Below are 72,089 nucleotides of genomic sequence, written 5' to 3'. Positions count from 1 at the left end.
CAATGGGATTTTTCCATATATTTTCCCTGGAAAGGTAGAGAAGCCTGACCAAAAAAGTCAGTGCTCTCCTAAGCATACTGAAGTGCTGCAAATGCATTGGCGACATCCATTTTGCTCTAAGATTTCATGGGGAACTCGAGTTCATTTCCATATATGTGAAAATTTTATCCCTTTTACTTGGTGAGATTCTTCCAAGCCTCAGCAAATAGTCTGTCTGTCCGGGAGATCACATGTCAGGGGTGTCTGTGTGTGTGTGTGGTGGTGGTGGTGATGGTGGTGCATGAAAAGAGGCTCAGACAATCTCATTGTACACATGTTGTACTTTGACAATAAAGGTAATAATAGACAAGATGATATACTATGGTTAGCTGCTTTATTCCTTTTAGTCCCAACAGCATGGACCATGCCCACATTGGGAAGGATGTTATATATTGGGAAATCTAACATCAGATTTTGAAATTTATCTAGATTCAGTGATGCTTCTGGACATATATTTGATGGGAACTGCCCACCCTGGCTGATCTTGAGCAGGGATGAGGGGTTTGTAGGCTAGGGGGCTTCAGTATGGGATCTCCCACAACACGTGCTAATGCTAGATGCAGAGAGAAGAGGACCTTAAATGGAAATACTGTATTACCTAGGCAAAGGGAGCTGTTTAGAGAGTAAGGAAAATGTCCTTGATAGAGATATGCTGGAACCATTACCTAGGCAAAAGAAGGCTAAAAATTTTCAAATCCAGACTAAGATAACATTTGGAAGGTATTTGCTGAACTATAAGGAGGAGGAAATACTTCCAATCTAGTCAGTATGGAAAGTCTTCAGCACATACTGATGTCATTTCAGCTTGGCTACCTATGTCCTGCTCAAAACATTCAGGTAATTTCAGACAATTCTACAGCATTTGCTAAAGCCATCTGTTCTGGCAGCACTTTTTCAGCACTGGGGGAAAAGGCTCTTATTAGTCTTCTCCAAGGGGTGAACACTACAGGAGAAAATTGGGAGGCAGTGTAAACTAAACTTTGCATTGCTTTTGGAAGCCAAGGTGTCACATTGCACTACAAAATTGCATTAAGCGGGTGATGTATTGAAGTTCTATCAGCCCTATTTTGTATCAAAAAAAGATGGCACAATAGTATCTTGCTCAATTTGTTTACATCTGCAGGCAAGAAATTACCTCTGGGTAAGTGTTGTAGATCAGGATAAGAATGATCAATGCTCTTCTTGTTCAATTTTTTGAACATTTTAATCTGTTTACATCTGAAGAAAAGAACCTCTTGATAAGGGTTATAGATCAGGATATGAATTAGCAGTACTCTTGATATTTTGCTTTACCATCATTCCAGACACTCTTCTAAATTAAATTAAACCAAGTAGTGGTACTTGAATACACTTGTAAGTGGATCATAAGCTTCCTAACAGACAGGAAGCAGCAGGTGAAGCTAGGTGGAATCACATCCTATACCTGTACAATCAGCACAGCCCCCCCCCCAAGGTTGTGTGCTATCTCCACTTCTCTTCTCCCTATATACTAATGACTGCATCTCAAACGATCCATTTGTTAAAATACTGAAGTTTGCTGATGACACAACAGTGATTGGTCTCATTCGAGACAACAATGAATCTGCATACAGACGGGAAGTTATACCACTTGCCCTGTGGTGTAACCAGAACAATCTGGAACTGAACATACTCAAAACCGTAGAAATGGTGATAGACTTTAGAAGAAACCCTCCTATACTACCACCTCTTACAATATTAGACAACACAGTATCAACAGTAGAGAGCTTCAAATTTCTAGGTTCTACTATATCACATGACCTAAAATGGACACCTAACATCAAAAACATCATCAAAAAAGCACAACAAAGAACGTTCTTTCTGCGCCAACTCAGACAGCTCAAACTGCCCAAGGAGCTGCTGATACAGTTCTACAGAGGAATTACAGAGTCTATCATCCGCACCTTTATAACTGGTTTGGTTCTGCAACCCAACAGGACAGACACAGACTTCAGAGGATAATTAGGACTGTAGAAAAAACAATTACTACCAACCTGCCTTCAATTGAGGACCTATATACTGCACGAGTCAAAAAGAGGGCATGATCCATTGCTTTTTACATATACTGAGACAAACAATGTGTTAAAAAGATTGGCTTTAATAGTGTCGTTGTTGCTGTCTTTACCATTAGGTACCTTAGAACATTTCAATTATTTGGATTAATAGAAGATGCATTTTATTAATGGAACTTCGTTGATTCCCCCACCCTCACAGAAAGCCAAGTGAGGAATGCTTTTAAAAGGCAAGGCAAAAAGCAAATGCACAAAAAGCTCCTTACATAAATCTAACTGGCTTTGACACAAATGTATGATGCTTCTGTATTGAGGTTTGAATTCAGGGAGACCAATTGAATGAGGCATACTGAACAGGGCCCTTAAAAACCTGGAAAATGATGTTCTAATAGGGGAAATCAAAATGAGGACTAATACTGAAGTGTCATCTAGCAAAGAAAAGCTCCCATTTTGGTTCCATTAGAATAAACATATGAAAGAAACTTCTGGCATGATAGTATTAAAGATTATCCTTTATCAGAGCACTGTTATCCAAATCTCAGCAGGTGAATTTCTGAAGCAAGGTCTCCTGTGTGGTTCTTTGTGGGAAAATCATAGCCTTGGAGTTTCCAGCAGCGCAAAATTACATATCAGAAACCTTTCCAAACATATGATATTCTCAGCATGAAAACTTTAAGAGGGCACAAAAGCTTAAACTGCTTTAGCAAAACTTTGTTGTAATTGGTCACTGACAGGAAAGAATGAGCTTGCTGTTTGGTTTTTTTAGAAGCAAAGCACACTAGCACCAGTACCAGTAGAATTACTTAGAATAGTATTTCTTGGTGTGATGGGAATTAATATTGTAGAACGTTACAGTGACTTAGAAGAGATTTTTCCCTTGAAAATCCTCTCTTTTTTAAAAAAACCACAATGACTTAAAAGAAGATGAAAATAAAGTAAAACTGGATAAGGGAGATTCCTTTCTTTTAAAATTGAGCATAGGAAAATAGAGCAAGCTTCCCAAAGAAAAGAATCAGAGTCTAGATTAGAATAAGTTAAAGATCAATTTCAAGTGATGCTGACTTGAAGACTCATCAGTCAAACACGCTTTATATGTAGGTTCTTTTCCCTACTACACTAAGCCATTATTTCACTGGAGGCATTTTTTTTTGCTCAGAAAATCACAAGATAGCTTCCAGCCAGATTTAAGTTAGAGAGTTGGTTTAGATCTTAGATCTGCCACTGAATTAAGAATCCCAAATATATTTTCCTTTGTAGCTTCAGAAGACAGAATGTAGTAGATTCCTTGCTTATAGCTCACATTAAGGGCTCCTCCTGGCAAGAACTAAAGATCTTGATCACGTGATGACTCTGATTCAGAAATAGATGAGTAACACACCAAGGGATATAGAGTGGGTTTATTTTTCCATTGAGACCTGTCTATCTGGACAACCTGGAGTACCAAATGATGGGATGGAGCATACTTATTCTGCTTTCGCCTTTCAGCCCCAATCCAAGACCTTCTCAGGTAGTCACTTTTGCGACAAACTGTTTTTGTGTTTTGAATTAATGTTTTACTGACAAAGAAATAAAGGGAGACTAGTATAGAACTATTTCAAGCTACTTAGCTCTCATCAACTAGCCATACCCTTCTGGGATTCAAACCTGGGCTATTTGCATATTAGGTAGATATATTAACCTCAAAGCCACAGGCTCTCCTCGCTTTGTTGGCTATACCAGGGGAGAGATGAAGTGTTTTTTCCAGTGAGACTGGTCTATCAGGGTAACCTGGTCTATCCAATTTTGGGACGGAAAACATAAATTCAACAGACCAAGGGATACTAATTTCTGTTGGTTATACTCATACATTGATGTCATTATCAAAAATATCTTTGGGTGTGTTGGAATATATCTTCATTACCACTAGCTCTCATGAATAGGTCAAAATGATAGGAGCTAGTTTAAGTAGTCTAATTTAGTCAACCTGTAGATCCATCTTAATTTTAAATCCATAGTAACTCCCATTCATTCATAGCATTTATTCATTTGGGATGTGATAATTATTGGGGGAATGAATACAGTGCTAACAAATGATACTGTATGGTAATGGGATACTGATTGAATAATAATCTTTGCAATCTCCATTTGGACATCTAGGGGGCTGGTCTGGTGTATGGTTAAGGCATCAGGCTAGAAACCAAGGAGACAGTGAATTCTGGTCTCCCCTTTATGCATAAAACTAATTCAGTAATCATGGGTCAGTTACTCTCTCTCAGTCCTAGGAAGGAAGCAATAGCAAACTACTTCTTAAAAAGCTTTTCAAAGAAAACTGCAGGAATTTGTTTATCAGTTTCTGAGAATTGGACACAATTGAACGAAAGGTAAAAATAAAAAGTCTGCTACAGGGAACAATGACTAACTCTTTTCTTTCTTGGCATTTTAGTAGCAATAAAAACTATGACAGACCTGCTTTCATTTGCTTGGCCACTAAACAAATGATTGTAAATTGAACATTACCTGTACTAAAACCAGTGGTGGGATTCAATTTTTTTTACTACTGGTTCTGTGGGCGTGGCTTGGTGGGTGTGGCAGGAGAAGGATACTGTAAAATCTCCACTCAGATGTGGTATTTGCCGGTTCTCCAAACTACTCAAAATTTCCACTACCTGTTCTTCAGAACTGGTCAGAACCTGCTGAATACCACCTCTGACTAAAACTCTAGGTCTGTTTTATACTTTGTAACTTTCAAATGGGCAAAACAGTGCATTGTAGAGTGACAATTTTTGAATAAACATACTTCAAATGGGATAACTTAAAGAATGCATAGAAAATCTGGGACCAATGAGTTCTGTGGGATTGAAATGTGGCAAAGTTGTGACCACTTCAGCACCACCATACCTTCCAACTCTCCTTCTCAGAAACTTATAGATTCTTTAGCACAAGGAAAGAATGGAAAAGTGGATCCCTGCTCTCTTTCCTGCCTCCTTCTGTCCACCGCCCAGTCGGCTGGTAGCAAGGCCCAATGAATGAGTGGTAGCTGACTGCTTTGGAACCAAAGTTGAAATTTGAAATCTCTTAATGAAGATGGGTGGCAAGGAAAGCCACTTGGATGCCTGCTGGTGAGCAAGGCTGACTGGAGGGTGCTGGCAATCAACAGGTGAACCTTCTTCCTCCCTGGAGGTAAGGGATCTTCAGAGATATATTGGAGTGGGGAGCGGAGGTAGTGCCAGGCAATTCTGCAGGTAAGCCAAGGAGTAGCAGGAATGATTCCTGATGGTTCCTGTCAGCTTCCCAACATAATGTCAATGGGGAAGCCAGAAGGAAATTGGAAGTGGATCTCCCTCCCACTGTTTTTGTTAGCCCACATGTGACCATTTTATCATGTATAAAACCCTAAATGCCATAGGACTGGTTATTTGCAGGAGTGACTACTTCTAGGAGTGTCTGCTCTCCCATGTGCTCCAACATGAGCACACTCCAGGTCCTTCTTTGAAATAATGTCACTTTGTGGGTCCTCTGAGTGACACCCCCTGCTTTTTAGAACAATTTGTTTCTCCCTTCTGAAACTTGGTTAGCTTCAACCTGGCAGGCTTTGGGAAAGGCAGCTAAGATCAAGCATTTCCCCTGGGTGCTTTGATCAGAATAATAGTTTCCAGTTGGTAGGCTATATATTTTCATCATGATTGTCATTTAATTGGTTTGCTTTGCTTTAGAGTTAATGTGGTTTTTTTTCCCCCATTTGTATTTTTGTTTAATCATTCTGTATATCATCCAGAGTCATGCTGTTTGAGTCGTCATATAAATATTCTAAACAAATAAAATTAATAAATGTACACTTCGCAATCCTGCTCTAAGTGCAACAATATTTCAGTATTTATGATCCCTGTAGTTTTTGATTTAAGAAATCTATTGGCTCCATTTCAGTGATCCAGACTTACAGGTGGTATGTGCTGTTACTGGCTGAGGCAAACAGTTTTTTTTTTTCATTCTTTCTGGCCCAAAGACATGTTGGAAAGAAATTATGTAAAAGATTTCAATACTCTTTTCTAGCTGACCATCTGTCTTCCAATAAGATAGCCCTCTGAAAATTGGACAGCACAGGACCAAATTTGGAGTGGAGAGAGAAGCCAGAAAATGGAAAAACCGAGTTTGAAATACAGGTATTCCTTGACTTACTTCATTTAGTGACTGTTCAAAGTTACAACGGCACTGAAAAAAGTGACTTATGACCATTTTTCACATTTATAATGCAGCATCCCCATGGTCATGTGATCAGAATTCAGATGCTTGGCAGTTGACTCATATCTATGAAAGTTGCAGTGTGCCGGGGTCATGTGATCATCTTTTGCCACCTTCTGACAAGCAAAGTGAATAGGAAAGCCAGATTCACTTAAGAACTGTATATAATAACCTTGATATCTGTATTACTAACTTCAACTGCAGTGATTCACTTTATAACTGTGGCAAGAAAGGTCATTAAATGGGGCAAATCTCACTTAATGTGTCACTTAGTAACAGAAATTTGGGGCTCAGTGGTGGTTGTAAGTCCAGGACTAGCTGTAAATCAGGAATTATGGATTTTAAAAAATTCAATAGCCGCCCCTCCCCCCCAATGCAGTAGTCAGTAGTCAGGCAGGGCTTAAAATCCTGCTGATTCCTTGGACCACATCCCCCTCCATCTTCCTTCCCATCATGTGTCCCCAAATGGAGCTGCTATTCAAAACAAAAAACATTTCCTGAAAATATACTCTGTATGCATTCCCTACCATATTGAGAAGTTGCAATCTAGGAATCTAATAGGCATGGGACAGAGAATAACAAGAGCAATAGCAACAACAAACAAATCAGTGTTGTAAGGCTGCAGAAGTGGGCTACCATTTCTCTGTGTTGCATTTTTTCAGAATATAATGTGGTGTTGTGGAATTACATATACAGCATGGGATAGTTGATTGAGAGCCAGCCAGACTTCATTATAAGATGGGCAGCTATCTAAATGGAATGAATGAATAGAGTTAGAGTACATTTTTCTCCCTGTCTCTCTGTCTCTGCCTCTCTGTCTTTGTCTCTCTGTCTCTCCACCCCATGTCTGAACAGATCACTTGCAGAGGACTTGTTGAAATTAAAAGACAGATTGCTAAAAAAAGAGATCTGTTTCCTGGATAACAGTTATCCAGCTTATTTTAATACAAACTCAACAAAAGTCCTTAGCCTCTACCTACATGAAGCCACCTTAATAATAAATCATGGTGTAGCAATGAGTCATTACTCCTGATGCTGCCTCCGGCAAGCAGATGGCCCTTCCTCTAGCTCTGACTCTTAATTTATCCCATTATCCATTATCCCATTACCATACTTCAATATCTAAACTTTCTTAACTGCTTCTACTCATGGAAATATTCTTGCTTTCCTACTAAAATGGCATCACTACCTGTGAAAAAAGAGTGCTACTACCAGGTGCTGAAGGGATGCAATTGTGGTCCAAGAGGCTTTTTTTAGAATTATGAAACTTGGTGTTACTTTAGATGTGATGGAGCAAATTTCAGGATGTCCTGGCTAAGGCTTGGCTTGCTATGGATAGAGAAACAGATGCTCAATGGCCATATATCACAACAAAACAAATTACACTCCTCATGAACTGATAACAGATCAAGACCACTGTCTTTAGGTCTATTTATCTAGCTTCCGACTTGGTTTTCATAATGGAGCATGAAGTTTTCATTGCTGTTGAATCACTGCTGTTCTATGATGGAGATGATCTACCATGGTCTTTTAATCATGATGGTTATATAGAAGATTCAGGTTCAGAAACTTTATGTATGGGGAGACACAGTGTCAGAAAACAACAACTACTTTAGTCCTACTACTTTGCTTCTTAGAAGCATTTGGTTGGCAACTATAGGCAAGGGTGGGCTTCAAAAAGTTTAGCAAAGGTGCCAGGTGGCTGAGTCGATGTGGCCATGGTAGGCGTGGCCTAGTCAGCTTCCTGCACCATGGTGGGGGGTGTTTTTGCCCTCCCTGGGCTCTGGAGACTCTCTGGAAACCAGAAACAGACCTATTTCCCACCTTCCCGAACTTCCAAGAGTCCATTTTTCACCCTCCCCGAACCCCCATGCACACCCTGCACTTACCTGCATCCCAAATGGGCTGCTTGGGGACTCCTGATTGGGGTGGGGGTGGGGGCATGGCTGGCCAGGAGTGGGATTTGGGGGTTCTACGAACTGCACAGAATCTTAGCTAGGGGCTCTCCAAGCAGCCCATCCCTGACTATAGAAAGACAATGCTGGATTAAATGGGCCTTTGAAAATCCACTACTGATGTTCTTATGTTTTGTTTCATTTTTTTTTCCTTCCGGTCAATCATCTCTGATTCTTAGAGACTGCCTGGACAAATCCCTGCTGCTTTTTTGGCGAGGTTTTTCAGAAGTGGTTTAAAGTGACAGGCCCAAGATCACTTAGCTGACTTTATGCTTAAGAGGGGACTAAAACTCACAGCTACCTGGTTTCGATCCTGATAGAATGGGTCAACTTGCCAAAGCCAACTTGCTACAGCCAACTCACCATGGCCAACTCGCCATGGTCAATTCACCATGGCCAATTGGCACAGCCAACTTTCCACAACAACTCTCTGCAGTACATCTCATCATTTGCCATGAAACAACTTGCTTCAGGATAATTCAGTTTAACTATGTCAAATAATTTTAAAATATTTTAATTTTTCTTGTTCACTTTTCATGTTGTCCCTCCTTTTGGCATCCTTTCTTTTATGATTCTATTCCACAATTTCTTCAATATTAATGTAACTCTTATCTCACATTAAGTTGTCCTGAGGTGAATTGGTCACAGCAAATTAGCTGTGATGAGTTGACTGTGGTGAATGGGCCATGGCGAGTTGGCCCTGGTGAGTTGTCATGGACCCCTGTCCTACTACACTACTACACCAAAATCTCTCTCTCTTTTCTTATGCTTTTACTTCCCTTCAATGTTCAGTTTTTTACTTTATTCTTATTCCAGTGTTAATACTTTCTTGTCCCTCCTCCCTCCCTTAACATTTTAAAATTTAACCTATTATTTCTAGCTGTTTGGATCATTTAGGAAGTTTAAGGACAGCACCTTTCTGTACCTCACAATGTGACTCATGGCCCTGAGCAACTATAGGATAAGAGCAGACGCTAAAACTAAATGTCAGTAAAGCACACAGAGAAGCATTTTAAAGTTTTATTTTTTTTTAAGAAAACAGCTAGGCTCTCAAAGTCACAAACAACAGAGTTTTTTCAATCTAGGTTGTCCTCAGGCTCTGTTTCTAGTTCATTATCCAAACTCATGCACCTCTCTTATAAGAACATTGACAGTATCCTCTGTAGAGCCAAATTAGCTAGTATGCTAAATAAGCCACAGGATACGTCCCAAATCCAATTATCTGGGACGATTTCACAGTTATGAATCTGTTATATTACATTAATGTATTTTGCAGTCAATTTTAATTGTCCTTAATAGCCCAAAGCAGAACATCAGAACTCATGCATTAGAAGGGCATAAATAAAATAAGGAAATCACATAGAAGGATTATGGTCCATACTTCTTGACTATGTGAACAGTAGGATGATAACGTTATCACACAACTGGACAATTGACAGGTTCAATGAATTATGGCCATGAGGTTTGGTATCTCCTCTAAACTTTTGCCAGATAATATGCTAATTTGGAGTTACTTTTATACCCAAAACCTCAAATTTTGTACTGTGTACCTTTTTGATATACCTTGCGAGAATTCCTAATACAACACCACCAAATATCTCATGTTTGGTGGCATCCGCTATGTTGATATGTCTCATGTTGCAGATCTATTGATCAATCCCTTCATTCTGAGTCAATTTCATGTTGGTTTCTTTTACCTGACAGGAAATAAATATGCTACACCTTTTGAATTAATTGCAATTATTAATGGAAATATAGCAATTCATTATATATCTTAAATATAGGGAACCAGGGCCTTTTCAGTTTGGTGCAATTTCTAGCAGTCTGAATCTATAGACCCTTTCCCACCTAATTTCATTTTCATGGTGGCTTTGTAGGAGTAAACAGATTGCCTGATTTCAAAGAAAAGACAATTTATTGATATCAATTATTATGTGAATAATTCTATCACTAAACCACTTGCCAAAACAAAATGTAAATCATATCTATTTTCCAATGGTTTCACATGTATTAATAGCTGCTACTCATGTTTTCCCAAAAATAAGACCCGGTCTTATATTAATTTTTGCTCCAAATGATGCATTAGGTTCTTATTTTCCAGTTAGGTCTTATTTTCAGGGAAATACAGTACTAAATGCATCCATCTGATTGACAATCTTATCTGGGACTTATTTTTTGGAGTAGGGCTGATATTACAAACATCCTGAAATATTATGCTAGGGCTTATTTTCTGGCTGGGTCTTATTTTGGATGAAACTCGGTGATATTATTGCCTAGATACTGACATAAACTGTATGATTTGTTGTATAAAATGGCATTAAACTAACATAAAACTATGGAAAAAGGACTTGAGTTAATGTAACCAGATTGTTTTATGGGGTTAAATAGAAAATCTATTGAATGACTGCATAAAACTCATGGCTTGTGTCCAATGTCCCTCTAAAAATATAAACAAACTTTGGCACCAGTCTTAAGGAAATAACTAAATCTTGGATGCTGCCGCCAACATTTATATGTCAGGAATGATGAAAGCGAGAGGGGGAAAATAGGAAAAGCCACTGTAGTGTACAACTCACTAGGTAAACATTATTATCAATGCCCTAGAGAAAGAATAATACTAGTCTTCTTTACAGGGTCTTTGTAAAGATTACTTCAATAAATGGATAACTGCACATTTCAAGCGATTCAAGCACTCCACCAACACTATTGTTTGTAAAGTGCTTTTAAGCTCTTGAAATGCTAAGCATCACTATCTTCACAATGACAAATTTAGGAGTGAGCCTGCTGATAAGGTATATAAGACTGGGATGCTCATGTGTGTATAAGTGCAGCAATTTAGGAGTGAGCCTGCTGATAAGGTATATAAGACTGGGATGCTCATGTGTGCATAAGTGCAGCAAAGGCATTTCTCCTAAATTGGTGAGAGATGTACCAGTGCTAAAGAGGATAAAGGCCAACTATTCATAGATCAGATGCAGGATAATTAGCCATGTTTAAGATTCAACTGAAAAAAGTGTATCTTTTTTATATGGGCCCTATTAAATATGCTAGGTACACCTTACTCAGGTTTGTACTTGGAAGGAAGTCATTTCATGACCTCTGACGTGATCAGTATAAGCTGATTGTGCTCTTATTATTTCTTGTCATTGTACTTTTCTCACTTGAGGAATATGAACAAATATCTTTATATCCACTGTTTTGCTCTTGGCTACAGGTTTGTCACCCCATTGTAAAATCTTAGTATTGTGCAGGCCTTTAAGTACTTGTAATTTCTTACAAGTAATTTCTTCAGGTGACTTCCTCCCATAACATTGAAATTACAGGAGGAAGGGTGGCACAAACTCACTGTCCCAATGTATTCTCATCATCTTTATATAGCTCTCCATAAATCTCAATGATTCCAGCAGCAGAAGGAACAGATGATCCTCTTGTTTCTTTCTTGCTTTGAACCAACAGACACTACATGCCTCCCAATCTGTGCTTTATTTTTTCAAAACAAAGACAATCATTGCAAGAGGCTCCCATGCCCTTCTTTGGCCAGCATATTATACTGGCAGTGTATCTGATAGCTGTCAGGGTGTACATATTGATGGCATGGATCTTGCCCTTCCCATTTATTGGCCCTTGAAGTGGCTGTATTATTCTTTGGTGGCACTTGAATGTTGCTGCCTTCCTTGCCTCCTCATTGTGGTTCCTCTATGACTGTGAGATACTACGGAAATTGTAGCTGGTCTGTATGTCTGCTATGTTGCCCAGTGGTAGTTCTAATCACCTACAGTCTTAATTACCTTCCCTCTTTTGAGCACCATCTGACCACACTTCTCCAGTCTGAATGACACTCCAATATCTTCACAGTAGATCTGTGTCAGGTGGGTCAGCAAGTCAATGTCATGTTCACTGTCAGAATACAGCTTAATGTCATCCATATAGAGGAGGTGGCTGACAATAGTTCCATTCTTGAACTTATATCCATATCCAGTTCTTGTGATTATCTAATTGAGGAGGTTCAAGCCTATGAAGAACAATAGTAGGGACAGTGAATCACCTTTGTGTTTGCTGCACTTGATGGCCTCTTGTGTGTTATCTTGAGTTGACTATATATGTGTGTGTGTGTGTTTGTCTGTGTAGATATATATTTTTACTATTGTTGTTTTCATTTTATGAATTGTTGTGGGTTTTTAGTGGTATTAGGGTTGTAGGCCAAATTCAATTACTTCTTGTTTTTTAATTGCATATGTTTTCTCATAATTGTTTTCTCATTAAAAGTATTTTATTACATGTTATCTTCTTAAAGGCCAACAGTCAGAATTATTTAGTGGTATACACATTTATTTAATTAATTAGATGATGACGACAATGAGGATTTGCAAGTGAATTTGAGTTTAACAGATTTCTAAGAAACTTCCAAATGAGGTTTTTATTTTACTGTCATCCTGGCTTAACTCAATGTTTTAAAGCTGTTCTCCACCCTGCTCCAATCTTGTCATAGCAATTGTTGCATTACCTTATCTCCCCTGTAAAAGAAAAGATGGAGTATCTCAAGAATGTTCGGATCACTAACATTTGTAAATCCTCATTTAGGTGAGACTTTAAACCACATTAAAATCTTTGTGCTGAATATATAAAGATGAAGAAGGTTGCTTTATAAATTGGGGCTTAGCGGGTGAGTTCATGTATTTTCGCACTTTTTATATCTTCTTTCCTTCTATCTATTTTTGTGCAAGCTAATCTGACTGCATTCTCATTTGCATATTGTAATTCAAAGATAGAAATAAGCTAATTGGGGCAGAGAAGGAAAAAAACTCCCTGTATTCTTTTCCCCACTGTGGTTAGCTAAATTGATCCTTTTCTACAAAGAGGGAAAAATAATTTAGTAGAAAGATTGGGGGGAAAATCCTTGTTAATTGACGATGAATGGGAAGATCCTTTCAATCTCATACAGACAATCTGATCCTTTTCTGACATTCTGGAATTTGAGGGCACAATTCCTTGCCCTTGTCCATATTGTGAAGCTGGAGCTGATGAAAGTTGAAAACAGCTCCTCTGCTGGAGACCAGATTACATACTTATCTTGCTGTTGAAAACCCTTTTTAAATGCTGAAAGTGGCATGCTCAATGGAGTTATGATCACTTTTTCATCTATTTCTCCAGAACAATTTCTACTGTACTCTGGCTTGCCTTCTCTCTTCTTTTGAGGATTTTTTTTAAAAAGAAAGATCACCTCAGAAATTTGAGTTTATGAGCCATGCAATTATAGCAATTGGTTTAGGCAAGTGGTGCTTTAGTAAGCTCAGCTGCTTTTTCTGGACGGATGAAGGTACTTGGCTGCTTGCTTTGGCCCTTGTCATGCATTACAAGCACCTCTGATAAGCCACGAATGCTCAGCCTGCTATAACTTATGGCTATATTCAACAGACACATCAGGCAACAAAGATAGGCTGTTTGTTAGCATTGTTTTCCAGACTGCTGGTTGAAGAATTTTAGCAGCCGTCTACTCAGCTCCCCGGTGAGTAGTTTGGAGCAAAATAAAACTCTGCTTTATGATGTTTACAAGAATCTTTTTTTACCCACTGCTGATGAGTCATGGAAAAAGAACATATTCTTATGGCTTTTGGACAGGTGTGCAGATGCTTATTGCATTTGTTGTGCAGCTTAAAATGAACATCAGTACTTTTCTCCCTTGTTCTAATGCCATCCAGATCTGTAATTTGGGAAGAGGTGTAAATTCACTCTTTCCACCTACAGCTACAGCATCAGATAGCCCCAAAGTCTTGGCAGCTGAACAGCATCAACATCCTTTCATCTTTTTTTTTTAAAATGACTCTCCTATTTCGACTTCTCTCATTATCTTATGAACTTTATATAATGGATGACACTAACCAAACCTCACTAACTTTCTGCCTGTCCTTTGTGTATCAGATATTGAGTTGTTTCTCTTTACCCTACCCTTCGGATGACTGACTGCTGCACTTTTCATGCTCTCAGTAATGATAGGCTGAACTTTCGTAATTACGGGACATCTCCAGGGTCTTATTCCAGCCTGAACATTAACTTACAATGTTAATCAGAATACTATTCTTTTAAATTACCCTGATAAGTCTGGAATTGTTACTGTGCTAGTGAACTTTATTTTGTACAGCTAATTTGTAAGCCATCCATTTGTAGGATAGCCCATAGCCTCTCAAGTCAATTAGTACATTGAAGAGAAGCCTACTTTCTACTACTGCAAATGAATGAACACTGGATAAATAAGGTTACAAAAAGGTGCATATGATTTTAAGTGCCATCGTCAGGCATGTTCACATTTAAAGGATCACAGCAGGTGGCAGCGCTTAGCAGATCTTAGTTGAGCTTGGAAAAATGTAGACTCAGTGGACCTACTTAGCACTGGCATGGGAGATCACCAATAAGCTACACTGGAAATTTGAAAATTGCTCATGGAAGCAGTAATGCAAACCTACCAAGAAATAGGAATTGGCTTGAGGAAGCACTGACAATTATATGCAAAAGCTGGCCACTCTAATCATGTTGAAGGTTTCAATGAATCTCTAAGTGAATAAAAACTGTCACTTTCCTTACTTGATACAAAGTTAAACATGCTTGTTCTGCAAATTATTGTATATTCCTTCTATAATTATTTACAGATTCAAAAAGAAAAAAGAAGAATCTTCTAGTTAGTCCTTTGTAGCATCTCCTTTGACAGAATTAATAGCTTTCAAATTCTTCCTATTTCCAGATAGCATCAACTATCTTTTGAAAGGTTTTTCCTGCTCTTTCTTGCAGAACTCTCCTAGCTCAGAATATTCTTTGGTCTTCTTGTATGACTGCATGTTTGAGATATAGTTACAAATAATACTCAGGTCTAGGAATCATGAAGCTCTTCAAGCATTGGACAACCATTTAAACATGAGTCAGCCGTGTGCGGCGGCAGCCACAAAAGCCAATATAATCCTTGGTTGTATAAACAGAGGCATAGAATCAAAATCATGTGAAGCAGTAATACTGCTTTATAATGCCTCAGTAAGGCCACACCTGGAATACTGCATCCAGTTTTGGTCACCAAATTAAAATAGATGTTGAGACTTTGGAAAAAGTGCAAAGAAGAGCAACTATGATGATTCGCCTGGAGACAAAAACATATGAAGAACAGTTGCAGGATTTGGGTTTGCCTAGTCTAGAGAAAAGAAGGACTATGGGGGGGACATGATAGCAGTATTCCAGTATTTGAGAGGCTGTCACAAAGAGGAGGGGATCAACTCATTTTTCAAAGCACTAGAAGAAACAACGGATGGAAACAAATCAAGAAGAGAAGCAACCTGGAATTAAGGAGAAACTTCCTAGCAATGAGAACAATTAACTAGTGGAACAACTTACCATCAGAAGTTGTGGATGCTTCATCGCTGGAGGTTTTTAAGAAGAGACTGGATAGTCACTTGTCTGGGGGTTGAACTAAAAGACTTCGAAGATCCTTTCTAGCTCTATTCTGATTAAGCATATTGTCTTACTGAAATAGCCAACCGGTTTTCAGTTTTAATTTTTTTTTGGTCAGTAGGGGACATTAGTTTCTAAAATATTTCTTACAAAAATTGATTCATTGAATTATTACATAAGCATATTTTAGCATAGTTTCTTAGAATGACTTACAGTACTGTTTTGTCAGTACTGTGAGAGGGATCTTGGAGTCTTAGTGGACAACCAACTAAATATGAGCCAGCAGTGTGGTGCAGCAGCCAGAAAAGCTAATGCAATCCTAAGTTGTATTAACAGAGGGATACAATCAAGATCAAGGGAAGTACTAATACCACTCTATAAAGCCTTAGTAAGACCACACCTAGAGTACTGCATCCAGTTTTGTTCACCACATTATAAAAAGATGTTGAAACTCCAGAAAAAGTACAGAGAAGAGCAACCAGGATGATTAGGGGACTGGAGGCTAAATCATACAACGAACAGTTGCAGGAACTGGGCTTGGCTAGTCTAGTAAAGAGAAGGACCAGGGGAGACATGATAGTGGTCTTCCAATATTTGAGGGGCTGCCACAGGGAGGAAGGGGTCAAGCTATTTTCTAAAGCACCTGTAGGCCAGACAAGGAATAATGGATGGAAACTGAAGAAGGAGAGATTTAACCTGGAAATAAGGAGAAACTTTCTGACAGTGAGAACAATCAACCAATGGAACAGCTTGCCCTTGGAAGTTGTGGGAGCGCCATCACTTGAGACTTTCCAGAAGAGATTGGACTGCCATTTGTCAGAAATGGTGTGGGGTCTCCTGCTTGGGTGGGGGTTTGGACTAGATGGCCTACAAGGTCCCTTCCAACTCTGATTATCTGTATCTGTCAGTTTGCACATGCTAAAGCACTGAATAGTGAAAAAAGACGTAAGGTTTTCAAGCTTATTATTTATTATCTTGAGGTCCTATACACATGGGCAAAACACCTGTAAGACTGCAGTGTTGACTACATCAGGGATTTTGAGGAGGGATTTCCAGAGTGGAATTCACATTAGTCTTACTATCTTTCCTCCATTGTACATTGCAAAGATACTGTTATCTCATACCTAGTTACGGATGCTTTTTAACCTCTGTTTTAAATGGTTCTCACTACCGTGTTTCTCCAACAATACGGCCTCCACCAATAGGAAGGCCCAGCATGATTTCTAGGTATGAGGTCAAATTAAGCCCCGCCCCAAAAATTTAGGTCTATTTAAACCATGCGTTTCCCCGCCATTTCTCACATCGTTCGTTAGAACTACATGAGGTGAAGAGAAATGGGGGGGAAAGGCAGGGGGGGTGGGGAGAAAACTTGCCTTTAGGAGTACCCTGCAGGTAGCCTAGGCTAGAATATCCCGATAGCCAATAGAAGCTCCCCGAAGGCAGAGTCCCCAGCTGCTTCAGGGCATGGCATGGCTACCCATGTCCCCTCACCTTTAGGCAGTCTCTTTCGGGCGATGGAAGCTCCCCAAGTGCAGTCACCAGCCACTTTGATTGGCCGGTAGAAGCGGCCTCAGGGAGAGTGCACACACACACTCCCCTTGCCACGAGGCCGCTTTGATCGGCCGATCGAAGTGGCTGGTAACTGCACTTGGGGAGCTTCCATCACCCGAAAGAGACTGTCTAAAGGTGAGGGGACATGGGCAGCCACGCCATCTCAGTATAGACCTGATGTTTTAACAGCTTCCAAAATATATGATGTTATTAATAGCAAAGAATTCACACAGAATCTAAACCTACTTTTTTCTGTCAAAGCAAAAGGAACAATTTAAAATGTCTATAGCAAATAGACAAGGAGCTTTGAATCTAGGTTTGGAAATTACAGTTCTTTTCAAATAATGGATTCAGTCCAAAAGGGCTTGTATTTTCCCTTCTTTTTTCTTAAAGTATGCTATTATGTGGTATAAAATATCCCCTCATAAAAGCCTTCTCCAATCAACCAATTGTCCACTAAAGCCCCCTCAAACTTTTTCTTTTATCTTAAAAATAGAAGTTGGAGCTGTTCTTTTGGATTTCTTTATTTCCTGGAATTTCTGGGGTTTTCCTGGTCTCTACTTTTTTCCTTTTTAAAAAACATTTATATGAAAGTATCACAATTAAAACTGTACTAACATGAAGAAAAAACAAGAATATTGAGGATATATTGGGGAACAGTGGTATATAGCAACAACATAACAATGATATGAAACATAAGAATCCTATGAGCTCAAATAAGACTTTGAGCTAATCTGACACAGCTCTTCTTATATTCTTCTTATTCTATTGCTATTCCCGTTCATTTATTTATTTCCTTCTCTGTTGTCCCCTTGCTTTGGCTTTGCTATATAAGTTTCAAATTTCTACAGAACCTTTTGACATGCAGGATTGGAAGAGAGCATATTAAAGAGACAAACCTTTGCATATTAAAATGAATTCCAATATCTACTTTTGTACAACTTCTTTCTCAAAGCTCCTTTAAAGAAATTGAATAAGCAGTCTTTTAATTCTCTGTTATTGTAGAAAGTTGAAAAATACTTCCTAGGAAAACAATCAACTGGGGAGAAATAGGTTAGTAGATAAGTCAAGGTTGCCAAGAAGAAAAGAATAAATTCTCTCTGCATTTCTGAAAATATAATGGGGTAGCTGTTCCAGTTTGTGGAATTTTGGCAGGTTTTGAAAAGTTCACTACACTACTTCTATACTCCACACTTCAGTATAACATCAGAAAACTATCACCACAAGTTAAACTGAATGTCCTTAAAGATAACACAAGGTAAGATATGAGAGTTTTCACTGAGTTCCATTCACAGAAAGATTGTGTAGATTGATAGATTGATAGATAGATTGATTGATTCATTTATTTATTCATTCATTCAAACAATTTCTTTGGCTCCCCATCTCAGTCAATGACTCTGGACAGCTTACATTCAAATGGTATAAAATTTTTGAAATATTTTAAAACCAATAAAAACATCCAATTCAATATATATAAGAACAAGATAAATGACCAGTTATCACTAACAGAATAACAGAGTTGGAAGGGACCTTGTAGGTATTCAAGTCCAATCCCTGCACCCTGCCCAAGCAGAAGACCCTACACCATTTCTGACAGATGGCAGTCTAGTCTCTTCTTGAAAACTTCCAGTGATGAATCTCCCACAACTTCCGAAAGCAATCTGTTCCTTTGGTTGATTGTTCTCACTGTCAGAAAATTTCTCCTTATTTCTAGGTTATAACATTAAATACTTTGAACACAACTATTGACCAAGCCCACTTGAAATTCTGATAGTTGTAGTCTAAAGACTTCTCTGTGGGCCTGTTTTGGATCCATCAAACTTTTTCCCCCATCAGGAGTTAACTAAAAAAAAAGAACATATTGAAAAGGTTGCAAAACCTGCAAGGAACAATCACATACCTTGTAAAGGGCTGAGCTTGTCACCTCTCTAATCAGAGTAGCAGTCAAGTTAAGATACCATGTGCTTGACTTGAAGCCAATATCCAAAAGTATGAAGTGAATAGTTTGCAGTTTATTGTGTAATCTGTCTATTAGCCCAATGGAATGTACACACAATTTGCATCATTTTGCCGTAATAATTTGCTTCCCATCACATTTGCTTAGTCTCAAGAACAAAAATGACAGCGGCATATTATTTGTATACCTTCTTTAGAAAAAATAAAGAAAAGGGGAGGAGAGGGAATGTCCTTGAAGAGGAAAAAAAATGATTTATCATATCATTTTAGAACTTTGCACACATTGTGTTTGATGCATTATGAAACACGGATCACACAATCTGATGCCTCCCTTAGGGGTAGTTGGCATGATAATTTGGAAAGGGAGTTTGCTTTCTTGAAAAAAGTCCAGGTGTTGTAGGTGAATAAATACAAATGGTTGCCTATGCTTGAACTCTATAAAATAAAAATGAGATTGAATAAGGCTCTGAAGTATTAAATCATTGTTCCAGAGATACCTCATAGTTAAACAGGGATAATTCAGCCTATCAAATATTTATCTAGAAAAACAATATGGGCATGTGCACTAAGCACATGATTAAGGTCAGATCAGAATACAATAATTCAAGAATGGCTCAAATTGCCTTAAGTAATCTGAGTCTCCTTATTCATCTCAAAGCTTGAATTTAAATCCCAAATCAGAAGTCTGCTTATCAAAATTTCCTGACATATTCTCACCCTCAGCTTCTTTCTAAATGCAAGAAAGAGAATAGGAATAAGTCAAAAAAAAAGCACAAATATGGGCAGGAAAGAAGAGAAAATAAGAGAGTTTGAGATGAACAGAAATATAACATTAACTTCAAAAACGTGTATTTTGAGAGTTCTTGCCCTAACCAAATTATATTATCACCCTAATCCCAACCATTACACAATATATAGCTATATCCTGTGGTTTTTCTCTCTCCACAGGAAACAAAACAAGAGGTATTGGTCTTTCCTCCAGCTAGAAAAGTAGCAATTAGAATTTATTCTCCGTAACAAAATTGTTATTGTTTCTGTAAAATGTATTTAAGGTTTCTATTGACTGCTCTGATTCAATGAGGGGATTAATGGAACACTGCATAGCTGTTATCTGCAATAAGGAACTTGTGCACATAAAGTCATCATATTGACTTATATGACTGTTCTTTAATTTGCTGGAATTTAGTTTGGTTGTAGTAAACTTGAGGCACTTGTCATACTTGGACAATTTCTCTGAGATGTTGTTGTCATAAACCTGCATGGAACTGAGTCTGCCAACTGTTTAAATATGATTTTTTTTTCTAAGGATGAGTTCTTGAACAATGGAAACAAAAAATATCCTATTACTAAAACTTTGCAGATAATACTAAGCTGGCAGGAATAGCTAACACCCAAGAAGATAGGCTCAAGATCCAGATGGATCTTGACAGATTAGAACACTGGGTCATATCTAATAAAATGAAATTCAATATAGAGAAAAGTAAAGTCCTACATTTAGGCAAGAAAAAGCAAAAGTACACATATAGGCTGGGTGAAACCAGTCTCAATAGCAGTAACTGTGAGAGGGATCTTGGAGTCTTAGTGGACAACCAGCTAAATATGAGCCAGCAGTGTGCAGCAGCTGCCAAAAAAGCTAATGCAATCCTAAATTGTATTAACAGAGGGATACAGTCAAGATCAAGGGAAGTACTATAAAGCCTTAGTAAGACCACACCTAGAGTACTGCATCCAGTTTTGTTCACTACATTATAAAAAAGATGTTGAGACTCTAGAAACAGTACAGAGAAGAGCAACCAGGATGATTAGGGGACTGGAGGCTAAAACATACAACAAACAGTTGCAGGAACTGGGCTTGGCTAGTCTAGTAGAGAGAAGGACCAGGGGAGACATGATAGTGGTCTTCCAATATTTGAGGGGCTGTCACAGGGAGGAAGGGGTCAAGCTATTTTCTAAAGGTCCTATAGGCCAGACAAGGAATAATAGAATGGAAACTGAACAAGGAGAGATTTAACCTGGAAACAAGGAGGAACTTTCTGACAGTGAGAACAATCAACCAATGGAACAGCTTGCCCTTGGAAGTTGTGGGAGCGCCATCACTTGAGACTTTCCAGAAGAAATTGGACTGCCATTTGTCAGAAATGGTGTGGGGTCTCCTGCTTGGGTGGGGGTATGGACTAGATGACCTACAAGGTCCCTTCCAACTCTGATTATCTGTATATCTGTATAAAAAGAAGCCATTTCTAAATACTGGGAATGGAATGATGTGTGACCAATTTTAAGATACAGCAACTCATGTAATTGGAAAAATGTAGAACAAGGCTAGACACATAATTTGCACAGGGAACTGGCAAAATCGGGTGAACCGTTTCACTATTTCTGGAAACATAATCCTTCGGGCACAGAAATGATAAAATTATCTGGAATTTTGGCTTAAGGGAATTTTGCTGAGGCCTGCAAGGAAAGTTATTTCTCTGTAACTGAGGTGGTCTGAGCTATTCCTCTTAAAAGAGGAACAGAAATAACCATGTTCAAATATGCATGAAAATGATAACTGGGCACAATCATTTCTGAATGAATGTTTGTCTTGAATCTTATAGAATAGTTGTATACCTGAATAAAAATTGTAAATATTTAATCAGAGTCATTCCATACCTTTGACTGCTTAAGTAATTAGTTTTATAATATAAGACTCTGAAAGCTGCAAGAAAGGGGTATCGAAGAAGAGTATCCTTTATTTTCTACTTATTTTTATCTTTTATTTCTCAAGTGAGATCCTCCATTTAATGTCTAATGCCTGCGTTATCTAACAAGAGCTAATTTCATTCTACTCAATTTCATTATACTTCCTGGACATAATTCCAATAAGCTCAACCAAAGTTGCCGTCTTATTCTCTCACCCTTGAATATCAATTTCTTTGTTCCAGAAAGATTTTTGCTTTGACTTAGTAAGAAGTAATACAGTGATTGCACTTTTCTTCAAAGCAGATGAATATATGTGCTGCAATGAGGTTGGCATTTATGCTTCCAATGTTCTTCTGTGTCTATTTCCTCCAGCATTACTAATCCTTCAAACTCAAGCACCATCACATTTCATCAGAGAGATGGTGCTGTGAAGTTTGAACAAAATATTATTATTGAAGATAGTGGCAGAAAATATATGAGTTGATTTATTTGCAACAATAATGTCCACTCGCTACTTCACTTTAAGCAAATGTTCTCTATCAATTGCTATGGATTGCAGATTCTTTCTTTATATCTTTCTTCCCCGAAGGAAGAGAATATTATTATATTCCACTATATAAAATAAAATGATGATCCTGCCGTCACAGCATCCTATCAGAGGAATAGTGTGGTCTCCTATCTAACAGACAGACAAAAGTGAGATAATGAAATAATTTAAACCAAATGTGGAGGGAAGGCAAGTATGGCCCCCTCATTATTTTGCTCTGACTCCTTTTTATTTCCTCCATAAAGTTTTTTCCCTTTTATTTGTGCAATTTACCAACCAACTTGGTCCTCTAAATGATTCACAGACATTGAAATATCCATAAAATAAAATTTTATTTTAAAAACTCCAAAAATAATAACTGTGTCAAATAATAGCTAACTTATACACATACATACATACCTATAGGTGCTTCTCTGTTTAATGTCTTCAGATTTCCTCATGACTCCTAACTTGGTAAAAAATATGTGTATTGTTTGTGACAACTCTTCAGTGTCATAATCCAATATCGAATTTGCTATTTCTATTTTTTCATTTGGAAGTAAGCCTTGATATACAAAGAGAAGACATACTGCTTTTTTGTGTCCCATTTTTGTTTTCATTCCCTTTCTCCCATCCTCATCACTCTGTCTTGCATTCTCTCCCTTTTTCATCTTTTCCATGTAGTGGGTTTTTGGCAAAAGAAAGGTTGCTTCTTTTTTCAGAAATCTAAATAATCATTTTTGGAAGATTGTTGAAATTGGCACATAAAATTAAACCCACAATTCAATGTGAATTAGGATCACAAATAGCTTATTTCCTCCTTAGAGTATTTATAATTCATTGAGGCCCAGTTTTCTGGTAGCAAATGAGGGGCTTCAAGGAGAACTGATTACTTAATAACAAATAACAATTTGTGATCTCTCAGCAATAGGAGAATGATATCAATATATACCTTTTGTTAAAAAATATTTGAAAATGGGTTTCTGGAAATCTAAGGTTCTGTTCCTGTCCACAGTTATCTGGAAGCAAGCTCTATTGCATTCAATGGGACTTACTACCACTATGCTATTTAATCATGAGAGTTCATTAGTTTTGCAGATATTAATAGAAGTAACACAATGGAGGAATAATAATGGAGTTTTGGTCTTATGGCAAATATATCCTTAGAAAAGTTATTTCTGCTTGCTGGGAGAAAAGGAGAAAATGTCATTTCATCATTATTAGAGGTCATGAAAAGTATTTTGCTAGACAATACATATATTTTGTTCAATTGGATTTATTTATGTTACTCTAACAGATGAATTGAAATTATACCCCATCTTTTAAATGTTTTTCAAATTTTAGGATAAGATCAAAAAGAATTTGCATTCATGATTCTGAGGCTGCAACCATGAACCCATTCAACTGGCAACAAACAAGAGGTTAGTTCACCTTACAAATATGCATCATACTGAAATGTAAATAATTCAGAATGCAAAGAGTGCCAGCTATTCAGGAAAAGAGCAATTACAGATGGCAGAAGTGAGATTTCACACTACTCAAATATGTTTCAATAGTCAAGTGAGAAGAGTGCTGAAATATTATTTGTGAATCTTGAATTTACTCAGAGGGATATCTATTCATACCAATTTACTCTGCAAAGTGTTGTTTATGCCCCTGGTAATTCCTGTTTACTTGTTACAAGTTAACATGAATTAAAACCGTTAACCAGACAGCTTTGGAAAATGAACACTAATGTTTAATCATTTGGCTGCAGGTTCATTGAATATATTGGGCAGAGCTGTTCAAATTAAACTAGCTGATATTTTCAGTAGGAGATGCTTTATTTTGTATATCACTCTAAGCTTTCATGGCTGGCATCAATGAGACAGTGAGGAACTTTTTGGCTGACTGGCCATGGTCATTGTTTAACTTTGTTTTTTGCTTTATGTTTCCTCTTCTTCTGTCATGATACACATGGTAGAGCAACTGTGGTAAGAGTAGCATTTAAAAAGCCTCCTAGATTCCCATTAGATGCAAATGGCTTCAGGAAGGTTGCTCTGTCCAAAGTTCTTAGATCATGCTCAAGATCTAAATTATTTCAAAGGGATAATAACCTTAGCTGGCAAAGATATAGCAATTTTTTTTGAAATTGATGGTCACTTCCATTTTTATAGCAACATGGATCATCTCATATGCCTTAAAAACATTCACATATCTTATAATCCTCCCTCACGTTTTACCATAGATGATCAGACTTGGTTTGGATCCCGGTAGTCTTTTTCAACACTGAAGTTCTATCAGTTATTCTATGAAACAGGGATCTGTGGTGGCGCAGTGGTTAGAATACAGTACTGCAGGCTACTTCTGCTGACTGCTGGCTACCAGAAGTTCGGCAGTTCGAGTGTCACTGGCTAAAGGTTGACTCAGCCTTCCATCCTTCCGAGGAGGACTCAGATTATTGGGGGTAATATTCTGACTCTGTAAATTGCTTAGAGAGGGCTGTAAAGCAGTATATAAGTTTAATGCTATTGCTACCCATAAATATATTGTAAAGAGAGAATGAAAATCCTCCAAACATTTTAAAAAACATTATTGGAATGGCATATACAAAGAACATCAATGTTTGAAGTGTCCTGCCTTGACTTTCAATAAAGTCAATATTATCTTTGTCATTGGCAGAAGCCCAATATGTCTGTAGGTTTTCATCTATGATGATATCTTAATGAAATTGCTGATTTATTTCAGGGTTCTTTTCTGTTTTTCCAAATCAAGTCAGTTCATGTTGCTGCATTAATCAATTGTGCTGATTCTGTCAGGAAAGTATATGCAACAGAGCCTTTCATTTTATATCTGCCGTATCAATTCGTTATTAACTTTCAGTTGCAGTCTATGATCCACACATCCAGCTGTTTCTGTTGTATCTATTCCTGATAATAGAACTGGTTTGGTTAGGCAAAGAAGAATTTGGGATTGAAATATTCCACATTTAAATTTTTGATCTCTTTGGGAAGAATTTTATTCCCCTAGAGTTTCATGATCAGAATACGTTCCAGTGGCAGCAGCATCCTGCAAATTGTACAATATTTCACACAAGCAACATATTCCAATTCTCTCCAGGGCCTCTTTTGGAAGACTTCATTATAAGCACATCATTTGAATTATTTTAAAGGGAAAGTTCTGCAACAAAAGCTTGTATGAACAAGGAAGTTTCCTTAATCTTCCAAGAAAGATGAAATTTCCTGGTTCTCAAAGGAACAATTCTTCATTATGTTGTACTTGGTCCCTCTGCCTTGAACTCAGTTTTTCCCCTTCTTATGGCTTCATGGGGGAATCAGTGATAACGATTTGAGATTTGGGTGAAATTACTGCCGGTTCTGATATGCCCAATTGGTAAAACAAATACAATAATAATATAAAAGATGAAATTGAAAATGAAATGAATGGACTTTCATTTGTTCAGAGAGATTTTATCTTATTTCTTCTCCCTTACCAACAATACTATTTCTAACCCAGCTTCAAAAAGGGCACAAGAAAGGCTATCATGTTTAAGAAGTCAGTTCAACAAGGATGTTTTTGCTTCTGGTAGGTGAATATTGTTGGATTTTACCTGATTTATTATATCTCTGTAAATAAGTTTGGCCTTATTAAGCAATGCTTATTGTTGCTTTTAACATACACTGAAGAGCTTTTCCTAAGAAACATCTTTTTTTTATTAGAACCTAAACTGATGGAACTTTTTGCCCTGTAGATTTTTTTTCTTTGCGTGTCCATGACAATCACCTGCTATAATAGGCTTTGCTTGCAATTGTTTATAGAATTTCTAAAAAATAAACACTCTTTTAAGCATCTTGGAAAAGAGATCTTCTGCATCTCTTTGCTAGTTAGGAAAATTACAGCTAGAAATCTACAGCTATAAAACAGAGCTCTATATCTCTCCTAGATTTCAGAGGCCAGAGGGGCCCATCTCTCCAAACACCGTCAGCTGTGTGGCCATTTAAAATCTGGGAACCCCTCCAATACTGCAACTGGTAGTCCCAATGTAGAATAGCTGCAGAAAATAACTGTTCAACACACATACTGCTGATTTATATGTATGTGTGTTCCATAATCTGACCTTGAGGCTGTGAATTTGCAGTGTGAATTTTAAAGATAAGGACTCCATACAACAATAGTGAGGTATCTGTTCCGTGGGGATGAGTTATGGTGTTCTGAATTTCAAGAGAGTGTTTAATATGCCGGATACCTGGCAATGCTACACAAAGCTATTCCAGAGAGGGTTGTTCTGAGTAGCTTTAGTTGGGGTTTAGATGGCTTTTGGTGTTGTTTAAGCTTGATGCTTGAAATACTAAATTAGAAAGTGGCTTTGCATTTTGTGGAGAGCTGGCACATGTCAGAACTGTGAAGGCTGCATAATGAATGTTCAGCAACTTCTTATTCAGGGCCAAACTAATAGAGAACAGAGCACAAAGAGGGCAGCAACTAAGTGGCTTAATCTGTTAATCCAAACCTGTGCAATTTCTGACTCACTAAACTAAATATGGGCAAGCAGAGAAATACAACTGTGCAATTTCTGACACATTCAGCCAACATCTGGGCTTTGTCGCATGCTTGGAATTTTAGCAGTGAAATAAACCACACAAAGGATTATGAATCACTTAGTGGGCTACATAAGTGGTGAATGGAACAATCATATCTCAGATTTCTCTCCAGAGATTCAGGTTTTGAAGAAAGCTATCTTTTGCTTTCGCCTCAGTTCACCAGCTTCAGCTGTGCATCTTCCCCACCTTCTCCTTTTCCTTAAAATGAGAGTACTATAAGATGATAACAAAGAGTTTCTCTCTCCCCACCCCCTCTGTCTCTTTGCTGCAATTTATTGGTTACCCATATTTTTCAACCTAACTATGGTATGCTTTTGTCTTTCAAAATAAACATGGACAACATCAGATCCCAGTCTACATTAGTATGCACAGATAGCTCATGAAGTTCTATAGGGCTAAAATAAATTGGGCTGCAAAAATTTGGGTGATCAGTAGATGGCTATAAAGAGATACAGGAAACTCAATTCTTTGCTGTTTCTACAGGTGAAACTCGAAAAATTAGAATATCGTGCAAAAGTTCATTTATTTCAGGAATGCAACTTAAAAGGTGAAACTAATATATGAGAGAGACTCATTACATGCAAAGCAAGATAGTTCAAGCTGTGATTTGTCATAATTGTGATGATTATGGCTTACAGCTCATGAAAACCCCAAATCCACAATCTCAGAAAATTAGAATATTACATGCAATCAATAAAACAAGGATTGTACATAGAACAATATCGGACCTCTGAAAAGTGTAAGCATGCAAAAGTACTCGATACTTGGTTTGGGCCCCTTTTGCAGCAATTACTGTCTCAATGCGGCATGGCATGGAAACCTGTGACACTGCTGAGCTATTATGGAAGACCAGGATGCTTCAATAGTGGCCTTCAGCTCTTCTGCATTGTTCGGTCTCATGTCTCTCATCTTTCTCTTGGCAATGCCCCATAGATTCTCTATGGGGTTCAGGTCAGGCGAGTTTGCTGGCCAATCAAACATAGTAATCCCACGGTCATTGAACCAAGTTTTGGTGCTTTTGGCAGTGTGGGCAGGTGCCAAGTCCTGCTGGAAAATTAAGTCAGCATCCCCATAAAGCTCGTCTGTGGAAGGAAGCATGAAGTGCTCCAAAATCTCCTGGTAGATGGCTGCATTGACCCTGGACTTAATGAAGCACAGTGGACCAACACCAGCAGATGACATGGCTCTCCAAATCAACACAGACTGTGGAAACTTCCCACTGGACTTCAAGCATTTGCAGTGTGTGCCTTTCCATTCTTTCTCCAGACTCTGGGTCCTTGGTTTCCAAATGAGATGCAAAAGTTGCTCTCATCAGAAAAGAGGACTTTGGACCACTGAGCAACAGACCAGTTCTGTTTTTCTTTAGCCCAGGTAAGACGCTCCTGACGTTGTTTGTTGTTCAGGAGGGGCTTGACAAGAGGAATATGATATTTGAAACCCATGTCCAGGATCCGTCTGTGTATGGTGGCTCTTGATGCATTGACTCCAGCCTCAGTCCACTCCTTGTGAAAGTCCCCAACACTTTTGAATGGCCTTTTCCTGACAATCCTTTCCAGGCTGCGGTCGTCCCCTGCTGCTTGTGCACCTTTTTCTTCCACACTTTTCCCTTCCACATAACTTTCTATTAATGTGCTTTGACACAGCACTTTGGGAACATCCAACTTCATTTGCAATTACCTTTTGAGGCTTTCCCTCCTTATGGAGGATGTCAATGATGGTTTTCTGCACAACTGTCAGGTCAGCAGTCTTTCCCATGATTGTGATTCCTACTGAACCAGACCGAGAGACCATTTAAAGGCTCAGGAACCCTTTGCAGGTGTTATGGCTTAATTAGCTGATTAGAGTGGGACACTTTGAGCCTAGAATATTGAACCTTTTCACAAGATTCTAATTTTCTGAGATTGTGGATTTGGGGTTTTCATGAGCTGTAAGCCATAATCATCACAATTATGACACATCACAGCTTGAACTATCTTGCTTTGCATGTAATGAGCCTATCTCATATATTAGTTTCACTTTTTAAGTTGCATTCCTGAAATAAATGAACTTTTGCACAATATTCTAATTTTTTGAGTTTTACCTGTAATACAGTAACCTGCAAAAGTGGAACAGGATCAGAAGACTTGAGTTTAAATTTCCCATTCAAGCATGAAACTCTAATAACTCAATATCTCTCAAACGTAATATCTGCATTGGGTTTTTTCCAGGTGAATGAGAGGATATCACAGGATGAGGTAGAGGAATCTGGTATAATGGTATGTAGGAATGACCTTGGAAGAGAGGAAGAAGAGCTGCATATTAGACAATCATTGTTCAAAAAGTATTTCAGTTCATAGAAGGGAGGAACCTTGGAAAATGTTTTAGAAGGGACCCTCCCTAGTTTTCAGGGAGTAAAAGAAAGGAGGAGAGGAACACTTTCACATTTACATGCTTTTCTTAATGTAACCCAGGGCTGTCAAACTCCATGGGCTGGAAGTGTCACACACTGGTCACACCCATGCCTGGTTTACTGAAGGGGGAAAAGTCATGATACATCATGTGATACCACCATGACGATGTGAGTTTGACAGCCCTGATGTAATCTTACCATAAAGATAAAACTAGTACTTTTGATTGTGCTTCTTGTCTGGACTACCTTGAAGAGCTAGCAACAGTCTTCCAAGTCTCAAAATATTGAGTATTTAAAGTACAGTGGTACCTTGGTTTTTGTTGTTAATTGGTTCTGGGAGGTATGATGAGTACCAAAAATGAGTGCCAAACAATTCTTCCCATAATGTATAATGTAAATATAATGTGTTCCCAAAGACAATGCACATAATAAGGCAAGATATAAAAAGATAGGGTTATATACCATTACTTTACATGAGAAATAAACCTAAAAATTAATAAATACCTAGATTAAATAAAATTAAAACTTCATTTTATCTACATGGATGAGAAAAAAAGCCCCAAAACACACAAAATGACCCCAGAAGCTAAGATAAGACTGCAAGGTGACGTGCCCAGGGCAAAAGCTTTTGAATGACTAATTTGTTTCATCTGGAAAGGGTAGCAAGTCATGAGTCAACTGGCACCGACAAGTTCTAGCTTGCATGTTGAACATCAAACAAACAACAAGTATCAGGAAAAATGTTCTTGTCAAAATGTATTGATTATCAGATTTGATGAGCTTCAAAGCAGTTGAGTACCAAGGTACCACTATATTAAATATTCAGCTTCCCCAGTTTATTGAAAATGGAAGGAAAGTAGGGATGGTAAGATTTGCTATGTATGAAGCAGGCCTGCCTCCCCTGCCTTTGCTATTGCTATGCCACTGAGGACTCTATTAGATAGTATCAGGGGCTGAGACAGACACTAGAGGCAATGTTCATCTCAGCCTGTCTTCCACCCCTATGTTTGAAAGTATTGACTAGGAACTGCTATCATGGATACACTGACATTCATTTAGACCACAGCTCCTTTTCTAGCTTGACAACTCTTGAATCTGGTTGAGTATTTCTTGACTATTTGATTGCCTTCTCCTTTCTCTCCTTGTGTTTCTGTGGGACAGAATAAGAAATATGCACATTGCCTTAAGGAATAAACATACTATGTTAAGAATATGAGGGTGCAGGGTGAATAGGCAGAAATAAACATTGGTTGGTTGGTTATTTTAAACCCTGGGGCTAGGAAATTATGCAGAATTTCTTCAGTATACTTTATAATTTTAATTCAGCAATATTCCCTGGGAAGAAAGATATGGTAAGTATAAATGAATCCTAACTTATTTGCATCTGAAGAAAATTACACATTCCACTACTATACTCTCTTTGGCAACAGTCAGAATAGTTAGCTGGAATAGAGAAGAAATTCATTACTTCCAAATGTTTACATGATATCACTCAGTTTATCCCTACTGAAATTATACATGGACTGGAACACACACACACACACATTAAACGTACAATTCTTAATGCTTTGTAATGTGCTTTACAATTTAAAAGATATGTATAAAAATGCAAATGGTAAGGAAAATCTGCACAGAATTGCATAATATTGGTGAGGCATCATTTGCAAATGTTCGCAAAATAGAAAGAAAACATGATATACATATTCTCATGGAAACAGAGCTGGAGAAATGCACATACATTTTATGTAGACTTTTTTTGTGTGCAGAATATGCAAACCGATGAAGCAGAAGGTGGAAATGAACTTCTATTTTGTTTTGTTCTTTCATAGTAGGGAAACGGAATGGGCAGATTATGATTTGAAGCAGTTTTACACAATTATGGCTACAGTGAAACAATGATGCTTTTGACAAGGGCAAATGATGCCTCTGGAGTCCATGCCCAGAAGCAAAATTCATCAAATATGTTGTTTGTGTAATGCTTTTGATAAGGCCTCACAATGACTGTCTCATCTAATGGGGATGTAAAAACATGTTGACAGGGCTCTTGTGAAGCTCTATGTAATGGTATTTGTGATATAAAGTCTTCTCATAATGGACTGTTGAACCAATAGACAAATGCGCCTGAGAATTGACAGTATTACAGCACTTGCATTATTCATAATTTGGGTTTTTATTTCAGGCTATGAATAGCTCAAAGCAGCTATAATCCAAACCTGCATATAAAAAAAATGATTTTTTTTTGTTTTAAACATTTCCTGTCAACTCTAGTGATTTGGAATAAGGCCTGGGTGGTACTTTCAAATAGCTGATTCATACTTCAGAAATGATACTTTTGAGGTGTATCTATAATATTATATTTTGTATTCCATCTAGGTAGTTTCAGTAGTGGTAGCATGTGCTTTCAGGTTCAAATCTGTCTCCCAATATTTTCTATGTGTTCTCCTAAGCATTTGAAAGTGCTGGGAAATGATTATATACATAGCGAGGGCATGGATAGGAGGAGATCTCAGCAACCACACCATGTTCAGCTTCAGTCTGTCTTTTAGAAGTTGCTTTGTGAAACAGTCACATCAACACTGCAAAAGTCAACAGTGTTGACAATGAAATTCTACCATATTGTTGACATGTTTTTTAAAGAATCCCAATTAGCTGAGCTCCAAAAACCGAATGGGAGAAAAATAACTGAACTGAAGGAATGTTAATATATGATGTTGATTTGCTAATATAATCTTAGTCATCAATGCTAATCTAGTTTCTATTATTGCACAAGAAAAGTGAGCACTCTGCAAAGCCAGAGCTGCAAATGCTGCAACAATGGCGCCTACACATGTCTGCCTGACATGTGGCAGAACATTTTGTGCCCATATAGGCCTTACCAGCCACCTGTGGATACACCATGGACAACCCACAATCTGTTAGATGTCAAGGTCCTCTTCAAACACGATGGATGAACATCATCATCATCATCATCGCAATTTGATTCAATGTCTCTGAAGTGGAATCCCAGTTATTGTAATTCACATCCCATCATTATAGTTTGCTACGTGAATTCAAGTATCTTAGTGGGTCAACTAATATTGAAGTTTGTATGCAGCTTCTCAGATCAGGCTTACTCAATGGAGTATCTAATCAATCTTCTGAAAAAAATATAAACCAACACCAACATTTAAAAGTATTCATTAAGATAACATAAAACAATCAGCTCAAGCAAGCATCTACCAAAACTTCAGTAAGTAACCTTGTAATAAATAATTAAATAAAATGGAATTGAGTGGTGGTTTCTGAGATTTTTAAGAGATAAACCTGTAAATTCACCCTAGAGCATTAGCAAATTATCCATGTACTGCAGGAGGGTCATATTTAAAGAGAAAGGAATAACAGCACTGGATTTGGATGAATTAAGATTTTCACCAGGGAATTTCTATATTGTTTGTCAGACTGTATCTTCTGAAAATATGAAGTTTACAATTTAAAAGCCAGTTGATTCTTGAAAAGGAAAACAAATCTTCCTTTTTTATATACAGACTGTACACCATAGCTAGGTTCTGCTGGCTGAGCATGTAAAAAAAACCAAAAACCCTAACATGAATTATCTCAATGTCTGAACCAGATGGATCTGACTGCAGCCAGGGATATAGCAATGAGGACAATCTTCTACCATCATTTCTTCAAGAGTCCAAAAGCAGGTATTAGGAAAAGAGGTGTCCCACCTCTAAAGAATCTCTCTTTAGGAAAATGTCATGGGAAGCATTTCAGATAATGTTGGGTATTGTTAAGGAACAGTTTCTTAAGGAAAGTGGTGTAGAAAAATCCATATATTGGGAAATAATGTAATAATTATTAAACTTGTAGGTCACCTGACCCTTAACAATAGAAAACATACAATGAGAAACCTGGATTTTCCACAATTTATTTTACTTTAACAATCCAAAATCTATTGTTGGGTGATGCTCAACATGCAGCAAACGTTATGGAAGAGTGTCCTGAGAACTCAGTACTCAACATGTAGCAAAAACAGGAGAGAAGACACAAGTAAGACTCTTTAAAAACTAATATGCATGGTATAGTTGTGAGACCTTCAATTCAACACAAATCACAAATCTCAAATCTAAGAACAGCTGTGAAGAATGCAGTTTTTCTTACAAGTTCTTGGTATAAGGTTACACATATCAGCCAGAGACAAAGAAGGTTATTTTGGAAAATCAAAGGGCATTAACCCCAATCTGTCTCTTGCCATGGACCCCTGGCCTGGCAGGAAGAAGGCATAAAGGAAAGAAAAATCTACTGAGTTAAGTTAGTGATGCCTAACCAATTCTTGAAAAGCTAAGCAGGGTTGGACCTGATTACTACTGGAATGGGAGATGCCAACAAAATCAGGTCTGTAGCTTAGATTTTGAAGTTAGACATTTGTGTTGTTTTTTTCCTAGTGCATTAGTTTTTTTTGTTTGAATTTTTATGTTTTTATTGCTGAACATTCCCTTGAGTCCTATAACATTGTTGTAGGATCACTACTTAGACAATTACCAAGAGCTGAGAATGACTTGAAAGAAACTTTTCCTTATGTCTGATATTAATGATGCTGGAAAGTAGATTTAGCTGTATTATTATTTACCTATTTAATAATAAATGGCATATTATATATAGATTAGCAATATATATTAATATTTCAACCAGGTTAGATTAGATTTACTAGATTAGTAAAACACAATAAAATATACATGTTAAAAACATGTACGTTCAAGTACCAATGTCTAGGCCATTTAACCACTAAAGTGCAGCATTGTTTATATTAAAAAGAAATCAGATACTGGATTGGTATTTGCCCTCAGCTTGTAGTCAGTCACTATGTAACCTACCCCATTTGATGTGTGACTCTGCGATTACACTCAGGGGCAGGTTCTATGCCTCATTTATACAAAGAGTCCTGGCAAATGCTGTGTAAGATGCAAAACCTATTCAAGATTGTCCATTGCTGATATGGTAGTTCAAAGTTGGACACCTTTTTGTGGAATCATTTATATGTTTTCCTATGTCTGGAAGTTCAGCAACCCATTTGGCTGTCCATTGGGAATTGATATTAAAGTTGTTGGTGCAAATACCAGTGGGGGTTTCCTGGTTTTGAATCTTCTGACTGATAAACGAGGAAGGTTGGCATGGACTGGTATTTAGTTGGAATACTAGATACTAAATCAAATGAAGCCTAATATTATTGTGTACAGTGCTTTGAAGGAAGTAGGTCCCAAAATAGATTGATTTTCATTAGATTATATAAAACCCATTTCCTCTAAAGTTAGTACCTACTTTCATTAGCAATTTTCTAGGTATATAACCAGCTTTCTTGATTCATAGGAAAAAAGGATAAAAGAGTTTGAATTTTGAGTTTTGAGGAAATGGAAGTGAAACCAGTGGGGTCTTCCTGTCATTCAATTTAGGTATTTCTCTGGTTTTTACACCACTTAAAAAGCATGCTGGTACAAATTGCAATGAGGTACAGCCATACCTTATTCTGCCTCTGGAATGCAGCAGAAGTGGGGCTCTTTTTATAGATTTAATGAGAGATAAGTTTATTCATGGATTTCTATGGCTTTGCCCACTCATTGAGCATCATTTGCTGGTGAGCAAAGCATCCAGTTGCTGCTCCCAATGCATTGTGAATCTGGAGCTTATCCAGATTTTGCATAGGTATTTTGGACATGAATTTAATACTATTATGCAACAATGCTAACCTTGTGCTTAAAAGCAGCTGATGGAGAAATTGTAAGTGGAAGTAGAAAGTGAAGTAGAAAGATGTCTCTCTGACTTTGAAAGCAATTAAAGATTGGCATTTCCTTGCATCTTGCCTCATGAACTTGCAGACATACACACTATACTTTTAGATAGTAAAATAAAGTGAGAGAAGGAAAGATAACACATTTTTTTCTCACAAGAAAAAGGTGAGAAGGGAGAAGTTGAAGGGAGAAGTTGAGAAAGCATGTTTGTCAAACCCAAAATGGATTCCAGGCACTATTGACTGTTGAAGTTAGCCCCAGTGGGATTTATTTCTGAATCAGTCTGCCAATAATTGCATATTTGCTTGAAATAATATAATCTATGACAGAGACCACAATGAGCAAACACTACATCCAGACAGCTGGGAATATAAAGCTACCTTAACTTTTCATTTTCATTTCAACCTGTTGTTGATTGTGAGGAAATGATAAGAAAGATGTTGAGAGAGATTTGACTGTCTTGATAACAAGCAAAAAGCATGTCTGAGAACACAATGATTTATATCCTATGAATACACAATTCAGCTGTTAGGGCTTATAATTTTCCACTTTCCCAGTTTTCTAGAGCAAAAAGTAATTGTCCTAGGCAAATACATGAGTGGTTCTAACACTACACAACCCCATATCTACTAGTCTAAAAGGAATACAGCTGTTGTGCAATCTGTTTTGACAGAATGAAATGTAGCTTTGAAGCCATACTGCTTATCTCCCCTTAACTGATTTCTCCTGGACCTTTGCTTGTTGAGTGGGTGATCTATAAATATTAAACAGGATCAGATCTGATTGGTGGCAGAATGGAAGATTATCAGTAAATAAGAAGATAAGATAAGAAGAACTTTATTGTCATTGCACAAGTACAACGAAACTGTGGATGCACCCCAACAACTGTTCGCAATACAATAAAACTAGAGCACTTCTATGATGGCCTTGATTCTGCTTTGGCAATGGGACCTGGCTAAGTCTTCCCGGGAGGGCAAAGGGCAACCAATGATCTTTTGAGCTGTGTTTATCACCCTCTGTACAGTTTTCCTGTCCTCAGCTGAGGAGCCTGCATACCACACACCCAGAAAGTATCTCAGAGTGCTCTCCACAGAGGCTTTATTGAAAGCCAGCAACAGCTTCTTATCCAGATTGTTTTTCCTGAGAATCCGCAGGGAGTGCAGCCACTGCTGAGCCTTCACTATAGCCTTGGTGTTAGGGGACCAGGAGATATCAGCTGAAATATGGATGCCAAGGTATCTGATCGAAGGGACAGTTTCCACTCATTCTCCACTGATGATGAGTGGGGCATGGGCCTGTCCATGTTTCCTGAAGTCTATAATCAGTTCTTTGGTTTTATGGACATTCAGAGACAGATTGTTCTGTGAACACCATACAGACAGGTTCTCTACTTCTGCCCTATATGCCATCTCATCCTCTCTAGAGATGAGACCAATCACGGTCATGTCGCCTGCAAACTTTATGATGGAGTTTGTTGCATGGCTTGGTAAGCAGTCAAAGGTGTACAAGGCATATAGCAGGGGGCTCAAGACACAACCCTTGGGGGGGGGGGGAATCCAGTACTGAGTGTAATAGTGGAAGAAAGGTGGGGGCCAAGTCTAACAGACTGTGGTCTGTTTGTCAAAAAGTTTTTAATCCAGGAGCACATGGGGATGGGGACCTGCAGATTATACAGTTACTAGTATATCTGGGATGATAGTGTTAAACGGAGAGCTGTAGTCCACAAAAAGCATCCTCACATAGCTCTGTTTGTTCTCCAGATGACTCAGTGCTCTATGAAGTGTGATAGCCGCAGCATCCTCTGTAGATCGGTTTGCTCTATAAGCAAGTTGATGTTGATCAAAGGAGGGCAGAAGGCAGTCTCTGATGTGCTGTGAAACTAGTCGCTCAAAAACCTTCATAATGGAGCTTGTTAATGCTATGGGCCTATAGTCATTGAGAGTGTTTATATTTGTTTTTTTGGGAACGGGGATGATGGTTGCAGCCTTCAGGCATTGTGGAATGATGGCATGTGTTAAAGATAGATTCAATAGCTCTGTAAGTATTTCTGCCAACTGGTCAGCACACGCTTTAACTACTGCACCAGGAATGCCATCAGGCCATGCAGCTTTTCTGGGATTTACTGCTCTCAGTGTTTTTCTCACCTCATGCACCTGAAGAGAGAGAGGTGCAGTGTCGTGGTCCTTGTGAGGCAGTATGTCCAGGTTCTTGGTGGTCTCAAAGCATGAAAAAAAGCTGTTTAGCTCCTCTGCCAGAGTGCTACTCCTCTCGCTGTTTGTTGGGCCCTGGCCTTTATAGTTGCTCAGGGCCTCTGTTCCCCTCCACATCTGCCGTGGGTCACTCTCAGTAAAGTTCCCCCTGACCTTCCTCCTATACATCTCCTTAGCATGTTTGATGCCCTTTCTCAGCTCAGCCCTGGCAGTGCTGTACTGTGAGGTGTCACCTGCTCTAAAACCAGGTCATGGGCCCTGATCAGAGTCTGGACTTCACTGGTCATCCAGGTTTCCTGTTTGGGAAGGTCCATATGTGTTTGTCCACAGTGACATTTTCTACACAGGTCTTCATGTGGAAAAGCACAGTCTCTGTGTATAGCTCAAAGTCCTGTTGTTTGAAGATGCGTGGGCAAAACAATCCTGAAACTGGGAGAGGGCATTTTCAGGCAAGCCTCTAATAGTTTGACTGCTAGGTTTTGTTCTCTTCCTAAGGGGAGTGTAGGCTGGTAGTAAAAGCAGGGTGAAATGGTCTGATTGTCCTAAGTGGGGAAGAGGTTTTGCTCTATAAGCATGCTTAATATTTGAGTACACATGATCAAGTGTGTTTTTTCCCCTGGTTGGACACTTAACATGTTGGTAAAGTTTGGGGAGCACAGTTTTTAGGCATGCGCTGTTGAAATCCCCAGCAATGATATGAATGCCCTAAGGATAAACTCTCTGTTGCATGGTAATTAAGTCTTGAAGGTGACTGAGCGCCATGCTAACATTAGCATCTGGAGGTAAATATACATCAGTGATGGTAACTACTGTGGCAGATAAAATGGTCTACACTGAACAGTCATGGCCTCTAAATTTGGCGAGCAATGGCTGTTTGTTATTTTGCCATTTGTGCAGCAGTCTTTATGTACATAAATAATTAGGCCCTCTCCCCTTCTCTTACCGGAGGCCATATTGCGATCTTGACGGTGCAAGGTCTGGTCTGCTAGCTCCATTGTAGCATCAGGGATTTGCAGGTGCAGCCAGGATTCTGTGACGATTAGTAGACAGCGCTCATTAATTGTGTGATTGTGGGAGATCTGCAGCTGTAGTTCATCCATTTTGTTTATGAGTGATCGGGCATTTATGAGGAACATAGATGGTAGTGGGGGTTTCTGCGTCTCTTCCTCAATTGAGTTAGCAGACCCGCTCTGCATCCCCGCTTCTGTTTTCTCTTCCTACACCCTCTTCTACGCTTGCTTAATCCGATAACAATCCACAGAGCTCCCAGAGATCTTGCTAGCTCCAATGGGATATTGTGGGATTTTGTATAAGCATAGGTGACTTCAGTATTGAGTTGCTGTCCTATACTTATCAGGTCTTCTCGACAGTACGTTAGTCCGTTGCAGGATGGAGTGAAATGTAGGAACAAAAAGAAGTAAAACACAAAAAGAAAAACAGTCATTGGGAGCATTGAGCCACTGCAACCATGCGCGCCACCATCAGAGATTTAGACTAGATTGGAAATTTGAAAATCACCAAAGAAGGCAATGAGCAAAAAACCACTTTATTTCCAAGAAAACTATAAATAAAATAATAAAACTATTTCACAGATAAGTCATCAACACCATCTTAACTGTAGGATGAAGACATTCCAGATGCAAAAAAAAGAAAAAAACCCACCCACCACCCACCCACCCACACTGTCACACGCACAATTTAGATCTGTTGTCAAAGGGTGGTATCTGTGGAGTCCCATTTCTGCATTAGAATTTTGGCACCCTCAAAAAACTATTGGTTCTCTTGGAAAATGTATTAAAATATACTTTTTTGGTTAATTTTTTTTTTTTTTACCAAGCTTACCTTGATCTTGCCTCTGAAGGAAAAGCAGCACTGTTAATATTAGTCTGCCTCTTCCATTTCCCTAAGAGATGAAAGGAATTAGCTGAAAAACTGATGTGAGATAGAGATTGACCAGGTGAGTGAGTGAGGAGATAAGGTATGCTATTTCAAGCTTCAGATATACTGCTTGGATTAGTTGATGATTTATGAGGTATCAACACTCCTCAATTCATATCTTATTGGACCCCAAATCATCATATCATCCCCCCGCTCCTCCTCCATTAGGAATGGTAATAATAGGAATGGATCCTACTTTGGTGGGGATTGCTTTGTAAACAAACAAATTTAATGATGTTGTGGTCTTAAGCAGATTTTGTTTTATTTCAAAAAATAGCATCATAGACAGGTTATTGTTTGTTTGTTTGTTTATTTATTTATTTATTACCTTGCAGGCCACCTTGCTTGCCTAGGGGCAACTCTGGTCAGCTTACAAATATTAAATGCCAATATACATTAAAACAATAATAACTTAACAATTAAAAGATGGGGAAGAAGGGAGCAAGATGCACATCTTATAGCCACCTTCAGAGTGATGCATCCCATTCGGCTGCAGGACAAGTGGCAGAACCAGATATCTGCTTCAGGTGTTTAAGGAAGGTCAGAAGGGTGGATGCAATTTCCCTTTGGGGGGGCACAGTGTTCCAAAGAGGAGGAGCCACAGCAGTCTTCTCCTTCCAGCTGAAATTCATTGACTGATGGGATCCACAGGATGGGTAGGACAGTTCCTCAAATTGTCACATCCAATTCATTTGGGATAAAGGATGTTAAAATCGAAGTATGGGCATAGAGAAGGCCATTGTTAAGTGGTGGAATGAAACAAGCGAACCCTTTATCCAAGGTCCCAAAGTGCCAGGGAGCTTTTGGGGTGATTGAGGAACATTTATCTCAAAGCAAGGTTACTTAATAAGGTTGCTCCTGTGAAACAAAACAATCAGGATGATGCATATTTTTGCTCCTAGAAAAAAAGATGGAATAGAATTACAGTGAGTAGGATTTGCAGGTCAACAGAACATAAAAGTTGAGGGCAGGACTGCAGAAAAGCTGGCCTTCAGAAGGTATGTGATTGGTGGCAAAATGGGGGCCATATCTCACAGAGGCTTAAGTTATTGCATACCTTAAAAATTCCCCCAACGCCTCCCCAAAGGCACTAATTCTGCCTCTTGCAAGTCTTTTCATTCCCCCCCAATGAAAAAAAAAGGTTCCCAGATCTTTATTCATAATCATTGTTGTGATGTCCTTTTCCCACTTGTTTAAGAACGAAAATGCTTTTGATATACAAATATATTGTAATGTTTCTTTTTTCATCAGGAGAGGGAGCTATAATGATGAGGAAACAAAAAAATCTCTTTACAGCTGCAGCTGCGGGGGAACTTTTGTGATTGCCCAAAATCCAGCAAAATGTAGACATAAAGGAATAATAAAAGAAACACTTAACAATAAAAAAATGGTCTCGCCCACTTTTAGAGTGTGGTTCTCTGCATGCCTTGCCAAGCCCATAACTGCTCTTCAGCTGACAGAACTTGTAAACTGTTGGGTTAGGGTTTAGATAAATATTGGATGGGTCATTGTGAGAGAGATAAATACACATGGTTTAGGATAAAAGGAATATCAGGATTTATTTTAAAGTTCTCCTCTAATGCTTTTGGTCACAGGCTTGTCAAACTGGTGGCCTGCAGGTCGGATGTGTCACATGCGGGCCACACCCACCCTGGCTCTGCAAAGGCAAAAAAACATCATGGTATGTCACAATACGTCATGTGACGCGATCGGGTTTGACACCTGTGCTTTAAGATAAAGGAATATTAAGATTTATTTTAAAGTTCTCCTCTAATGCTTTAGTCAGGACAAGTGGGTGAAGTTAAAATGATCATGATGATGGTTGTGTCCTTGTGATTGAACCCTGATCCTTCTTTAGATTTGTTGTACACACAACTGTTTGAAGAGGAAGGGATATAGAGCACCAGAAATCTCCACATTTTTATCCACTTTTCATCAGGAAGGTGATAGGTTGTTTTTTTTGGCAGTATGGGGGGAGGGTAAGAATCTTAAGGATTCTGCTAGTCACTATAGCTTGAAACTACTCTGAAATGTGTACAGGCAGCAATAATAACCAGCCGCACTACTGACATGCAGTAAATGAAATCACTGACTACAAGTCAGTTTCAAGCTAACTACACCCTGATCTGCTTGGGAATCATTCCAGTGATTGGTGTCAACCATATTGATCTATTTTTGCTGGGTCTTCCTTTCCTCCCTTTTAGAAGATATACTGCCCATGTTTGATACTTCATCAGTTTTCCTGGATTTCTCAAATATTTAAAAAACCCCATCACGTGATCAGCCAATTCCTTTTCTTCCATACGAGGCAATTCATCTGGCTTGGGAAATAAAAACCCATTCAAAATAAATGAGTGTCTGAGGGGGTGGTCCTTGATGCTCTTTGAGCTTGCTTGTTTTCTTGCAGACGTTTTTTTACCCAAACTAGGTAACATCATCAGTGCTAGTAAGGAGTGAGGTTTGCTCTCAGTTTACATTTTAGTGGCTTGCCCTGTCAGTGTCAGTAGGGGTGGTCTTAGGGATTCTTTGGTTGGACTCTTTACTGTTGACTTCTTTGGCAGTTTCTTGATTGGGGCATTGTTTACTTGATTGTTGGTCTGATGTTAATCTCAGAGTTAATCTATGCCGATCTGAGTGCTGATTGCTGGTGGAGAGATGCTTGAGTCTTTTTGTTCCCTTTTTGCCTGGTTGATAGTCTCTTTGTGCATAGTTCCGAGATGTTGTTAAATATATATGTCTATTGATGGCTAATTTGTCAGAGTGCCAGGCTTCTAGAAATTCCCTGACATTTTGGGACTTCGCTTGATCTAGTATGGTCACATTTCCCCAACTGAAACTGTGGTTAAATCTGTCTATGTATTGTGAAATTAAAAAGTTTCCATCATGTCTTCTGATTGCTAGTGGTGTTCCTGGATGTGTTCTGCCAGTTTTCTGCCTGTTCATCCTACATAGTGGTTGTTGCAGTTATTACATTATATATTGTAGATGACTCCTGTTTTTCCTTTTGGGGTTGCTGTGTGCTTAGGATGTTTTCAATGGCTTTAGTTGGCTTGTGTGCTATGCTGATTCCATGTGGTTATAGTAGTCTGTTGGTGGTTTCTGCAAGATTCTTGACGTATGGCAATGTAACTCTTTTTAGGGCTTGTATTGGTTGTGCTGTATTGGGTTAAGTGGTTAGGGCTTTTTGATAAGGTTCTGTGGATATCCATTTTGTTGGAATATGTTGTATAGATGCTCTATGAGCATTTTCTGACTATATTTCTATCAAATTCAAACTTCAATCCTCCCCTTAATTCACTCTTTGTTAATTTCCAGGTTGAGTGCATACTTATTGGAGAAGTAAGACCCAAGAAATTATTAGCCTTGGCTTTTTTTGTCACCACACAGTATTTTATACATTTAGTATTCAGATTCTTTTATTTTATTTTTATTCTGATATTGTTGTTAATATCCTTCACCAATCTTAGTTTATTCTGAGCTAGCTTTCTTAATGGGTCTAAGCTAGTAGATCTAAGCTAGTGTTTCTCAATCTTACAATTATAATCAACATTCTTAATAAAATTATATATTAAAAAAATGAAACAATATATATTACCTTTTCCCAGCATTGTCCAAATATAACAATTGGTTCTTTGTCCAGGCTAGAGAATAAACCTATTGTCAGTTCTTAAGCTGTCCTACTTCTTTTAATGAATGTATAAGAGTCACTAGATCCCTCCAGATTTCATCAACTGTTATGTTAAATCCCTTGTCAAAAGATTTGCTGCTCTTCTAGACTTTGAAATCCTAAACTCTTGTCCAATAATCCCCAAACCTTGAATATCTTAATACAGTAGCTTTTCTTTTCATTATAACTCTCTTTATAAATGAATTATATTGGAGTTTTCATGTTTCATAATACTTAACTTCTTTTCTTTTTTTGGCATTTCCATGACTATAATAGTAAAAGATGCATAATCAGAAATCCCTTCCAGTTAATAGAACTGCAAGACAACAGAAGTGCTCAATCAAGGAGAATTAAATCTTTTTTCTGAAGCAAAATTTCATGGTGATTCAAAGCAGAGGCATCTCACAGACTAACTGTACTTAGAATTAAATGTTAAATCAGGGATGCAGAACAGTTAGACAAAGAAAATCAATTGGTTTTCAGATCCTTGACATCTAATTTCAGTTCACAACCATTTGTCAAAGTCAGTCTATTAGATCCATATATTATTTGAAAATCTAATATTAACAAGTGATTCAAAGTTACTTTTCATCTTTGGAATGTTGCTTTGATAGGGAGTTAAGCCAAAGGAGGCACACATTGGTATATCACATGGACTCGGCAAAGCCAAAATACGTAACCTTTCTTAGCCCCATGTTTTATAATGATTTTTCAGAGTAGGAGATTGTTTCTAAGAAGACTGGAGCGTGTGTGTTATTTACTGCAGCAGGAATAGTGTTGAAAACAGTGGCCTTAATGCAGGGGTGGGCAAACTTTTTGGCTCGGGGGCCTCATTGACTTTTAAAATTTGACAGACGGGCCGCCACCTGGTGTCGAAATGCCTGTCATTACAAGTCAAAATCAAATGAATGCAATCATTCAATCATTCACATCAAACCTTAATTCTGTACCAATCTTCGGCGGGCTGGATTAAAAAGACCAACGGTCCGGATGTGGCCCGTGGGCCGTAGTTTGCCCACCCCTGCCTTAATGTAATGAAGTTGGTAACAGAAAAAGCAACCAACATAACAGGGTGCTAAACCTTTGAAGGTTGAAACATTTTAACCTCAAAATGACCTCTACTGATTTTAATCAGGACCATTTGGATACTGGAAGTGATTTTTTTTAAATATGTCTCATCAAAAAGCAAAGAGACTCCAATCCCAACTTTGGCACTTTTGGTTAAGATTAAAATTTTCAGAACAAGCATTGTTAAAAATGCACCATTAATGTTATTGTATAACATTTACTTAAAATAGGTAATCATTGAATTTTGACATTGTAGTAATAACTAGAAGTACTTGTTAGGTTTGAATTGCTTCTATTAAAATATTCAGTGTTAAAGAATTACATTCAATATTTAACTAGTTTCATAATGGAAAATTTTCAGACATTAGGGAGTTAAAGCACAATTTCTGTTGGTGGAATGGGATTTATACACATGTAGTTGATGACATCTAAAATGAAGCAGAGAATCAAAGAAAATGTTTAGTTATTAAAATCATCTAGGATTATCGCACATGGATTCTGCATGCCCATCTATTCAGCACAGGGTTTCTTCACAAAGATTGTTCTTGGGAATTTATTGTCTGTCAGGAATAGTTTAGATATAAAACAAAGGACACAGACTGGTGAAGGAAATGGATATCATTTTGCAAAGCATCGGTAGATACAATTTCTAGAATAATACTTTCCATAAATGTTGTGTGTGTGTGTGTGTGTGTGTGTGTGTGTGTATGTATGTATGTATGTATGTATGTATGTATATCAGGACTGTCTTAACACATGGGCCTGATGGGCACTTGCCTGTGAGCCTTCACGAACATAGGGACCCCATACTAATCTGTGTTTGTTAACCCTTCAATGTACCTTGTATCATATAAATATATTATACATATATTATGCAAATATATATTTAATTTTATCAACTATTTACATTTTTATTCCTGTGAGTAGTTGTCATAGAGGTTCCAGTACACTGCTCTGCCTGGGGCCCATATTGCTGTTAAGACGGCATGTATGTATGTATGTATGTATGTATGTATGTATGTATGTATGTATGTATGTATACCTTAAATTTAAATCAACTGAACTAAAATCTGAATTTAGAGTGCAAGTATATCCATTTTAAAACCTACTTTCTCCCAGGTAGGCTATGAGATTCTTCCATATCTCTCATTATTTCTTGGATTCTCTCTTTTCTCCCTGCTGTCTTAGCTTAAACATGCCTCCATTGTGTCAATTAATTCTGATAAAAATAAAACTATTAAGTGATTAAAAACATGCTCTGCGTATAATTTAAACACGCCAACCATTCCTTTCCTAATGTTCCCTTTTATTCAGATCAATTTCATGTATTCATAATCATGTTTATACTTATATCTGTTATCTAATACATGCTTGATAAGATCTGTAATGTGTCCAAAAGACAGATAGTTAGTGTTGTGGCTCCGGGCTTGGATTCAGCTCCTGTGACTGATATGAGTTCAAGTGAGGAGGTCATGGCAGAAAAATATGAGCTGGCATGGCTCAGTGATTGGACTGGTAACCAGGATGAAGAGATGGACGTGACAAAGGACGACAGACCTGATGTATTAGAATTGTCAGGACCTTTGACCTCCTCTGGTTCCTTATCTGATCAACAGCCGGGAATGGCTGACAGGGAAGTTTTGAGAGAGTCTTCTAGTGGAGATGAGAACTTGGAAAATTTGTGGTTAAATGTAAAAAACAGAAGACGGTTGAGAAGGCAAAATCAGCTGGAGCGAATGAGGAGAGCGAGTCAGTAAATTAGCACGTTGCCTCAATGAGTATAAAAGGACACAGCTGGGCTGGTACAATTGGCCAGGAACAAAGTGACTTATTTGAGTGAGGATGTTACAGCAAGAAGCTCTGAGACTAGAGATTTATTGCCAGGACTGGTTTGCCGGACAGAGTAAAGATTTATGCTGTGGATTGAGATTCCTGCCAGCCGTTATCTTGTAAGAGTTCTTTCTGTTTGATTTAATTTGAAACGGCTGCTTTCTGTTTTGTACGTTGGAATTTTGAAGGGGAGTCATAACAGTTAGTGTGGAAATGTTGCTTGTTTATATATAGTAGCTTATCTTGCCAGTGTTGGTGGGGCTGTGGTTTTCTCCTTGGTACAGTAGTTCCTTGATTAGGGTATTGTTTTCTGCTTGTTTATCCTTAATGGTGCTAATCCTTGCTTGCCTAGTATTCTGATCTTTTTATTTGTTATGGAAGCTCCATATTTACTCTCATTGATGATGTTACCTAGTTGGGTAATGGAACATCTGTAAGCAAGCAAAAGAGCTCAGAGAGAACCCAGGACATTTCAACCTTGAGCTACATATATTCTATTATAACAACAAATTGTTGATTGCCCCTTGAAAAGATGGATATCAGATTTATCAATTGGCATGCATGGATAGGAAATATATGTTCTTTTCTCCCTACTATATGCTATGCTTTTCTATGCTTTTTGAAAGAAACGTGGAATTTATATAGTAAATATTAAACTTTCAGTTCCCATTCTTTTAAAGTTAGGGTTAAATCCTACGGATTCAATGGTGCTAGGCCAGGATAGATGGACTCAATATATCTAGAATCAGGTTTTACTAGTATGTCAGTGGGAAAAATATTGATTCTAACAAAGACGATATACTACAGTTGCTTTTCTGTGTCCAACATTTACTACTAGCACAGCAGGAAATTTATAGAAAAACAGCTGTCTGAAGTTGTACTCACCTCACTTTAACTCACTTGGTGCGATAGGCAATTTTATCAGTCTAACACTTGTTCCTTAAATCGGGAGAAGGAAAAACATTTGCCTCAGATTTTCAGTACTGTAGTTATGGTATCCCAGTTGTGTAACAATCGAAGGATCCTAAACTAAATCTCTCATTCAAAAACCAAACTAGGAGAGCTGGGTCTGCCTGCTTGAAACTTAGGGTGTGTTTTCAGGGAAATTGATCAAACAGAATATGAGTGTCTCTTTAGTAATACTGGGAATCAAATAAGTAACAAAGAAAGGTATTGGAACAGGAGAATCTTTATGTGCCCATTTTGTTTGCAACATGTGAAATAACCTAGAAATATCAGAAGTAGGATTGATGTTACTGATTAGATAGTTTTATTTTTAGAAATAGCTAGTTTATACTATTATGTAAAAGTAAAAAGTTGAAGTTTGATATTATTGTTTTATTCTACTACACCAAAGAGAGCCAGAAGTCAACTTCTTTTCTTTCTTTTTACTCTTTTTTTCTACACCTCTCACTTTCCACTTTCCCTACCCTATTTTTCCTACTATTTGCTTTTATATTTTAAAATGGAAAGTGACAATAAAAAAGATACAGTAAAAGGAAGTAGGATTGAGCAAGTACTTAAAAAAGAAGAAGATTGTGATGTATATTTTTCAGAATATGTACCTGGCAGTGAAAACAAAGAATCTTAAAGACTAATTAATGTACAATTGCATCAACTTTTATAGATCATGGCTCATTTCATCTGATGGAGTGCTCCAATCATCTTTGGTACAGTTAACACTCTTGGGGTGGAATTAAAGGCATTTAAGACTTAAGTCAATCGGGACCCTATTACATCATCCATATGGGAGTTCCAATGCTACAAGGACCAATTGTAAACAAAGTCAGAATATTGAGTGCATCTGTCATAGGACTATTTTCTCTGTTACAAAGAATGTGCTTGTAACTGTGATGTTGTCCTGATGTATGCTTATAGAATAGATATTTTGGAAAGAAATTTCTATAGACTGGACTCAGTCCTAAACATGTGTCTTGTTGGAAATGAGGGGATTTATGTTTATGGCTATAATAAACTCACTTTCTGTCTTTCTCTTGCTCATCCAACATTTCAAAAAATATGCCTACAAAGCACTTTGTTGTTGTTGATGATCTTGTAAAGTTCATTGGTTTTACAATTTATAGACTTGGAATCAAAACAGCAATAGACCAAGCTTTCAGTTTTCTATAAATGTTCCATTGTAGAGCACTGTCATTAATTATCTAAGATTATCCGAGATTAAGCAGTTCATCAATTAAATCTGTAAGTAAATTTACCCAGACAGATATTCTGAACAACAACAAGAAGCAAGCAAATATACAAGTTTTCCCAGGAAAATGGACATAAAATAATAAAATAAAAATTGATGTGCAAAACAGGAGCACTGCAGACTGAATTGGAAAATGCAATAATAAAGGAAGAGATGAAATTAAATAAATTACTGTACTATACAAAGATTAAGTATAAAGCGGGGGCTGATTAATACAATACTAGCAGTTACTATTAGTTGCTGCTATATAATTGTAGCAACTATATCAGGGGTCGCCAACCTTTTGGACCTCAGGGACCACCAAACTCATAATTTTAGATCCCAGGGACTGCTAACCGGTTCTGTAGGCATGGCCTAATTTGTGGGTGTGGCTTGGTGGTCATGTGTCTAGCTGGGCATGGCTTGTATGTAAATATTATAAATATTTATATAAATATTGATTATTATTTTTTTTATAAAAAAGAGCAACTTTTACCCCAAATCAGGCAAAGCAGGCAGATTGAGTTGCTCACAGAATCGCACATTTATTCAGAGATCTATCTATCTGCCATTGGCTAGCTCAGTCTGTCACATAAAATTTGCTAGAAAGCAAACTCACAAAATTAACTCACAACACACTATACATGTAAATATTGATTTTTTTTTTTAAATTTAGAAAAAGAGCAACTTTTACCCAAAATCAGGCAAAGCAGGAAGGCAGATTGAGTTGCTCATAGAATCATTCAGTGATCTATCTGTCTGCCATCGGTTAGCTCAGTCTCTCAAATTTGCTTGCCGTGAGTCTGCACTGAATTTGTTTGCAAGCAAACCATCAGTCCTAAGGGAGGTTCGACTGTGCTGAGCCGAAGATCTAAAGACTAGCTAGAAAGCAAGAAATCCAACCATTTCCTGCTTCCTAGCTAATTTAAATCTCCTGACACAGCAGAACAGATGATGGTTGGAAAAAGGAAAAAGAGAAATTTAGCAGGCAAGTTTATCAGGAAGGAGTAAGTGGGCGGGGAGGGTTCCGGTGGGCCATGTGGGCGGTGCAGCCTTGTCTTTCTGTGTGGTCTGGATTAATTGCAGGGGGGGGGGTTGCTCTGCGGGTGAGATTTCTCTGCGGCCCACCAAAATTTTCTCACGGCCCACCCACTGGTTGGTGACTGCTGAACTATATTATACTAGTATTAATGCTAGTATAATAACTGGATGATTGTTAATGTCATTGAGTCCCCACACTTCATATGAATTTCCATTTTATACAGAACTAGCCCAAGATGTTTTGTCACCTACAATATGGCCAACAATCACATTTTCCCAACCTAAAGCATATTGAAGCTGACCAGGCTGGTAAAAAAAAATTAGTTAAACAATAGTGACGAAGCAGCATACAGATTGTCCTCAATGTACAACAGTTTGTTTAGTGACTGTTCACATTTACAATGGCACTGGAAAAAGTGACTTATGACCATTTTTTTTTATACTTACAACCATTGCAGTATCCCCATGGTCACACAATTAAAATGTGGATGTTTGGCAACTGGTTGCAATGTCTTGGGGACATACGATCACCTTTTTGCAATTTTCTGACAAGTAAAGTCACCGGGAAAGCCAGATTCACTTAACAACTGAGTTACCAATGTAATAACTGCAACAATTCACTTAACAACTGTGGCAAGAAAAGTCATAAAATGGGGCAAAACTCACTGAACAAAACTCACTTAACAACATACATTTTGGGCTCAATTTCTTAGCTAAGTAGTAAAAGGCAAGCCATGTCATACATGCTTCTGCCTTCAATATACTACTATTATTTCCCAGCTCTTCCACTTGAGGCAAGCTTCTTGTTTTGTCTAATGGTAGGTCCAACATTTAAAGTGCTTAATAAAGCTCTTCATTTTCTTCATAATCGGAAACTACCATACCAGGAGAAAACAGCCCAAATAGTTGTAAGAATGCAACCTTGAAACATAAAGTCTTTAAAAGGATGATTATGAAAATAGATTCCTTACAACTTTGATTACATTTTCCCACTGACCCCGCCACCCCAAATAATTTTCCTTTGACTCTCTGCAAAGAGGAATTGGATCCAGTTACAGTCTGCTCAACCAGAAATCTTAAAACAATTACAATTCTAGTTAGGAATGGTAGAAAATATTTGTAGCTCAGGTGATAGATGCTGGTGGTGATTTGCTCTCCGAGCATGTAGCTTAGTTTCTGAATGTTTCATCACCAGGCTAGGTAACATCATCAACAGAACTTCAGTTGAAATGTCTTATTTCAGTTCTCTTCTGCTTTTATAAGTCTTGTATTGACAGTTGGTCACATGACCGACTGGTCACATCATATGAGGGTCATCTGGTGGTGAGGTCACCCTGGCTGGAAGTCAAGTTAGTCGGCTAGAGTTTCTCCGACTTCTTACAGACTTGCAGATGAAATAAAATTCTAGTGTCATATAATAACATTAAAGAAAGATCGCCAGCTTGGATTCAATTGATTTTCTCAAACCATTTTCTTGTTTTGAAAAAAGAGAGCAGTAGCAATAGTACTTAGCACTTATCTATTGCTTTATAGCCCTCTCTAAGTGGGATACAGAGTCAGTCTATTGCCTCCAACAATCTGGGTCCTCATTTTACCCACCTCAGAAGGATGGAAGGCTGAGTCAACCTTGAGCCTGGTGGGATTCGATCTGCCAAATTGCAGGCAGCTGGCTGTCAGCAGAAGTAGTTTGCAGTACTGCACTTTAACCACTGTACCACTGAGCAGTAGATATGACAGCAACAAATCTGCAAAGGTGTCTTGCTCATGTCTGACAGTTTCACTGTGATATATATTTTTATTTCTTTGCCCATCATTTGAAAAGATAGCCCCAAAACAACAGTCCTATACCTGTGAAACAAAGCCAAGCCAGGCCAAACAAAACAAGAGAAGCCTCACTTGCAGGAGGAAGGAGCATTCAATGTATGGGAATTGCCATGCATTGCCTATGAATTATTGTTATATCACTATTTCATAGCTGCTTAACTGGTTGCTAAAGTTGACCCTTGTTTTATGGCATGTAATCAATCAATTCAATAAAATTTAAATAAAGTTGTTCTCGTATTAGTATCTAAAAACAACAACAAAGCAACAATTTAAAATTGAAAACAAATACTTAACTTAGCTAATAATTAAATTTTTTTAATAAAACTACTCAAAATCCAAGCCAAGGGTCTTCAAACTTGGCAAGTTTAAGACTTGTGGACTTCAACTGCCAGAATTCCTGAGCTAACATGACTGGAGGAGAAATTCTGGGAGTTGAAGTCCACAAGTCTTAAAGCTGTCAAGTTTGAAGACCCCTGGTCCACACCATTCTCATACTCAGATAAGCTCACTAAAGAGAGAAACATCATTTCCTCCTGATATTGGAGGAAGAGCTACTCCTTAAATATTGGAGGGAAAAGAATAAGTGCCATCAGAGAGAAGTCCAATTTTCAAAAAATAGTTGATAGGTGAGAAGACAAATAGCCAAGCCTCCTCTGAGGTTTAGTAATAGTCCAGGTTTGTAATGCAAAAGGCATTCTGCTAGATTAAAACATTACTCAGAGATTTTTTCTAATAACTAAGAATGTTTGATTAATTCAGCTTAATTACAAAAACAAATGCAGTTTCATTGTAACTAACATAATTTGAAAGTAACCTTTCTGTCACCATTAACATGATTTTATATGGCTATGATCACCATAAAGCTGGACTAAAAAAAAATGAAATCAAGTGTTGGAAGATTTATTTCTAAATGAACATGTTTAGGAAGGTGCTGGAAATGAGTAAATCAGAAATAGAGTTGTTCCATTGCAAATCTTCATATAAATTAAGCATTTCAAAACCATGAAAACCTATTTTATAGTCTATAAATTCACCAGTGTACTTGATTATTGTTATGATTGTGAAAATGAATCTAACCTTTTGTTCAAAGAATGTCCAAGTCTTTCCCCCCCAAATTTATCAAGAAAAATGAATAATATTTACATTTCAACATAGTTCATAGACAGATTGTTGTTGCAAAACATCATTTCAGAAACATGGATCTGACTTGTCACAAAGCAGCATTCACGCTGATAAAATACGCTTTAATGATTCAATTTAAAAAGTTGAATTTCATCTTCTTATGCATCGACAGGATTATTTTTGGAACCATTAAGCATAAGATTTAATTATTGAAAGCAATGAGTATGTTAAGGCAACATGCTGATACTGTGATGGATTTTTTTTCTCCAAGCACAGTATTAGAAAAAGCCAATTGCAGTGAGCCTTGTGCCCATTTCAGTTGTCTTTTACATCTTGAGTACACACACAAACACATACTCACTTGTCATGCCATTGGCAAACTCATTGGTCTTGCTAAAATATGGGCTTTATAATACAGGTGGAATGGATACCTTTGCCATGTGGACTGTGCTGGCTTCCATTTTCTTTCTTGGTGTAATTCAAGGTGCTGATATTTACTTTTAAAGACATGAATGACACAAGAACTGTTATTTGCAAGATCTCCCCTCTCTTAGGGCATATGTCCACTCCATTTGATCAGATAGGGTGGGCATACGCTAGGTCCCTGGTAGGACAAGTAGGCAGTAGCAGCTCCTGCCATTTGGAACACCTTTTCCCCTGATATCTGGCAGGACCGGCCCTGCCTAGTTTTCTGCAAAACCTTGAGGACCTGGCTTTTCCCATAGGTGTTGGGTAGAGTGAGATTGGAGCCTAGTAAAGTTATTTATTGTGAGGGGTTGATTGTTTTTGGGGGTGCCAAGAACTTTATAAGTTGTCCAGCACTCTGGTGCATAAGATGGATAGTTATATAAACCAATAGGATGGATAAATGAATGGATTGGGGGAAAGAGGGAGGGAAGGAGTGAGTGAGGGATGAGTAAGATAGATAGACTGAGTTTTGGTGCATCCAGAAATTAGGTAAACTGATTTTTTTTGCAAACCTCTAACAAAAAAACAAATAAAAACCCAACTGTAAATTGTCATTGGTTCATGAGTTACTTACAAAAAGGCAGTACTTTTCTACTATTGGGAACTTGCAGTAAAATACTCGAAAAGGCAAGTTGATGATATGTAAGTAGTTAACAAGATAGAGCTGAGAATCTCATATTGATATTACATCAGCTGGATGTCCAATTTGTTGTTGCAAAATTTTTCTCTTGAAATTACAGCTTGCTTAAAAATAGCCATGTAATTTCATCCCCTACCAATTAAAGATATGAGTATTTTACTGCAAGTTCCCAATAATAGAAAAGTACTGTAATGAGTGCTTTATGGGTTGTGTAATTTGAAATTATGTAAATTATATAGCTACTAAACCACTGTAAGTGGAACTTAAGAACCAATTTAAGTTTAATTAACACACAATACTGTGGTTATTAAATAGCTACATGCATAGCTGATGAACAGAGGAAACAAAACTAGTTTTGTTTTCTAGAAGAAATATTTTCAATACTCTGAAGACAGCAGGTTGCTGGGTTATGCATTAATGTTAGCCTGAAAATTTACCTTAAACTCTTGCAAAGTGGAAATCATGGGAACCTCTTGATAAAGATCAGTGTTCCAGCTTTAGACATAATCTAGTGGCCTCAGAAGTGTGTTCCTGCATTGATCTTTGCAATCTGAAGGGTGGTTATATGTGTGTTTCTTCTACTCCCAGTCATTTGAAAGCAAGAAGTGGGCTTTGAGAAATGTTCAGGCAGCCAGAGTAAGTTCATTTATGTCTGAAACATGCTAGCATCCCACTAACAGAAAAAGGCTATTTTATTTTTACGGACACCTTCCCACTTTATTACCATACTTTTAAGGTCATTTTTAATGAAACTGAGGAAGAGATAAAGGCCATTTTCTGGTACTGTCTCTATTTATAACAGGGATGGGGAACTATTGACCTTTTATGACCTGGGGAGTTCAGCTCCCAGGATTCCTGAGCCAGCTATGTTGGCCCAGGAATTCTGGGAGTTTAAGTCCATTAGTCATAAAGGAGCCTTACTTCTCCACAAGGAAGCCTCAATGGGCACTGACAATTTTAATAAATGAAAATGAAGGGCACTTGCAATCTAGTTCTTCACTGGAAATATTCTTTCCTGTTGAGAAAGGTGCCATAAGTCCCTTGATTCCAAAAAGGGAAAGGGAAGTAGAGAATCACCTTCATGAATCCTAAAACCACGAATAAACTGAGAAACTTGATGGAATTATTTTTACTAATACGTAAAAATTGGGCATCTACCTGACTGGTTTGTGACTCATTGCTATCTTGGATTAGGGATGGCTTTATAATTGTTGTTTGGCTAGTTTTTGTTATTTTCCTCTTTTGTGGTGCCTTACTAAATATAGAGGTCCAGTTTGCTATATACATCTTGTTTTGTTTAGTTTTTAGTTAGTCATTGATGGGGAACCATAAGGATTAGAGCATACTAGAGCATAAAGGACTTTTTTTACATTATTTATGGTAGTATACTGGCAATCAAACATTCATAGCATTCAAACCAGACCTGTCCTTATCAAAACCCCAATGGAATCCTTCCACTGTAGTCGTCTTCCAAACAAAACTCCAGGAATGCAATTCAAGACTGACTTCCCTATGCAGCTTACTGGTCTGCCTGTGAATCTGCAAACATACAAACAAGAAAATAAGCATTTAAATTCTGCCATTTGTCAGAAAATGATAGGTGCCTAAACTGAACAATATATCTATATTATATATATTACTACCATCGTGTCTAATTTTGCATAAATGTTTGAAGAATCATCATTGTGTTTTTCTCTAAACAAACTGACATTCATTCGTGAGTTCAGAAGGAAAAATATATCTATATCTATAAATATACACACAAAGGAAACATCTAATCTGTGAAATAAGCAAATATGGAAGATAAACTAGTTGTCAATGATGCAGATATATGTATCTTTAAATATAATCTGTTTGTCTTTGTTGAAATTTTATGCCTATAGCTCTAGACAGGTTTAAAAAAATTTTTTTCTTTATTATTACTACCTAACTACCTACCTATTTCCTGGCTGTATTCACTATCTGTGAAATCAAGGTTTTTTAAAAATACTAATTTATGTTGAATTTCCTTTGCTATTTTGTTATTCTTTTCCCAATGTAATAAAAATTCAAATATCTCTGTTGCCTATATAGATTTCAGTGGATAGGACTGATCCCCTCCATTTCAAACAGAAATAATGTGAGATCCACTTAAAGAACTTAGGATCTACTCTTTCTCAACAGATTCATATTAAACTGATATTACTTAATTTTTTAAACTGTTACTTGTTAAATTATACAGAGCACTTTCTCCAAAAGTACATGAAAGCTATTTAATTCCCATTGTCAGTTGTTGCCCATAGATTTGTTTTCAAGAACCAGTAAGACGTTTGTTTGGAATGCCATCTAGTTCAACCCTTGGTTTCATGCAGGAAATGCAAAGCTAAAGCATCTGAAACAGATGGCTGTCTAGACTCTTCTTGAAGGCTTCCAATGATAATGCTGTCATGTAAGTAATTATCAGCATTGCTCTGGGGCAACAGAGGAATGAAAGAATTTAGTTCTCTTTTGGAGCTGTGAGATCATCTGCCCTTGATTTTTTAAATAAGGCTTCTTTAAAATAAGAGCCAAGGAAGGCATAGTGCCAGGACAACTCACTATGGTATAATTATTTTATTTATTTATTGGATTTATAGGATTGCCTGTATCATATGATGACTCTCCATGCAATCCATAAAAATATAGTTTCAAAACAAAAGTACTCTCCTCCCCAATGCTAGACCAATCATTCTAGCACCTCAACCCCTCATGCTAATCCGTTGCTCGGGGGAAAAGACAAGTCTTTATAACCCACAGAAAGCTAAAAGGATGGGAATCACTAAGATCTCAGATGGAAAGCTGTTACAAAGGGCTGGGTGGTCACCAAAAATCCATGCCTCTGAGGTCCCAACAAATGCCAACATTTAATGGAGCACACCTATCCTTTAACCTAGTAGGAGAGGCAGATAGCCTCTGGGAGAGGCAGTCCTGCAAGCAACCTGGTTCTGTGCCATGTTAAACCTGATAACAGGCACCTTGAATTGCATCCGGAAGCAATGGAAGCCAGTGCAGCTCACACAGCACTCTTGTTATTCAGGGGAACCATTATTCTGTCCCATTCCACCACCATCCCAGACTTGGGGCTTTGTCAACTCCAAATATATACCCCAGGATTCCCCAGGATTCACTCCCGCACAGGAATTCTCCCATCTGGAAATCCAAAGCAAGTTCCTAAAATCCCCTCACCAGGTTCAGAGTCCAAAAGACAAGTCCAAACACAAATCCAAGTTCAAGAAGCAAGGCCTAAGTCTGAAAAGCTACATCCAAGTCCTTTAGCAGCTTTAAGGTTTTAGTCCATGGCAAGAATCATGATGGCTGAAGGAAAGCAGGCAAGAAACTGTTGAATTGTTTTAGTGCTCCATGTGCTGTGCTAAATATCAGGAGAGGTGAGGCATCATGAGTAGCTTCATGGAAGAGGCAATTCCTCCTCATCCTTGCTGACCAGTTGCAGCTGTGCACCTTGTCCCCCACTGCTTTTCCAGTAGGGCCTCTGTTCTCTTGAGCTACAGCTGCATCTCTCCTTTTCTTCTGTTATCCAGTCTTTTATCCAGTCACCCCTCCAGTGATCTCTCCATTGAATCTGGCCTCCCCAGTCCTGGCTCAGAGACTTCAGCAACTTTTTGGTGCTCCTTCATATCCCTCTCTAAAGTCCCCGGAGCAAGTTCTTCCTCCCTGTCCTAGCTGGCATCTGAAGCACGTCTGAAATGCGTGCCCACTGAACTGGTTGTTACACCAGTTGAATTGCACCATTGGTAAGAGGTGTATAATTGGTATCATGATTATATTGATATAGTGCCTCTTGCTGGATGATTACCTTTCCCAACAGCTTCATACACAAGTTAAATAGGAATGGAGAAAGACTTGAATCCTGAGACAACTAACATAGTGGGGGCCTAGTGCTTGTCAATCATGACTAGAAGGAAGAAAGGAAGTAAAATGTGCATATATTTTGTGGAATATTCTGTGGGAGGAAAGGAGGTTCATCCTTCTTTTTTTGTCCTTCCATGTCCTTCCCATTCTTTAAAGTATGCAGGGAGATGCCAACAAATTAAGATGGCTGCCCTGACCATGCAATCTATCCTATAATTGAAAAATAAATGGAAAGAGTGATCTAAGGATGATTCTATTTCAAATGTAACACATTTTCTTTTAAAGACATGAGATCAGTAAAATATTCTACTATTATGATAAACCAATTTTTCCACTGGTGTTCAGCAAAAGGAACACAACTCATCCGGCTGTCTGCTGGGCCGGTTTTGGAAGGTGCTTGTCTTCAAATAGATACACTGATGTCACACATATCACTTGCATGTCTTACAGTACAAGCTAGCTATGATCCCAAGTGAAGTTACAGCTGCAGTATTGTAGACCTATGTGATATGAAATCTAATGGTGACCTAATCTATACTTGCAAAGGCCAGAATATTATTAACTGAAACCCGTACACTTTGATGTCAATTTTAATGTTTTTTTTAATTTTACTTTTTCAGTTTTGCATTAACCAATAGAGGGCACTCACTTTCTTAAATATCTTGTTCCACTGAAGTTTTCTTTAAGAATATTATTAACTTTCAAACAGTCCATTTTTTGAGGTAATCCTGAGTGAAAAGCTTTATTTTAAACAAAGTTTTCTTTGGCTCTATAAAAGTTTGTCTTTAACAAATTAAAACATATTTGCATTTCTGTTCCTGCACCCAGAAGTATTTTTGTAGAAGGAATCAATCTTGTCTTTCTGATACCTCCTCTTTTTAAATATTCTCTTTTCCCACTTCATAAAGCAGTCCATTAACTCTGTAACTCATGAACATTGACTTTATTACATGGCAAAATAAAATTTTAGATTAAATTCCAATCTGTATTCTATTTTTTCCCCATTGCTTGCTAATATATCACTATATTTTGATTCCATTGGTGCAGTAAGTCAGGGAACAGATCATTTTAATTAAAGAAGCTTTTATTCTGAGTAGCTCACAAATCATTTTCAACCTGTTGATGTGAAATCCATGAATAACTGGAACTGTGGTGTTTCATTTAGAAAACAGATTTGGAAGGTGTTTATTTTACTCATAAAAATAGAAAATGTCATTATCTGCCCACGTTTGGTTGCTTTGCTGTGTTATTGGTTCAGTTCAAATGTCAGATTTATCTCTATGTGGTAGGAGGTCACAAAGAATTTAAGCATCAAGTATTTATGTGATAAGATTGTTAAACATTGTTGCTTGCCATGGTAGGAAGCAAGGTCTGGTGATGACTGATCATACAATAAATGTTAATGTATTATCATTGCTAAAATGTTGGAGAATTCATTAAGGCTAAGGCTATGATTGGCATTGCTTTTCATTAGTCACTGCAAACTTACCAGGTGGCAAACTGTAAAGGAGGTAAATTATTAATTGAATTATCTTGTAAAAAATAAAATAAACAGGACAGGATCTGGGACAATGAGATGGGATTCCTTTCAAGCTGTAGAACCTTCCTGCTTTTCTTTTACTCAATATGCTTCTATGTTCAGGTTGCTTTTGAAGATGAAGGAATCTTCTGGAATAATATATCAACAGGACAATTGGTTCTAGTTTTCTTTTTTTTACTCTGGGATTATGTTGTTGATAGATTTATTCTATCCAATAATATATTTCTATCTCATTGTATTTTATGACTTGGCTTTTTATGTAGGATATAGAATTTATAAGCAAATAAAGAAGAATCCAAGAGATTTAGAAAAAAGAGCAGTATGAATAATGCAAAAGCTAGCATTTCTACGTTAATAACTGTTCATCAACATTAATGATTTTTCTGTAAATATTAATAAATGAAATGACATATTCTAGAGGAGAATAACATGGTCTTTGATTACTGATATCCCTAAGAAGTCCCAGGATAAGATCAACCAAAACAGCTTGGAAATGGCATAGTTATTTGCTTCTATTATTTTGAAACTATTTTTAAACAACTATAAAAAAAACCTCACCTTCACTGAATGAATTTATAATTGACTTGCTTGTTCTTGGAATATATTTGGAAGTTGAAACAAGATAAAAGATTATATCTGTATCACCTTATTTCTTAAGAAGTTACATAAATTTGTGAGAAGGTGAAATTTCTGAAGGTGTTCTAAGTTATTTGTGATATGTTCTAACTTCTATGAGATAGCAAATATTCTCCAGGAAATGGTGCCAGAACTGAAAGGCCTCCTTGTTGGCTAAAAATATGATAAAGATTATAATTTCATGCAGTGATAATAACCCACTTTGTTTCTGCACATCATTAATGAGACCAAACCCCATTCCCTCCTTGCAATGATGATGTTACCCAGTTTGGCAGTGAAACTTCTGTGAGAAAACAATGAAGCTCACAGAGTACCAAGGACCTCACAAACTGAACTAAGTCTAAGGCAACTTTTATGCAATGCTTACCACGAACTCCTGGGATCCCTAACCCTTACTAAGTTTAGCAAGTGTAGTTCCCTCTGTGAGCAATGGGGACACATCTGAGGGATATTAAATATCTAACAATCAAACTTTTTACATATCACTTTTTTTAAAAAACATGGACATGCATAAGGGTCCGCAAGTGCCTTGTGTATAAGCACGAGAAAAAAAATTGACAGGGAAGGAGATTGTCTGGACTGTGAAAGCTGCTTCTAAGGTAAAATCAAGGCCTTGGCTTCTACAGAAAAGTGGCATGAAGAAGAATGGGCCAAGAAGTGAAGATATGTTGAACTTTGGAATACTACCTTTTTGATAACTGCAGTAAGTTGTTTGGTCAGATTGATACAGTAAGAAATTGGCAAAGCCCTAGAAGTGTAGATTTCTGAAAATGTGAGAAGTGAAGGGATTCCTGAGACAAAATAAGTTGTACCTTATTATTTATTTATTAAACAAATTTATATGGCCATCCAACTCACACACATATATGATTCCAAATGGCTTACAACATTTAAAAATCGACTATGTAAAAACCCTTTAAACTCCTCATCCACTCCCATGGCAGCAGATTTAATTGGTTACATCAAACATAGGGAACAAATGGTGTTCTTTGCACACCTTATACAAAGACTGTGTTTTAATTACAGTAAAAGACAGTGCCTTGAAATACTTATCAAAGACAATGCAAACCATGAGCTCTTTATCAAGGGAAATAAACACAAAATTTATAATAAAGAGAGAGAAAACTTCCAGAACTTTTATGCAGCAAACGTGTCCACCATCTTCTTCCCAATTCACAAGGCCACAGTAATCATACGTTCCTTTCTAAGCAACTGCTTCATTGAATGGGACTCCATCAGAGACTTGCCTGGGAAAGTTTCCAGCTGCATGTCCCCTGGTTTTGATCTGAAGGTTGTACTAAGACTTATGCACTGTTACAAAATAGGAGACACAAGGCACATTGCTTGGCTCAGTCCTGAGATGGAATAGCTGCCGAGAGAGAACAAATTTTTCTGCGGGGGTTTCCTGATGCTGGTTGGTAACTTGGCATCTCAGAGATAGTTCATTAGGTGTTAATGTGCCCCCTTTGCCTGGAAGATACATTAGTTATGGCTAAATAGCACTGGAGTCATGTTGGAGGGCTTGTATATACTTTCCTCCCTCCCTTTTTGCATGTTAATGTTGCTTCCAGTTTGATTAGGCTACTGAATTAGATCAGTGCTGGTCTCAAGCTAGGCTGATAGCATGAAGCATGATAGCATGATAGCATGATAGCATGATAGCATGAAGAGCAAGAACAGATGGACCAACAAGGAAGGCACTTGTTATTGTCTAAGGTTGTCAAGGGAGGTTTCCTTCCCTCCCTCTAAACAACTTTGTCACCCTTATAGGCTTGTATCAAAAAACTCTTTTAATACGTGAAATAAAAACAAAACATCTCTCTACACACAGACTGGGGCGGGGGGGAGAGGAGAGGAAGAGGGAGAGGAGACGGGGGGAGAGAGTTAATATTATATGTATTTCTGGCCTGGGGATTGGGGATCTGCTCCTGGGAACCACAGCTCCCAAGCTTTGGTTACTTTAGGACTGCAACTCCCAGAGCTGCTTTAAATAAATCAAGAAAAAAAAAATCAGGGAAAGAGAATTGAGAAGGGTGCTGGTATATCTTTGATTTGTATCTGATACGTATTTTAATTATTACTCATTTTTACTTTGGGAGAATATCCAGCTTTCTGCGCATTTAGGAAAGACCCCAAGCAAGCTCACAGATGTGTGTGAGGATGTGAGTACATGTTGCAGGGTAGTGGTGGGGACAGAGCTTATAAATATTGTAGTGATGAAATTCACACCTGTCATATAAGTGGAATTCTTTTCAAAATTTGTTGTGTAATTTAGATCAGTAAAAAATTGTTCGACTTAATTTTGGTTAATTACACAGTTATTTAGATTGTAAGAAAGCATTTTAATGTTTAGATGATTTGGGGCTTTTGAGATGGATCTGGTGTATATTGCTCTGGGTTCCCACCCATTGGGCTTTGGTACTGTCTCTTGCCCTTACCACTTACCAATAACTGTGATGCAACTGGAACAATCTGAAGCTGAACATGCTTAAAACTGTAGAGATGAGAGTGGATTTTAGGAGGAGCCCTCCTATTTACCACCTCTTACTATCTTCAACAGCACAGGATCAAAGTAGAATCTTCAAAATTTCTGGGTTCTATTGAACCCCAGGATTTGAAATGAACACCTACTGTTAGAACCACCATTAGAAAGGCACAACAAAGCATGTCCTTCCTATATCGGCTCAAAAACTTCAGATTGCCCCAGGAGCTGTTGATACAGTTCTATAGAAGAATTATTGAGTGTCACTTGTACTTCTATAACTGTCTGGTTTGGTGCAAAGCCAAACAGGACAGCTACAGATTTTAATGAATAGTTAGGACTACGGGAAAAATAATTGCAACCATCCTGTCTTCCATAGAGGACCTATATATTGCACAGAGCAGAAGAAGGGCTGAGAAAATATCTACAGTCCACTCACATCTTGGACATAAATTGTTTCAACTCCTCCCTCAGGATGCCACTAAAAGGCATTGTATGCCAAAACAACTGGACACAGAGACAGTTTTTCCCCTCATGTCATCACTCTGCTGAACATTTAATTCCCACAGTAATGTCTTATGTCCAGGCATATGACTTGTGTAGTATGAGTGTACTACTACTACTACTACTACTATTATTATTATTATTATTATTATCATCATCATCATCATCTCTAAAAACCCCTCTTTTTGGTATTATTATTATTATTATTATTATTATTATTATTATTATTATTATTGTTGTTGTTGTTGTTGTTGTTGTTGTGTGTATACTAAGAGCTTCTGCACTGGAGACAAATTCTTTGTGTGTCTAAACACACTTGCCCAAATAAAGTATTGTATTTTAGTTGATTTCCTCTAAAAGCTTGGGAGGTAGAGATAAAAGCGCTATATTGAAGAAAGGCTGCCCAATTTAATCACCAGTATTAACAGCATGTGAATTTTTTAAAAAACAGAGATAATTTTACTCACATCTCATTCTTGCTGTTTGGAAAGTCTAGCTTAAGTTGATTCTGAACTTGAAGTTGATATTCTAATGTGGGTTAAGATTGTAAAAAAGATATCTTTTTTATAAACAAACACAAATCTTTTCTTGTTCCTGTTTACAAAATGACTATCTGAGAAAATAACATGTAATTTTCTGAGATGACAGAATGGCCCAATTGTTCCAGAATGGGTTGGAATTCACATAATTTTGCTTTATGTTTTTTAGGCTGCTTGGATATTGCAGCTGCTCTTATGAGCTAGAGAGAAAAAGAGAACAGTCTACATTAAAATCAAGCTTTGAAGTGATGCTCTATGACTTCTTTTCAAGTGAATTTTATTCTGCAGCTGTTATTTGTAGTTATGTGGTTGATAAAGATTTTGACAGTTTGTTCTGTAAGATTTTTATTAATATAATTTCTATTACATTTATTCTAAAGAGGAAGTTTGAGTGTATCCGAGTATTCTTTCTTAAGAAAAAAGTAAAGATAATTCAAGGTGAGGCAAAAGTATATGACTTTTGTCTAAAGGAAGTTACCAGGAATTGTTAGACTATCTTAATACTATATTCATATGAACATAAGAACACCACTGTTAACCCTAATCAAAGTCCTTCTTTGTAGTGACTGCATCCTCAAGAGTGAGAGGAGCTCTGGGGGTCCTGTAGTTTGATGTTGGGGATGATGTGTTCAGTTGGTTGTGAAGTGGAGTGTGAGGTAGAAGAGGTCCTATGGCCAGGGAGGGCAAAGGCAGGTTACAGGTTATGTTCACTTGACTTTGGAGTTTGGAATTCATGGACACCATGGCATTCATGGGCTTGCCCTAGATCACATAGAGTCCAAATACAGTTGATCATATGCTTTTATCTTGGAGCAGTTGCAATATGGTCTGAAGGCTGGGGATGCTAGTTAGTCTTTTGTCCTGTTTGATGACCTTATGTTAGTTTTGAGGCTAGCTAAGCCTTCCCCATTCATAGGGAGATTGGACTTATTAGATGGGTCTGCTCCCTGTGACTAATAGGCCTAGGTTGATTTTGAGAATTTTTTCCTAAAGATATGTTGCCAATTTGACAGAGTCTTGGTTTCCACCCGGAATGACTATCTACATAGATTGTTTCTATGCAGTCTCTCCTTGCTTGTCACTCTTTGGATGCTCACTGGTTTTCTGAGGAACTCTGGGAGATGAAATGTCACAAGTGACACCTAAAGCATGATCGGAGAAAGATGAAAAGGTGAATGGACATAAGTAAGCATTCATATTATATAGGGCTGATAAAAAAGTACGATTTTAAACTGTTTTCCTGAAGATCATCAATCCACAGCTCTTTCAAAAGTGACCTGTACTCTATTGGGCATGGATTACATTAAAAACCATCTATGTAGGGAATGGTGTAAGGAATATTATAGTATGTGACTGATAAAGTTGCCTAGAGTTGCACTTTGATTGTATTTGGAAACATTCTGCCACTACTTCAGTCTTCAAGACAAATAGTGTTGATAGCTTTATTCTCTATGAATTCATCTAATCTACTTTTAAGCCATGCAATTTAGTGGCCATCATAATGTCTTGTAGTAATACAATTCCAGGTATGAGTTGTATGCTATAGGTAAGGAACTGCTTTCTCTATTCTAAATTTCCTTCAAGGCAGCTGGATAGATCCTAGTCTTTGGAGAGAGAAAGTAAAACATTTTTCATGTTCATTTTCTCTGTGCCATGCATAATTTTATTCCTTGGTATGGATTCTTCTGCAAAACTTCTTTTCATTGCAATTGGACATGAGACATACCAATAGGTGGCAGACACACGTGGCAATTTGTAACCCTGTATTTTCAGTTTTATGCTATATTTTTATGTTTGATGCTTAAATTGTTGATCTTTACAGGCTCAACAGCAGGGATTCACTGAAAGGGAGTCTATTTGAAAGAGAAGTATAATTTCTTCTCTTATGGAAATAATTATTTTCCCTATATTGCTGAGGATGACCCTTAAGCAAATACTTTTCTTTACATTTATTTTGATTTAAGTGATTGAAGCTCTCTGTCCATAATAAAATTTAATTAGAAAAATGTCTTTTTAATATATTTGATCTAAATATATTTGATGCCCTTCTTCAAAAGAGTCCATGCTGATGAGTGTGAATGAAACAATTTGCAAAACAACAGGGTAATGAAGCAGCAAAATGTCCTAACAGAACTGGGAAACCAGTTCTGAAAACTGAATAAAACATAAAAATCTTGAAATGCATTCCTATTAGAGATTAGGATGAATGAATTTGCAGTCTGATAGATGATAGATTAAAAAATGCATCGGCAGATTTCAGAAAAGGCTGAAGGACAAAAGATCAGGTAAACACCCAAAGATGGACAATGGAAAGTATAAGAACTTACCTTTGCATCAATTACATTAAGTTGCTTGATTCTGTAGATCATGCCAGAATGTGAAAAACATATTATAATATATTCAAAGAACCTAATGTTTTTTTTTCTGAGAAACCTAAACAGAAAGCTTTAGGCAGAACTGAATTCAGAAAAACAGAGAATGAGGAAGTGAGTGAGACAAGCATGTGTATTGTCCCTATCCCTGGTTAATTTATACAACAAATAAAATTTAAAAATGGCAGGATTGGAAGGCATGACAACAGGTACCAAATCACAGAAACAGATGGACCAGTTAATTAAAAAAAAGAATTAACAGCCCATTATACAAGTAAAAATAAAAAATGTAGATAATCTTAAGTATTGAGAAGATGAGTAATGTCAAATAGCATATTTTGTAAATCCTTGAAGGTGATACAGTGTTAATAAACAGTATTATTTTCTTGTGTTGAAGAGTAGAAGAGGACAAATACTTAAGGCAAGGGCTCTTTCAACAATCATGTTCAGCTCTGAATGTGGAAGAGAAAAAAGAACAAAAGAAGATAGATGCTTTTAAACGGTGGTTCTGGAGATGGTTAGTAAGAGGAATCACAAGAAGAACCAATCAGTCAATTATAGATCAAATAAGTTCTGAATGCTTCTTTGAGCAGAGGATCAGCAAATGGAAAACTCTGTACTTATGAATATATGAGGGAACAGGCTGTTCTACTGGAAAAGTGGCCATGGTTAGTAAGGAGGCTGGACAAAACCAAGAAAGCAAGATTTATTTCCTAAATATTTAATTTGGCCCTACCCTGCCAGGTTTTCAGGTAAACCTTAAATACATAGTTGTCTTCCTTGGTACTGGGTGTCAAGAAATTAGTTTAAGCCCATGAATTTTTATTGTTATTCTGGGTATTATTTGTGGCTGTGATTTAAATATATTTATTATGGATTTCAGACCAGATGTATTTTGTTGATCGTTGCAATTTTTTTTTAAAAAATTTTTTTTACATGCTGTTAAGTGCTCAGAGACATATAGTGAGGTGGAAGGCCATTCAAATCAACTCAAGTCAAGTCATATCAAATTAAAAAAATATTTCAGATATGGTATTTTTAATGCTCATCTGGGGGAAATATACAATCTGACAAACTAATCAAAATTGTGTAGCCTCGTCTATAGTGTTAATTAAGGTAGAATTACATTGGATGCTTTGAGATGCTTTTTCTCAGATCTCTTCCATCTGAACTGACTTTTTATTAATAAGTTAACCTGTGAAATGTCTTGCATATTTCTATCTTTTCCATTCCTCCCCAGACTCCCCACAGTCTCTTACATTGAGGGAAATAGAAGAAATGAAAAGTAATAGGTATGGTAAATGGATAGGATCAAAAAGTTTAAAAGATTACATTTAGACTATCTATACATTACTGCTAGGAATAAGTTGATATGTGAATATTTGTCCAAGCAATTATAGAAGTCAAGCTTGACTCTGGGGTACGTAATTAATATGCTGCAGAATAATTCATATAATAGGATTTCTCAGCAATCTGGAAAGAAACAGTCCTTTACCTTAACAAATGGATGGATTAGAGATATTTCGGAAGTAAATAATCTGTAAAGCTCTAAACCAGCTCCAACCTTGGCAACTTTAAGACTTGTGGACTTCAACTCCCAGAGTTCCTCAGCCAGCTTTGCTGGCTGAGGAACCTTGGGAGTTGAAGTCCACAAGTCTTAAAGTTGCCAAGGTTGCAGACCCCTGCTCTAAACCATGCCAGCAAATATGGAGAATGACACATTGAACGAAATATAGGAAGAAACCATTCTATATTTTAAGGATACTTGCTTTTTTCAAATTATAAGTTTCAAAATAAGGTATTAAGATGCTGTGATGTGCCTATATCTAGACTTACAGTACAAAGGCCAGAGTCATGCAGACCATGGTTTCTTTGTGATATTCTGTGGAAGTGAAAGACTTTCAAGAAACAGAATAGAAAAATATTGAAATTCTGGAACTTTGGTGTTGGAAACGGTTTCTGAGAATACTGTGGATATCCAAGGAAATAAACAAATGATCAATGAATCATTCCCAGTTGAAACTATGATGAAGTCTGTCCATGTGTTTTTAAGAGTTTCCACAGTTTCCATTTAAGGAGTTTCCACAGTGTCCTCTGACTGCTCATTGATGCTCATTAGATGGGCTCTTCTAATCTTGTCTGTCAGTCTTAACAAAGTATGATGCAGATGTCTCTTGTTTTTCCTTTTTGGCTAATTGGTCTTTTGGTTTACTTAAGATGTTTTGGATGGTGTCTTATGGTGATGCCGTTGGTTGTTTCTGAGATGTTTTTGATGTACAGCAGTATTATCCTTTTCATAGTTGGTGTTGTTTGTGCTGTAGTGGGTTCAGTGGTCAGGCTTTTTTTGATAAAGTTGCATGGGTATCTGTTTTGTTGGAAGATGCTGTCTTAATTGTCTATTTCTTTTTCTGGATTCTGGCAATGTGTTTGCGCTCATCTAGATGGTATTTTTACACAGGTCATCTTGTGGAAGGTTAGGTTGTTACTTTGATACGGAGCACTTTGTTAGTATGGGTGGGTTATTTATTTTTTTTAGTAGATTTGTGTTTCCAATTTGTAGCCATTTCCTCTGCTGATAAGGATGTCCAGGAAGGATAAAGTTTTGCAGTTTTCTTCCTTTGTGAATTTTCTTCCTTTGAGGTCTTAGTTGATGGTTTTATGTGCTTTTTCTAGTTGTTCCTTTTTTGATTATAATAAAGGTGGAGCTATACATGTGAGCGCATGCACCCGCTTCTCATGCAAGCATAATTGTGCATGAAAGCACACTCACCTGCAGCTTGTGCAGTCCAGTTCCGAATGGAAGATAGTCCATTATCAGGCCATGGCCCAGTGGTTGGGGACACCTGGTGTAGAAATTAGGCTCATGAATTCCTGCTCTATAACTTGCCCATTGATAAAGTTCAGGGAAAGAAATAACCAAGTTATTAAATAACCAGATAACCAAGTTTCACTGTTTCAATTTTTGGGATAAAGAAGAATATGAAGAATATGTTATGTACAATAATATAAGTGTATAATCATGGCAGTGGTGATTGTCTGTGAGAGAGTGCAAACATATGGTTGAGCAGCCCTTGGAGGGACAGGTAATTATTCTTGACTGCCAAGCTCTCTGAGAAATGAGATAGGAGGACATTTGATTTTACAACTGTATGATTGCTTGCATGAAATATTTAATGGCCATATTGGATAAATTAGATCTCTCTCTGCATAATGCAATCAAAGAATAGTATCTTTAATTATTTACATGGTACAGCTGGTCAGTTTTTCTCTATCAGATTCTCTCAATGGTATTGGGCTCATGTTGTTAAAAGTTTAGAGGTCTGAAGCCAGAAAATGTGAAAGTGTCTTGCAATCAAATGTGAATCTGACACTCAGGAATTCGCTCAGTGCAGAGTAAATGATATACAAGACTGAGCACAATATGAGCCAAAAGGAGAGGGGACATCATTAAGGAAATTATCCCCATAAATGAATAAAAGCTTTAGATTTAGAAACAACTGGTTATGGCCAACTCTTGGCAGCATTCTCTGAGATACTTCATAGAAGCTATTAAGTTCCATCAGGATCTCCATGGAGGCACCCAATTAAGTCAATAAGTGAACAGACATAGTGGGAGGCTTAATTATAGCTTTGATCTATGTATTAATAGCTAATTTGACTTAAATAATCATTTATAATGGAAGACTGTTTTTTTTTAAATTTTAACTACCTAAAGATTTAAAACTCGGATCACAGCTGGAATTCTGAGATTGTTTTCAATTACACTCAATTCTGTTTAGATATACTAGGGTTCCTATTTATGCCCATGCACACACACACACACACACACACACACACACACGCACACATGCACACACACCACATACCACACACCTGTTAAAAAAACAAAACAGTTCACATTTCATTTCATTTTATTTCTAAAGAAGACCTTTCTCAAAAAGAGTTTGAAAAGATTTTCCAATATCAATTACATCCTGTTTTCACACTAAAATGAGGAGCATGAATAAGAGAGAAGGCACCTATTTTACTTCTAATGGTGATAACAAACTTTTCATTACTAAAGTCATTCCAGTTTTATCAAATTAAAATGCCTTACAGTGAAATGGTTATTTAAAACACTCTAAATATCTCTGTATCCTAAGAAAGATATGGGACAAAATAGGCATTTCAAAACCATTTTACCCCTCCATATTAAATATCCTGAGGAGGAGCAAAAGACTTCTGATGCTGGGGGTAGTGCCTTGTGGGCCCAACACTAGTGGAAAAATGTGACAATGCAGAGCATCTCTTTTTTCTTTTTATGGATTGTTTATAATTTCTTTCAAAAACAATTTTAGGCCAAATCAAATGCTAGGCTAATCCCCCTCTGACTGTGATAGAGGCATGGTGGATGCCATTTTGACTCTCCCACCCCACTCCAGATAGGTTCATTTATATATTTGTTTGTCAAACATGTACAAGATAACAAATATAAGTATGAACATAAATAAACATGAACAAAAGGAGTAAATACAGATAAATGGGGACAATAAGACAGGGATGGTAGGCACACTGGTGCGCTTATGCACGTCCCCTTTAAGGACCTCTTAGGAATGGCTGAGGTCCATGGTAGACAGTTTGAGGTTGAAGCTGTGAGGAGTTGAGGCTGTAACAACAGAGTTGGGTAGAGCAATCCAGGCATTGACAGTGTTGCTGAAGTCGTATTTTCTGCAGTTGAGTTTGGAGTGGTTTAGCTTGAGTTTGTATTGGTTGTTTGCCCATGTATTGTTGTGATTGAGGCTGAAAAAGTCATTGACAGTTAAGATGTTGTAACAGACAATTGTGTGCTTAGATCAAACCATAGGCAGCGCAGTTCTAGTTTGTCCAGGCCCAAAATTTCAAGCCTGGAGCCATAGTGAATTCTATTGTGAGAGGAGTGGAGTACTTTTCTTGAGAAATATCTCTGAACCTGCTAACCTGTGTTAATGTCCAATATACAGTGTGGGTTCCACTGGACAAGCTGTATTCGAGAATTGGTCTGGCAAACCTGTATTCTGAGAACTGGTCTGGTTTTGTATGCCCTAGTTAACAATTCAATGTTTCTGGAGAAGAAGCTTCACAAAATAATATTAACAACTTTTAAAACCTTTTTGGCAATGCTGTTACAGTGGAAGAAGTTTTTCTTCCAATTATTGCTTTATTTATTTTTTTATACCCCACCTTTATTATTTTTACAAATAACTCAAGACAGCAAACATACACAATACTCCTTCCTCTTTTCTCCAAAACAACTGCCTGGGCTCATGGGTTGAGTGAAAGTGACTGTCCAAAGTCATTCAATTGGCTTTCATCTCTAAGGCAAGACTAGAACTCACAGTCTCCTGGTTTTTAGCCTGGTACCTCAACCACTTAATCACTGTTAATATTTTGGGAACTAGAATTATTTTCCAGGAAATGGATGTAGAATAATAAAAAGAATAACTGGAGGATTACCGTGAGAACCTATCTTTCCATCTCCCCACCATACAGTCATAACTGATGAAGCTTCTTGGATGAGAAATGAAGCATTTCCTTCTTTCTCAAGTAAAAATACCCTAAAAAACAGTTCAGTTGCCTTTTGAAAAAAATCAACTTTGAAACAACTATGACCTGGAAGACTGAGAATCTCCATAGATGTTTAACTCCATAGACATTTAACTGGAACATCCAATTTTACTTAGCATCAATTAATTGAATGTTGGGGAGAAAAGGAAAATGATCCAGCATCATGGGAAGAAACAGCATTATTCATACTTCTAATACATGAAGTATAAATCCCATGATTAACATCTGAAGAGGGCTAACCGAATGATCATTTGGAAAGGAAAGAACATGACAAATGTTCCCAAGTAAGCAGTACAGAAGTCTCGCTGTTTCATTTCTTTTTTAGATGCATCATATTGCTGGGCTGCCCCAGTTAAATTATGAGTTAAATGAATACTGAACCTCATGTGTGTGGTTCTAGCAGTCTCCTCTCCACAAAATTCAATTTGCAAAGCACATTGTCCCAACTGTAATAAGTCAAAGTGAAGCTATCAATGTTCCCATTTGGTTTAAGATGTCTGTGGAATGTTATATACAAATCCTACTATCAATGAAATGATCTATCATGTACCAGCCTGACACTGACAAAACTCTGGGGATCAGGGGAACCAATGGATACATAATTCATCCAGTGCATATGGGATATCAAAAATAAGGAGAAAGTGCACATTGGAACACCTTCTTAATTAGCATGCTTCCATTCCACTAAATTATGAATGCCTGCTACATCAAAGATTTCAAAAATGCTTAATGGAAGGAGAGAAATGACAGCTTGAGTAAAGCTTAAAAATACTGTATGCATCTATGAAGAACATGGCAGAACTTCAGGGATGTTTAAAGCATATTCTTTTGTTTGACAAGAGATTCTTCTTCTTTACTATTGTGATTTACATTGTAAACAATGAAAAAGATTCCAATGAAAATGTGTTACTTTTTTAAAAAATTGCAATATTTGTGTATCAACCCAGTGTGATGTTTCCTTTGGATGCCTCTTCTGACCCCTCCTCAGAGGCCAGCTCGAGGGAGAATGAGGTCATTTCTGGCATGTCAGGAATTACTGACCCTGAACTTCTGGCAGAACAGGCTTTGGCTGGAGACAGCTTGCAGGCTAGTGAAGAAGAGGGGGACAAGCTCTTGGCTGTGGTAGATCTCAGAGCATACAGGGCAGACAAACAGAGGTCTTCCAGATTGCTCAGGAAAAGGCTACGCCCTTCTTGATGCACTGGGCTGCACTGGGAGCTATTTAGCATTGCAGGCAGAGGGAGGCATTGCTGGAAGCAATGTGTGTGAGTTGTGGTTGCGTGTACATTCATGTTTCCTAGACTCTGAGTTTGTATAATCTATGAGCTAATGTGGATGTACTTTAAGTTTTGCCTGGGGGCTTTATGTTCATTTATTGGACTCACTGTTTGAGCAGCTTGCTATCTGTTGTAAACTAATTGCCC

This window comes from Pseudonaja textilis, chromosome 1, assembly GCF_049901715.1.
Source record: "Pseudonaja textilis isolate UNSWEBS1 chromosome 1, rPseTex1.2, whole genome shotgun sequence".
NCBI lineage: Eukaryota > Metazoa > Chordata > Lepidosauria > Squamata > Elapidae > Pseudonaja > Pseudonaja textilis.
The sequence above is the reverse complement of the archived record's forward strand: the minus strand, read 5'-3'. Positions refer to the sequence as shown.